At 39.1% G+C, this 72,089-nt stretch overlaps 1 protein-coding gene across 11 annotated transcripts; it reads left to right on the top strand.

Moving 5' to 3' along the window:
* Window positions 1–707: 707 nt before the first annotated feature.
* Window positions 708–32,384, top strand: LOC123789861 (lysine-specific demethylase 5D). Of its 11 annotated transcripts, none has more exons than XM_045793804.2 (26): window positions 709–1,255; window positions 2,436–2,513; window positions 3,724–3,846; window positions 4,101–4,271; window positions 5,147–5,281; window positions 9,418–9,541; window positions 9,661–9,824; window positions 11,281–11,439; window positions 11,837–11,956; window positions 12,073–12,231; window positions 19,684–19,865; window positions 19,960–20,122; window positions 22,151–22,270; window positions 22,394–22,588; window positions 22,863–23,044; window positions 23,128–23,252; window positions 23,378–23,525; window positions 25,053–25,149; window positions 26,127–26,485; window positions 26,904–27,042; window positions 27,473–27,652; window positions 27,785–27,922; window positions 28,108–28,716; window positions 28,995–29,064; window positions 29,205–29,404; window positions 29,493–32,382. In XM_045793804.2, the coding sequence occupies exons 1-26, from the start codon at window positions 1,106–1,108 to the stop codon at window positions 29,838–29,840; spliced, it is 4,638 nt and encodes a 1,545-aa protein (XP_045649760.1). In that variant the 5' UTR covers window positions 709–1,105; the 3' UTR covers window positions 29,841–32,382. The 11 variants fall into 11 exon arrangements, with proteins under 11 accessions (XP_045649755.1, XP_045649757.1, XP_045649756.1 ...); XM_045793805.2 differs by having other exon boundaries at window positions 5,150–5,281; XM_045793803.2 differs by having other exon boundaries at window positions 28,992–29,064; window positions 29,493–32,381.
* The last annotated feature ends 39,705 nt before the right edge of the window (window positions 32,385–72,089 follow it).

A 72,089-nucleotide genomic window follows, 5' to 3' on the forward strand; every position in this document is an offset into this window, starting at 1 on the left:
GAAATAACACCTCACACCTAATTGTAATTTGAGAAATAGCAAGGACAGTGATTCCATCTCTTTGTTTCTTACATTCAAATCAGAATTCATTCAAATCAGAAAAATCTTACATTTTTCGATTCTGGTTCTTTTATTTGATTGTATGGATAGTTACATATTGCAATGAAGGGCCATTATTTGACTAAGTCTTTGTCGTCCTGCAGTTTGTATTTAACTGTGTTAAGTAATTTTTAGGGGATACATCTATTTGGCAGTAATTTTTATAAAAGCTTTCAGTGCCCCTCCCACTTTGTTTAGGTATAAAGAAATGCAATATTTAGTTTGCACAAATGCAATAAGAAAATGTATGCACGGCACCTGCGTTATAAGTTAAATAGTGTACAGGAACAGAAACAATTTGTATTCTAGAAATACTTCTAGGATTGTAGTAGTGCTGTAACTGGTACCCTTTTACCATAAAGTGAGGTGGGTAACTGAAAAGGGAGGAAGTTTTTGGAGAGTGTCTCAAGGAATTTGACATCGGTCCTCAGGTCGTCGTAGATTGTATGGATAAAACAATGGAGGACAACTGGGCTTCCAGTTTCTCTAAATACAGAATTTTCTGCGTGAAAAACAAAAAGGAAAATACCGTTCTCTCACACTGGTAAGACGTTCTCTTTACTGCGCAGGCGTAACATGCGCTGTTGTCCCTTAAAAAAAGATCCGGCGGTTTGATTTGTAATTGTGTTCTTCTGTTCCGTTGAAAAACTATTTAAGGTTAGTTGAATACCTAGTTTGTGGTGCTGTTTTGTTTTAGTGAACTGCGTTATGTGTGTTTAGCTTTTTTACCACTCCACATACAACATTTCTGTTTTGGAGATGTCTTGGCGTCTGAAAAATCAATCCGCGGAGTGACACGAAAGTGTGAAGCAGCCGGAAAAGGTGGAGGGTCAAGATGGTGGTTTAGAACTGAGAGCCGTGAGCAATTGCACTAATTAAAGTAACTATAAAAGTTAGAGAAAAATAAACGCCCTGTAGGGCGCACGTTTTGGCGACAAAGGATTCCACTGAAGAATTCCACTGAAGAAACGCGAAATCATTTTACAAGTTAGCGCCTGAGAACAACATGGAGCCGGGGTCCGACGACTTCCTACCGCCGCCAGAGTGCCCAGTGTTCGAACCTACGTGGACCGAATTCCGAGACCCGCTTGGTTACATCGCGAAAATCAGGCCTATTGCAGAGAAGTCGGGTATTTGCAAGATTCGCCCACCCGCGGTAAGGCTCGAGCAAAATTTGGAAACGGCGTTTCGTTAACTCTGAGAGTTCGGGGACTGTAGAACTGAACAAGGCCTTAACTAGCTACTTCTTTCTGTTAGTTAAGTGCTGTATGTAGGTGTAATTTCTCTTTTTGTAAATAACCATAATACGCTGGAATCAGAGAGCTGGTTTCCAATCGTTGGACCTCCTCCTATTTTAGAAATGAAACCATCGAATATGAAGTTGGTTGTATGCAGTGCCGCTACATGAGCGTCCCTAATATACTAATATTTATGTGTTGTGTATTTACATTAAAGCTTTTTAATGTAATACTTAAAATTTAATATTAAAATAATTTAATAAATTTAAAAAGTTTTAATGCACTTAAAAGTCCTTATATAACTGAAGCATAAAATGATAATATAAATGGTCTTATTAACCACTGGGCGTGGATGGTTTCACTTTTGTCAGTTGATCATGCTGTAAGAAACATGCATAAAAATGTAAGATCTTCCTACCATTTAATTTGATATTTCCCGTACAAGCCTCCCGTCTATATTTGGTTTACCCAAAACTGGTAATTGAAATCTGTTATGTTTCTCCCAATTAAGAATGCAGATTTAAGTACGTCTAAGCTATCACTTTAAACAACTAAAAACAAAATTCAGCGTGTGTCCTCTTACTGCAGGCTATTTTACTAATTTCTCAGAGGCTTAACCTGACTACATTTCCTCCTTCTATTTGAAGTATATGCTTTTTTCACTACTATTAATTATACTTCTATTCTTAAAACACTGTTAGGAGTGGGATCTAGGTCTAGGTCTGGGTTTCAAAATCACTTCTCATCCCTATTACATTTTTCTTCACTTCAGTAAGAACCCAAATCAGTGAGTCCGCATTCAGGTATGCGTCATTACTTTCAAATTCATCTTTTACACCCTTTCTGAATATTTAGGGTGGCTTTGTTTGTTTGTTCTCGTTTTGGAGGACACATACGAAGAACTTTTCAAACTTTTTTTGTTTTTGTTTTGTTTTTCACTTACCTGATATTAAAGAGGTTAACATTTGAACATTTAGGAGCAAAAAATAGCACTCAGAAGTCTTAAAAGGGTGGAATATTAAACTGGAGACAAATGATTCTGCTTTTCATCATGTACATCCCTTGCTGTGCCATAATAATTCTTTTATTTTCTTCTAGGACTGGCAACCTCCCTTTGCAGTAGAAGTTGACAACTTCAGATTCACACCTCGCATTCAGAGGCTAAATGAACTGGAGGTAAAATGGAAAGTCACCCTGTTATGCCGGAGTTTGAGCTCTAATCTTGTTTTAGTAGTACATAACAATGTAGTTAAGACTATAAGTTTTCAGGAGCACCTGGGTGGCTCAGTCATTAAGTGTCTGCTTTTGGCTCAGGACGTGATCCTTGTGTTTTTCTATCAAGCCCCACATCAGACTCCTCTGCTGGGAGTCTGCTTCTTCCTCTCCCACTCCCCCTGCTTGTGTTCTCGTTCTCTCTGGCTCTCTCTCTGTCAAACAAAATCTTAAAAAAAGAAAAAAAAGAATGTAAGTTTTTAAAACACATATATTTTGATTCTAACCCCAGTTCCATTTTTTCCCCAGAATATTGATCTTCCAGAAAGTTTTCCGCAAAATGACAGCAAATAAAGGAGGGTTTTTTTTTCAGGGATCAATGACACATTTTTCTGCCATAGAATGGGCTAAAATTGTAGATATCAAGAAGATGGATTTTTTCCTACCCATGCCTACATATTTTATCATTTTGGAATTTCCCTGATTTCTTCATAAGAGCAAAGTTCAGGGCAGATATATGATCAGCTAAATTTTTCCACTTAAGACTGGTCGTAGTTCATTAGTTCTTCTTGAATAAGACAGACTGTTTTGATATGGGTTAGAGTAAGTAGGAAAGATAAACCTTATTTTTTAAAGCAATCAAAAGTGTGCATATTTAGCTTAGTAATATTAAATACTGAAACCATATGAATAATTTGGCATTTTCTTATGCTGTTACACATTTTGACAAGGGTTACTGTTTAGAAACTCCAAAATGACTTAGGCTAAAAGAAATATAATTTAGAAACTGGTGTCATGTGGAAATTTTTGACATGGCGTAGAAAAATATTTTATTTTTTTTCAGTGTGTATGGACTACAGAATTTGTCTTAAGGAAGATATTAGATTAAGCCTAAGTGGTCTTGCTTAGCCCTTATTAAGCCCAAGAATAATGCTTTAGATTTAGTGATGAAAGGTTTTGACTTTGAGGCATCACTCTTTGAGCTCTCTTTTGATATTTTAGAATCAGCTTATTTGAGCTTTTGTTAGACGCTAGTGGTAAGATAGGCAGTGAAATCTAGGTTCTATCCTAGTAGGGCCTTGTAGATTGTACAGAACAATACTTGTTCATTCAAGTCGCATTGGACCAAAGTCAGGTTAAGTTAGCCAGTCTCATGTGACTCTCTCTTCCCCAGGCTCAGACCAGAGTAAAACTGAACTATTTGGACCAGATTGCAAAATTCTGGGAAATCCAAGGTTCTTCATTAAAAATTCCCAACGTGGAACGGAGGATCTTGGATCTCTACAGCCTTAGTAAGGTAAGAGTATTTCTGTTTTAAAGAGGAAAAAGAAGTAAAAACCCTTGGATAGGAGACCCTGTGGTTGAACTTTGTGTGTCTAGATAGGAAAGTAGACAACAGAGAGCCTGTCAGCATTTCTTTTTAGAAAACCTTTTAGTCTTGGAACAATTGACATTGGAGGAAGTGCATAGTTCTCATATTTAATCCTCATTGCTGCTTTTTAGGTCTCTCAGTTTGCACACAGTTAATTTATACCTTTCTTATCCTTGCAGATTGTGATGGAGGAAGGTGGCTATGAAGCCATCTGCAAGGACCGTCGTTGGGCCCGAGTTGCCCAACGACTCAGCTACCCACCAGGCAAAAATATTGGTTCTTTGCTACGATCTCATTATGAGCGCATTATTTACCCCTATGAAATGTTTCAGTCTGGAGCCAACCTTGTGGTGAGGGCTCTTAGCTGATTTGGGGCCTAATGTGGTTCTGCTTTCTACTCTTGTCTTCCTTATTCTGGGTTGAGCTTTCTCTTGAATAGTCAAGGTTTAGTATCTTAAGTACATTGATAGAAATTCTGGGAATTGACTCTGGAAAATATTTTTCAGTTAGTGAAGAAGTATGAAATATATTTTGAAGAAGTTTTATATCTGCTAGAGCAGCTACATGAGAATTGTAAGATCTTTTTCTTCTGTCTTCCTCCTTAGAGAGTAATTAGGATATTTTTATGGAGAGGATATCAAAGTATAAGTTAAAGGAAAGCAGTTCCAGTTTTAGGCCATTATCAAACGAAATTACTAAATTTCTAAGCGTAGTTCAGATAAAGAGAGTTAGTTTAAGGATAAAATTTTGATATTGGGTTTAACTCAAGGAGTGGGAACTGATTTGGCTGGGTTTCTAAAGTAATGTTTTTAGGTTTTATTATTTTCAAAGCATTTTGTAAAATTGTGTGTATATATATGAATATTTATAAATGGCTATTTTACTTAATCTGCATATTTCTGTTAGATCTGATATTTATATTAACTATTTTTCAGACAAAGAAATTGAAACAGGTAGCACAAGGCACACAAAGTAAGAATAGAAGCCTAGGTTCAATCCTGTCTGATTCCAAAGACTGTTCTCCACTATGCTTTACTGTTTATACATAAGCAAAGATGTAGAAGAATTCTCAGTGTATGTGTGCTGTTGTCACAGAAAATATAAAGGATAGATTTGTGTAATCTATTAAGAAGTTTTCATTGTTAGAGATTTAAGATAAATCATTTCATTATTTGCTGATTATGAATGTGACTGAGTTCCTGATCTTATGTTTTCTCGTTCCCAGCAGTGTAACACTCACCCATTTCACAGTGAGGAAAAAGACAAGGAATACAAACCCCACAGCATTCCCTTAAGACAGTCTGTGCAGCCTTCCAAGTTCAGTAGCTATAGTCGGCGGGCAAAAAGACTACAACCTGACGTGAGTGCCTTTTTTTCCCCGCATAAAGTTCCAAAGTTTATATAGGACTTGTTCAGTTCATTTCTAGGAGACATTCTGTTTTTTAATGTATAGTTGGTTCAAGATGGAATTAATTGAAAATGAATGAGTTATGTTTATGGGTATCGTTTCCAATATTTTTGTTCTGGTAGTTTTGTTTTTACGGATTTTAAAAACAAACATTCTTTTAATACAGGTTTTTTCTTTCAAGATTTTATTTCTTTGGGGCGCCTGGGTGGCACAGCGGTTAAGCGTCTGCCTTCGGCTCAGGGCGTGATCCAGGCGTTATGGGATCGAGCCCCACATCAGGCTCCTCTGCTATGAGCCTGCTTCTTCCTCTCCCACTCCCCCTGCTTGTGTTCCCTCTCTCGCTGGCTGTCTCTGTCTCTGTCAAATAAATAAATAAAATCTTTAAAAAAAAAAAAGATTTTATTTCTTTGAGAGAGACAATATGAGCAGGGGGTGGGGCAGAGACAGAATCTCAAGGTGACTGCATGCCAAGCACAGGGCCTGACGTAGGTCTCAGTCTCACGATCCATGAGATCATGGATCTGATGCCTAACCAGCTGAGCCTCCCAGGTGCCCCTCTTTTTAATATAGTTATAGGGGTTAATTTTTTGAATATTGGGTTGGTTTATACAGACTTTGTATTGTTTATTTTTTTAATTGTTAGGTTTTTTCCTGTGTTATTCAGCAGGGAGTCTGAATCTCCCTTTGCTGATCCTCCTGCTTGTGCTCTCTCTTAAATAAATAAGTAAAATATTAAAAAAATCTTTAATAACAACAAAACAAATACCTAATCTGTGTGTCCACATATGTTCTCATTAAATTTTGGATATTTGTATTTCTAAAATATATCAAATTATGATAATGCCGTTTGTTCTTAGATATTTTGTGAGTAATCCTAATATTAAATTTTAATATTCGGATGTAGAAGGAAGAAAGGAGAAATGTCATGTAGCTCAGATTATTGCAGTTCAGATAGATTCTGCATTAGTGCTTTAGTTCTTCAAACAAGGTAACATCTCATAATTATGTGAGTAAGAAAAGTGAGCTTCTAATAACTGGGGAATCACTAAAATTTGTTCAGAAGTAGTAATTACCAGCTAATGGTAGACAAAGTTTTCAAAACCAAGCAATCTTCAGACACTTTTTTTGAGAATGAGATTGTCCACTTTGCTGGAAAGGTCTTAAAAATTCTTAAGAACTGTATAGTTATCAAAATAAAGGGGTTGTACTTCCAGAACCTAAGAGGAAAAAATTATAAATAAGTTCTGCATAAAGCAGAAAAGAAGTATATGCAGTGAAAAATTAGGTCTAATGTCTTTTTTTTCCAATTTGGATATAGGTATGTGTAATACAAGAATGGCTAGTAAGTTGTCTAAAAGGTTAAGATAATACCTGTCATTTCATATTTGAAAGCAAGCATTAGATCTTTTCAAAGGTACTTTTTGTGAGGAAACTATATTTCCAGACATGGTGTTTAGTATAATGTATGTAGTATAATGAATATATAATGTAAAATTGTAAAATAGTATAACGTGTATGGTACTTAAGAGTCCCATGCCTACTATGCTGATAGAATTATCTTTCACAACCTATTTTCAAGTTTTGTCTTCTATTAAACCCTGCTGAATGATAACTCAGAAGTGTTTAACCTCACTTATAAAGTGAATTTTAAAATAATGATGTATTTCTTTTTATATAACTGATTGGTAAAATCAAAATACGTTAAGAACGAGGAACCAAGCATCTTTGTGCACTATTGATAGTAAAAGATTGTACTAAAGTTAAAATTTTAAGTTACTAAAATTATAGAGGTGCGTGTCTTCCTGTTTTAACTTCTATTAATAAATCTTTCACAACAGTATGCAACAAATAAATTGGTATTAATTATGTCCAGTTTTTTTTTTTTTTTTAAGATTTTATTTATTTATTTGACAGAGAGACAGCCAGCGAGAGAGGGAACACAGCAGGGGGAGTGGGAGAGGAAGAAGCAGGCTCCCAGCATAGGAGGCTGATGTGGGGTTCAATCTCATAACGGGATCGGGATCACACTCTGAGCTGAAGGCAGACGCTTAATGTCTGAGCCACCCAGGTGCCCCTATGTCCAGGTTTTAATGTATAAAACTGATTGGATGACAACATGAAGAGTTCAGTGCCACTAAAAGAAAAGTTTTAAAATGACAATTCCCCTAGAAACAACAGTCGTAGTACATCATACAGAGCCACAAGAGGAAGCTTTAATCTTAGTAAGGATCAGAAAGCAAGGGGAAGGCATAAGCCACAGCCTTTATTAGAGTTTTCTTGGGAAAGGTGAGGCAGGATAAACATCTTAGGATTGAATAGTTTGAATAATTCCACCAGGCTTTGGCTCATAGGGACTTTTTTTTTTTTTTTTTTTTTAAAGATTTTATTTATTTATTTGACAGAGATAGAGACAGCCAGCGAGAGAGGGAACACAAGCAGGGGGAGTGGGAGACGAAGAAGCAGGCTCATAGCAGAGGAGCCTGATGTGGGGTTCGATCTCATAACGCCAGGATCACGCCCTGAGCTGAAGCCAGACACTTAACCGCTGTGCCACCCAGGCACCCCTCATAGGGACTTTCTGATGAAGTTGTTTTAGACTTGTCCATAGGTTGATTTAGGAAAGGGGAAATAATGTATTAGTGTGTGAAGGTTAGAAAGGGAGGTGGTTGGGAGTTGGGATTTGATATTGCTTGCTTTGTATGTGATAGGTGGACTCAACTACAAATTTACTCCCTTTAAAAATTAGCTAACCCTTACAGAAACAAGTTTCCTAGGCCAGCACAATCTCCCAAAAGATGTCAAAATATAAAATACAGAAAATTAAAATATGATTAATACTATTAATTATGTCATTGTTTATAATACCAAAAACAAAAGTAGTACCAATGATACATAATAAGAAAAGCTTAAATTACTTGTGGAATACAATTATAATACAATAATAAACTATGGACAGACATATGTGTTGATGGTTCCAGAAATTTTACCTTTTTTTTTTTTTAAAGATTTTATTTATTTATTTGACAGAGAGAGAGCAAGAGAGGGAACACAGGCAGGGGGAGTGGGAGAGGAAGAAGCAGACTCATAGCCTGATGTGGGGCTCGATCCCAGAACGCCAGGATCACGCCCTGAGCCGAAGGGAGACGCTTAACGACTGAGCCACCCAGGCGCCCCCCAGAAATTTTATCCTTGAACAAACCTCTGTTTTGAGCTCCAGACTCTGTTTCCCTTGATCTCTGTCTGATCATTGAGAAATTATTTTTACTACCACCATTCTGTCTTCAGTTGATCCTGTGTTTATTGTGGGTATTGTTGTACAGTATATATTATTTCCTGCGTAACTTACTTTGGGAATAGGTAAAACTTAGAAAACGAATGTATTTGTGTACAGATACAGAATAAAATCTACAAAAACGTAAAACTTTAAATAAAAAGGAGAATTACAGTAGGGCTTTAATTTTAAAATAGAACAAAAATGGACTCAAACCCAGGTAAAACACACCTCATAGTGTCCAGTAAAAAGAGATGTGCTGAAAATGGTATATAACACATGTATTTATGATACATAATGTGTTTATGTAGTTTTCCAGGATCCTTGTTTATGTTGTGGGAAGAAAGTTATTTCTATTGGTCTGAGTTCAAACCGGAATCCTCCTAACTTCCCATTTGCATCTTCAACTGAGCTATAGAAAGAGAGTTCTTTATAATATATTTATTGATTCTTTAGTATAACCTGTATATTTTATGATACTTAAGCTTAACTAGCCTGTAAATACAGAACTATTCTATTATTTAATTTGTAGCACGAAAACATTCGAGAAAGGTAGTTACCACTCAGATTTCTCTTTCATTAACTCCTGTCTGGCTATATCTTACCTACAGGCAAAGATATATCATTTATAAATAGTTAAAAATAAGTGGAAACAGTTGATTGACTTTAATCTGTGTCACTTCTTTTGTAATACCTCCCAAGATATTTGCAAATAAGGCAAGTTTAGATCTTGCCTAAAATACGTATTTATATATGTATATGCATACATATACATATATATGTAACTCTTTTCCTTCTTTGAACCTTGTCTTAATAGCCAGAACCTACAGAGGAAGACATTGAGAAGAATCCAGAGCTGAAGAAGCTGCAGATCTATGGGGCTGGTCCCAAGATGATGGGCTTGGGGCTTATGGCCAAGGATAAGACTTTACGGAAGAAAGGTGAAGATTAATAGGGCCAAGAGGCAATGTGTGGGCTAAAGAACAAAAGTGGGAGAGTTGGTTTGTTGTCTTTGATGGGGGAATAGATTTGTTTTCAGATTTGTTTCTAACTGCCCTAGATAAAGAAGGGGTCATATGCTCCCGCACTGTTCTGATGAAGGACGAACCAAGAGAGGATGTGAAAGTGATGTCATCACTTCCCAGAGAGGACTTGAATCATAGTGTAGAGTCCTGCACCAAGATGACGATGCAGCTGAGGAGGAGTCACAGTAGAGCACAGTTTGTAAGGACTTAATCTATGATTTTCTAACACTATTTTTGAACTATGAGAACTAGATGGAATGTGAAGTTATTTTATCCCACCTTACATTCTCCTCCCTTCCGTTTACTTCTGGGCCCTTCATATAAAGAGACAGATGGTTAGGAAGGAGAAGAAACATACCCGAGGTACTGTAGTTAGGAGGAAAATTTGTGTTTCCTAATTTTTAAAATCTGAAATTTCCACCAAACTGCTGAATCTTTCCCAGTACCAGTAATAAGTATTTTCTGATCTTTAACAACTACATGTGGTAGGACATAATGTGAAAGCTGTTTGTTTTTGGCAAATTCTGCAAAAATACCATATCTCGTATAGCAGTATCTCTTTTCTATGATCTTGCCTCATGTCTTTAAGTATATGAGTCATCTTTTCCCCTGTTTTGTACTGCTTACTGGAAGGACTTTTAGACTTACTTGAATATTCTGGAGTTTATTTTTCTTTCTTATTCTTTTTTTACTATTCGTGGAGTCTTTGGTAGTTTGCAGTTTGGAAATACATCAAATAATACTACTGTTAAACTGCATGCCATTAAGAAACATATATAGGCATTTTTATTGTGTATATGAAAGGATTGAAATTGCTGTGACTAAAGCTCACTGCCACACATGTATATGTAAGTAAGCTAATGTAAGTGTGTGTGTAAATACATACACATATGTGCATATATTTGTATATTTACATATGCATGTCTCATATATGAGAATATATATATGTATGTATCTCTCTAGCTTCATACAGACATCATATATTTTCTCCTACTCTGTGACTCTCGTCTTCTCTCTTTTTAGTCATCATTTTAGTTCTTGATTCTTCCAGTACAGCCTATTGTCACTTCAGGTAGTTTTTCTACTATTCGTTCTGCTAAAAATGTATTGATGCGTTTTGTTTTTTATCTGGTAATAGATTATCTTAGTGGTATCTAACTATCCAAGTTGTTTGGCCTTGCCCCCTAGTGTTTTGTTCTTATAGCATACTACTTTAGTGACCCATTCATTATGAAGACACATTTTAGAGTGAAAATGGACACCTATTTAAACTTCATACCAGAATAACAGGTGTTACTGGATATTTGGTCAGTTGGGATTATTATGTTCAGCTTGCATTGAGCATATTTTTTAAACTGTATATAATTTTTAAATGATCCTTGCCAGTTTATACCTTCATGATTGAGGTTTGTACCATTAAATCTTATATAAAAAATCTGCTTTGTTGTTCTCTAAGCACCTTAACCATGGTTTTCTTGATGTGTTATATTATTTCATAATTGTGTGTCCTGTCATATTTTTCCCCATATAGTGAACTCATGCGTACGACGTTACGTTGCTGTTGGCTGGTGGTAGCTGTTCAAAATAAAGTGGTTTGGAAACCTGAGAAAAGGTATCATGGAGCAGGCAGCTTATATTTTTATTTTTCCTGGTAGATTGACTCATATCTCTGTCGAATATGCTCCCGAGGAGATGAAGATGATAAACTACTTCTCTGTGATAGCTGCGATGATAATTACCACATCTTCTGCCTAATGCCACCGCTTCCTGAAATCCCTAGAGGGGTCTGGAGATGCCCAAAGTGTATCATGGCGGTATGACTGTTAAATATGAATATTTTACATTTAGAACTTGGCAATTTTTTTAAATCCAGCTTCTTGGTTTAAGGAAAACTAGAGTAGGTGTTACTGGCTACACTTTGTTAACTTACTGTGTCTGTCAGGTTTTTTGATTGTCTATGAGTTACTAAGCAAGAATGGTTGGACAGACTAGTTGTACAATTGTATACGTTTAAAACAGGAAGGACCATAATACAAAGGATGTGAACCACATGAGCAAAGAAAAGGGAATAGGTTTAGTAGATAGTGAAGAAACCATCCTACCTTGAAACATAAGAAAAGGTGGAGGGTAGAACATAAGATATATGCCCTGCTGTTCTTTTTGGGTTCTTTGCCTATTTCCTCTTTCTTGCTGAAATACTTTCTATTTTAGGAGTGTAAGAGGCCCCCTGAAGCCTTTGGCTTTGAGCAGGCTACCCAGGAGTACAGTTTGCAGAGCTTTGGTGAAATGGCTGATTCCTTCAAGGCCGACTACTTCAACATGCCTGTGCATGTATGTGGTTGTGGAGTGGAAATATAGGGATTACTGTCTGATGAGTTTCAGTGCTCATAGAGACATGGGTCCAAAATGGAATGTGCTGTGATCATCTTTTACATCTTTTGTCACAGATGGTACCTACAGAACTTGTGGAGAAGGAGTTTTGGAGATTGGTGAGCAGCATTGAGGAAGATGTGACGGTTGAGTATGGAGCAGACATTCATTCCAAAGAATTTGGCAGTGGGTTTCCTGTCAGCAGTAGCAAAGGGAACCTATCCCCTGAGGAAGAGGTAATGTGATTTCTAACTCATATTAACAGCGCAATCAGGGAAAGTCATTTTAGCATGTGAAACCACCTGTTCTCATGACTCCTTCCATTTAGTGCTGTTTTCACATAACAGGCATAGAGATCAGGTTTCCTGGCATTGGTTGATCTGTCAGTAATCCTCAGTGCACATAACCACCATTACCACCCCTATTACCATTTTGCATTTGTGATGGCAAAGAACACAAGGAATAGTATTAAACCTTGGATTTATCAATTAGGAGCTACAGGAGTCCTTCTGATTTCCTTAAAAGTAAATACTTAAAGCTTATCATCTTTGGCTATCTGCATGATAGACAAAAACAACTGCTATCACCAGTTTATTCATATTTATATATAAATTCGAAAGAAAGCATTGGGAAGTACCCTAGTTGAGTTTTTAATTTGTTCATTATGTGGAACAAATGGAGTTATATGGAAACTAGTTTTATCCAAGGCAATCTCATGTATAGTCAGACCCATTTCGATGTCTGAAAATTTAACTCATTACATTAGGAATTTCTTGTGGACAATCAAACAATATGGGTGAAGCATAACTTAGTTGGGAAGAAGAAGCTAAAAGATAATGCATCTTATGTATTATTGAGCACTTACTCCTTTTTTGATTATTCTTTTACCATGATGGCCAGAGCCTAGACAAATAGTGTTTAGCTTGTATATACATTGACCTCATGTAAAGCCTTATGAGACACTTGTTCAAGATAGCAAAAGTAGCAATTTAAGAGGGGAGAAATTTTCAAAAAGGTTTAGTCAGCTCTTATGTATTTATATTAACTTAATATATATATGTATGTATGAGAATGTATATATAGAGACAGATACGTATACCTACATAGGAGCATTTGAACAGACTTTTTATTAAGAAAATAGTTCATATTCTTAAATAAAAGTATTACATATCAGTTGTGGAAAATTGAAAACTATAAACTAAGGAAACAAGGCAATCACCACCTGTAGTTTCCTTTATTGACATCTTGGTGTTTTTTAAATTACTTTTTGGAAATTGGAAATAATTGAATCATGATATTGTAAAACCACAACAGAATAAATGTAGGTTTTGTATCAGTTATAAAGCATAATATTAATATCCTCAAACTCACATTCGAACCTGATAATTGATGTTTTCTAATATAATTGCATCAATTTCCATGCTTCTCCACAAGTCATTTCTCCCTGCATCACCTCAGTAACCCTAAAAGGAGACAGATAAAAATTTTGTCATAATTTTCTTTCAGTTTTTTAGTGTTTAATTACATATGAATGTATTTCTAAAAAGCATGTTACCCAATTTTTGAGCTTCGTAAATCTTATGGTGTGTGTATCTCAGACTTGATTTTTAAAAATCAGTGTTCTACTTTGAAAAATCATTCACATTGTTGATTAAAGCTTGAATGTACCTGGTTTTTCTCTATTGTATAATATTCCACTGAGATTATACCATCATTTATCCATTTTTCTGTTGGATCACTTCCAGTATTTGGCTGTTACAAACATCACTCTCTCTCAAACAAATAAATAAAATCTTTTGGAAAAGATAATAAATCAACTTATTGTTTATATTTATTGGAATTTTGCCCCATCCAAAGTGATGTAATATTACTACTATTCTGTTCATCTCCCTTCTAACATTTGTAAAATTTTTATTTGGGCTTTAAAAATTTTTTTTGCTCTATAAAATAGATACCATTTTCATTGTTTTATATTTTCAAGTTTAATATACACCTATTCATGTGTATACTTTTTCTTTTTTATTTACCATTTCTGTTGAAACTCAGATCTTTTTTCAAAGCTATTTTCTTTTTTGTCTGAAATAAAATCTTCAGAAATTTTGTAAGTAGAAGTATTTATTTTATTTGTCAAAAAGAAATGTTTCTTTGCCTTTATTCTCAAAAAATTATTTCTCTGAGTATGCATAAATCTGGTGTAGGAGTTATTTTCTTCACGATACATTAAAAATATTCTTGGATTACTAATTTTTGAGACCTCAATTGTGAGTCTTAACATTTATAAGTAATTTAATTTATTTTTCTTCCCTGCATGCTGTAAGATATTTTTCTTTTGGGTTACTACAGTTTTTCTTGATAGGAGATGTGACTTCTTAGTTTAAAATACCAGGGGTTCATTGTGTTTCTCAAATCTGAGAATTCACCTTTTATCAATTCTAGGTACGAACCCTTCTACCATAACTTCTCCAGTGTTCTATCATAAAATCTCATATCCTGCATCATCGTATTTTAACTTCATGATTCTTTACTTCCCTTTCATACTTTTTTCTTTTTTATCTTCTTGTTTCTTTCTGGTAATTTGTTTTAAATAATTTTAAAATGAATCAGTTTTCACAGTAGCTAATTTTTTAAAGTTTATTTATTTGAAAGAGAGTGAGTGAGAGGGGGGAACAGGAGTGGGGTGGGGGGTAGGACAGGGGAGTGGCAGAGAGAAGGAGAGGCAGGCTCCCCACTGAGCAGGGAGCCCAACGTGGGGCTCGATCCCAGGACCCTGAGATCATCGTCTGAGCTGAAGGCAGACGCTTAACTGACCAAGCCACCCAGGTACCCTCCACAGTAGCTAATCTTTATAATACTACTCCGAATTGTGGATTTCTAACATATTTTCTATTTTGGGAATTTGATTATTTATCAGATTTTCCTAGTCATTATTAGGAGCTTATGCTTTTTTTACTATTATTTTTAACATATTGACTTTATAGTTAGTATTTGCCAATCTATAATCTTATTCGTACTATTTGTGTAGTTTGCTGTTATCTCAGGAAATATTTTCTCCTTTCACTCCCACTCCCTATCATATGCCTTTTATTTAATATGAACTCATGTTTCTGTGAAGCATATGTATTATAGGAGTTTTTATGAAGCCTAGGTTAAAAATATGTCCCACTTAGGGGCGCCTGGGTGGTACAGTCGTTAAGTGTCTGCCTTCGGCTCAGGGTGTGATCCCAGCGTTCTGGGATCATCCCTACATCGGGCTCTTCTGCTGGGAGCCTGCTTCTTCCTCTCCCACTCCTCCTGCTTGTGTTCCCTCTCTCGCTGGCTGTCTCTGTCAAATAAATAAATAAATAAAATCTTAAAAAAAAAATATGTCCCACTTAAAAATCATTCTGTGGTTTCACCAAATGCCTAAGTACACCACCAATACTCTGATACATTTTTAGCTTGGCATTTTCAGTTTTCAATTCTGACCCAAACCCGTATGATGATGAGTTTAGTGACATTTGTTTTGATTCGTCAGTTCAGGTGGAAGAGCTAAGGCAAGAAAGTATATTGAGCATTTTTATCTTTAGAGATTTTCCATGCTGTTCAGTTTTACTACCAAAACTGTAATATTGGTGGGAAATGTCATAGCTTTATGTTGAACTCTCTACCTTATGTTTTGTTTTCTTAAGTTTTGGTCACTGGAAATAATTACATATAATCTAAGTCAAACATCAGCTTCAGAACTTTAATTTGTACATGTGCTTTCATTTTGTTAGGTTTTTTCCACTAAGAATTTCCTCTATTATCTTAGACTGCACTTGTGCTTTATGATTTTCTCTCGGTTTTAAATAATTTTTATTATTATTTTATTTATTTATTTTATTTATATTATTTATATTTATTTATTTAATTATTATTTATATTATTTATATTTATTTATTTAATTATTATTAAGTTTTGGAGCTTTATTGTCAATAGTACTGCTAAGTATAAACATGTCAGTTTTGTAGTTGATATGTTAAGTAATTTTTTTCTTTGAATCCTTTGGTGTTGTGCTTGCAAGAATAATGGTATATGATGAAATTGTTTCTGGCCTCCATTCAAGATTGGCTGTGATGCATCAAAAGAATTACCTAAATGATTTTGAAATTTTTTTTAAAAATTAGGATGGATGTGTAACAAATCATCTAAGTGTTCTTAAAGCTTTATTTTAAGATATTTTTTATTTTGGCTGTTGCACAGTGAATTTTTAATTTCTGTTCTGAAGTGTAGGGTTCAAGTAATAGTAATGCTTTTCAGTTCCGCTAATACTTTTCTTTGTAGTGTTGAATTGTCATTGTTAAATGCACATGAATACCTAGTAGAGAAAAACTATCCCAACTTTGATTTTTTTTGCAGCAAAAAAAAGATTACTTAACATGAAATATACTACGTTTTTAAGTGTATAGTTCTTTTCATTAAATGTGTTCACATTGTTTTGCAGTCATCACCACTATCCATCTTCATAATTTTTATTTTGCCCAACTGAAATTGTATCCATCAAACATGTTTATTAGGAAAGGTGTGGGTTATTTTTAAGTTCATTTCTGCATCAGTTAGTATGATCAGGTTTTTCCGCCCTCCATTCTACTAATGTGTTGTATTACATTAATCGATTTTCGTATTTGAGTATTCTATATTTTGGGGGTAGTATCACTGGATCATGATACATAATTTTTTAAATAAATGATTTGTATTTTGTTGAAGTGCTCCACTTGTATAAGGTATAATCTCTGTGTTTTCTTGTGATGTCTTTCTGACTTCATTATGAAAATAATGCTGCCCTCATGAGTTGAATTAACAAAGATATAATCTTTTGTTTTTCTCCAAAGAATTTGAGACAGATGGTGTAATTATACGTTGTGTTTGGTAGAATTCACCAGTGAAACCTTTGGATTTCTGACCAGTTCTTTTGTTCAGAGATTTTGCATCTATAGATTTGCATCTCTTATCAGTCTTCATATTTTTTATTTCTTGAGTTAGTTTTGAGAGGTTGTGTATTTCTACAAATTTGTCCATTTCATCTAGATTACATGATTTGTTGGTTTAAAATTATAGTATTATATAAAACCTTTCTAATTTGTGTCAGGTCCATGGTAACGTACCTGCTTTCATTCTGATTTTGATTAATTAAACCTTCGTTTTTTCTCCTAGGCTGGCTGAACTTTGTCAGTTGTGTTATTTGTTTCAGAGCGTCTTACTTCCTTTGTGATTTCTACTTTGACCTATGGGTTTTAAGAGTATGTGGTTTAACTTACTCTTTTTTTTAGCTTATTGCATTTTGCTTTATAACATATATTGTATCTATACTTTTGAGGAATATGAATTGTATTGTTAGATAATGTAGTCTGTGTCTGTCTGGGATCATTGGTTTTTTGGCTGTGGTTGCTCTATCATTGTTGACAGTGCAGTAGTAAAACATCTAGTGATCATTGTAGAACTATTTCGCCTTTCAGTTTCATCAACTTTGCCTCAAATTTTCTTGTTACTAATTTTTAGGTGCATGTGTAAAACTTATCTTCTTGGTACATTGACCATTTTTATCAGTATAAAATGTGTTCTTTGTTTTAAGTAATTTTTTACAGTCTATTTTGTTTGATAGTAACATGACCACTCCATCTCCTTTGGTTATTATTTTCATGAAATGCATTTTCTTATTTTCCTTTCCCATTTAACTTGTTCGTGTCTTTGGTTTTAAAGCAAATGTCTTTAACTGAGGTCACATCTATGTGTATGCCTCATAATCTTTGTTAGCATTTTGAGTGTTTGACATTTTGAATGTTTTAATGTGGTTTTAATGTTTTAATCTGGAAATTAAGTTTTCCTTACCCTCATTTTCTTATTGGTGCTCCTTAGAGTTGTATTTCTTTGTAAAGTGACTTTTCAAAACTATTTTTGCACAGAGAATATATTTAGTCCCTGAATACTCATCCATTTTTTCCAGATTTGCTCTGTGTATGACTCTTCAGTGCTTAAATAGGCCATTTATAACTCTTCGTATAACTCTTTATTTCCTACTTGCATAGAGCTTAAGATCAGGCAGAGATGAAAATGTCTGTACCTTTTCTGAGCTAGTGTGTAACAAAAGCTCAAATAAGCTGATTCTTCAATATGAAAAGAGAGCTCAAAGAGTGATGCCTCAAAGTCAAAATCTTTCATCACTAAATCTAAAGCATTATTCTTGGGTTTAGTAAGGGCTGAGCAAACGATTTAGGCTTAATCTAATATCTTCCTTAAGACAGCGTTCTGTAGTCCATACACACTGGAAAAAAAAAAAAAAAGCTTCTCTGTATTCCAAGAACCCAGAATGTAGAAGTTACCCAGGCTTTTTGTTATGTTTGTTTCTTGATGCAGCTGCTATCCTTTGCTCTGAAGTATTGGTTGGTTCATTTGCCTGTGTTCTTCATAGCTTCTTCTGAACTCTGAGGTAATTCTGAGTTAGGCAAGGTAAGGATAAACCTTTTGCATTAGTTCTTTGCTGAGCTCATGACAGGTTAAACAAATCCTTTTGAGAACAAATACATTTTGTTCCTTCTGGAATGAGGAACCCACATGAGCATTGTAGGCTGCTGTCTTCAACATTATCACAACCATGGGGTGGGGGCATGGGCAATGGTAAGTTAAAATATCATGATGCTTTACTGTACTTTTTTTTCATTGTCTTTTGGTGGCAGTAAACATTTTTAGTATTATTCAGAGTTCCCATAAAGGTGAATCTAATAATTTTTGCTCGTTTTTTTGATCGTTGTATAGAGATAGGCCTTTAGATCCTACTTTGATATTTCAGCCAACAATTTTTGATACTCCGAAAAAATAAATTAATAACATGTTTCAGTACACAACAAAGAAAGAAATGGATGAGATTCTATAAATAGTATAATAAGTTTCGTAGTTTGGAAGTGATGGAGAGTCTAAAATATCTTGTGGAAAACACTCACTATAGCTAAGCTTTGGGCAAAATTTAGAGTATAACGTATTTTTCTGTTTTGTTTTAATCAGTAATACAGAGGCATATAAGAGAAAAATATGATTATCACATTTAGAAGATGTAAATTATTTAAGTATTAGTTGGAGGCCTAATTGGTATACCTAGTGCATAGCAGTTAGCTGATAATGGGATAAAGTGACTTAAGAGAAAACCCATGAACAGGGGCGCCTGGGTGGCTCAGCCGTTAAGCGTCTGCGTTCGGCTCAGGTCATGATCCTAGGGTCCTGGGATCGAGCCCCGCATCGGGCTCCCTGCTCAGCAGGAGGCCTGCTTCTCCCTCTCACACTCCCCTTGTTTGTGTTCCCTTTCTCACTGTGTCTCTCTGTCAAATAAATAAATAAAATCTTTAAAAAAAAAATGAGAGAAAACCCATGAACAGCGTTTGTTGCTTTTCGGACAGATGAATCTTAATCTGCATTATACATAAATATTTTGAGTTACAGTATTCTCTCTCTCCCCAAAAGAAAGATTTGCTTTCAGAAATAATGCACATTATCATGAGCGTGAGGTATTATGAGGTATCATGAGTATAAAGATGTCATGAGTATTGAGTCTGTATTCGTAAATGAAAGCAAATAACATGCCCTGAGAACACTACTGTCTTCTTATATATGCCTGGCACAGTTTGTCTTTATTCACCCCACTGCTTACTACTTACCCTGGCAAATCTTGGACTTAACAGGAATACGCGACCAGTGGTTGGAATCTGAATGTAATGCCGGTACTAGATCAGTCTGTTTTGTGCCACATCAATGCAGACATCTCAGGCATGAAGGTTCCCTGGCTGTATGTAGGCATGGTATTCTCAGCATTTTGTTGGCATATTGAGGATCACTGGAGTTACTCTATTAACTATCTGCATTGGTGAGTGAGACCCAAATGGCTGGGACGGATATTAAAACTTATTCCATGTGCAAGGATATGCCCAGATTTTATATATCTCCTCTTACCTGAGCAGGGGTGAACCGAAAACCTGGTATGGGGTACCCTCATTGGCAGCAGAGCAGTTGGAGGAGGTGATGAAGAGGCTGACACCTGAGCTATTTGATAGCCAGCCTGACCTGCTACACCAGCTTGTCACCCTCATGAATCCCAACACCCTCATGTCCCATGGTGTACCAGTGAGTACCTGGAAATAAGGGGCAAAACAGATTTAATGCCTGTGCTAGGGATGAAAAGCAATGAGAAGGACTTAGTTTCAGAGGAAATAAACTTACATGCATTTTTGATATGGAGACTGGGTTTAGTCTCATATGTCTTCTTATCTTTCTGTACTGCTGTCAAGTTGCAGTCCTATATAGACCACTAGCGTATCCTTAAGAGGAAGGAAAAGGTGCAGATAGTTATTTGAATAATATAAAAGTTAAAAGCTAGAGTGTGGCCTTTTAATGTGCCTTCTGGTCTAGGATTGGTTCTCTCAACATCAGTGGGTATAAATTCTAATTTTATGAAACTTAAATTGAAGTTGAGGATTGTTTTCAGATTTGGGAATTTGTAGGATCGATTTATATCAGCCCGTTTTACAGAAAATGGTAAGCACCCAGCAATTTGTAGAAGGTAAAGTATTGCACTATCTTTTCAACACACTGTAATTTTGTCATATGTACTTTTGTTAAGGTATAGGTCAACTTCTACACAATTTTTTTATAACTCACGTCCATTTCAGTTTTTCCATCTTCAGAAATTGATCTGAATTTCTGCATTGTTCTTTCTAGAATTGATTGCATTTCCGAGACTTCCTGCTGTTACTGACATATTGTAAATTCTTGTTTGCACTTTTTTCTTTCTTTTTCAACATTACTGTTGTCTCGTAAAAAACAGGTGATTCTGAATTGATGAAGTGGTGCAGCTGCCTAGTTACACCATTTGTTACTATTCTTGTCTTACTGTTTTTTTCCCTCACACATAAATTCAGCTACATTTGCACACATATTTAGGACTGAAATTTGTACATTTTACCTTCATTATCTAATTTGCCAGCGTACAGTTTTTTATGGTGTTGTCTTATCTCTCTCTTAATTCTGTAAAATTGGTAGTTAATATCCCCAGTTTCATTTTTGATTTAAATAATTCGAGTCTTCTATCCCTTTGTCTTCTGTATGTAAAGATTTGTCAGGTCTGTTAATCATTTCAAGGAAGTAGCTTCTTGTTTTCATTCATTCTCTCTTTACGTATTTGTTTTTGCTTTTTGATGAATTGACTTTTTTATCAGTATGTAATCTTCTTTATCTTAGTTTTTTACTCAGGCATATATTTTGTTTTATTTTGGAGTCACTTGCTCTCTCTTTCTCACTATTGTGCATGAAATAAATTTATCCATTGTTTCACTTTCAGACTCTGTGTCATTATCTGGGTGAGTTTCTTATAGATAATATAGAGTTTAACCATGTTTTCTATTCATCCCACTAGTCTTTATTTGAGAGTTTGATTTTAAAGTTTTTCGTATATTGTCAATAAGGGAGGTTATGTCAATTTGTACTTTGTTTTTTGTATTTCATATATTTTTTGATCCTCCATTCTTCCATTACTTTTCCGTGATTAATTGGTTTCTTCCAGTGTACTGGCTTAATGCTCTTATTTATTTATTTAGAAGCTTTTTTGTTTTTCATTAAATGTCATCCTAGTATTTGTAATTTGTGATTTTACTACAGAGTTTTTAAAATACTTTGCTACTTTTTTGCTAGTTTAATCATTCTTTTAGTACAGGGATGAGATTCTGGAGTTCCTTGTCCATCATTTGTGTTGATATCATGTCCTGATGTTTTTAAGTTATATTTATTTATTGAAGAAGTTAAGAATATTTATCATATTTTTTTTACCATTCGTATTTCCTTCTTCAATTGCACATTGTTTTTCTTTGTCCCTTTCTTTGCATATCACCTTTTTTTTTTAATGGGCTCCATGCGGGCCTAGAGTCCACTGACTACCTCAACAGTGACATTTAGACATCATGTAAGATCAAGAGTTAGATGCTCAACCAACGAAGCCACCTATGTGCCCCATGTATCACTTTCAAACTTCACATTCTAATTTTCTTTTGTAAGGCATACATATGTGAAGATCAAGCCTATGCGCAAAATTTAAAGACATTAATAGGCACACATTCTATCATTAGTCCTGACTTATAGCCCCTTCTGTGTTCTTTCTAGGTTGTCCGCACAAACCAATGTGCAGGAGAATTTGTCATCACATTTCCTCGTGCTTACCACAGTGGCTTTAACCAAGGCTATAATTTTGCTGAGGCTGTCAATTTTTGCACTGCGGACTGGGTGAGTCTGGAGTGTGGTAGGCTTGTAGATAGAAAGGGATAAAGAATGTAGAGTGAGGTCGTTGTTGAGAAGGTAAATACTGTGGGCTGCAGATGGCCACACACAGTCTTGAACTACTTACAGCTACCTGCTGGACGCCAGTGCATTGAACACTACCGCCGGCTCCGGCGCTACTGTGTTTTCTCCCATGAGGAGCTCATCTGTAAGATGGCTGCCTTTCCAGAGAAGTTGGATCTGAATTTGGCTGTGGCGGTGCACAAGGAGATGTTCATTATGGTGCAAGAGGAGCGACGTTTACGAAAAGCTGTATTGGAGAAGGTGGGTGGTGGGAAGCATGGCTTAGGGATTCAGTAAAGCAAACTTCTGGAAGGGAGACAGATAAAAATTGAGTAGTCATTCAGTGCCTCATCTCTGACTCATACATTTTGAAGTGGAAAGGCAGAAAATATATGTGTTTATATTTTTTTCTTCCGATTTCTCTACAGCTATCCTTACAAGTTTGAGCCCACAGCAGGGCTCAGTGTTGGCTGAGGTGGGGTGTCTACAACCCTGCTCCTAGTCTTTACAGTGTATGTGGGTTGAACACCCCCAGGGCATCACGGAGGCTGAACGAGAGGCTTTTGAGCTGCTCCCAGATGATGAACGCCAGTGCATGAAGTGCAAGACAACATGCTTCCTATCAGCTCTAGCATGCTATGACTGCCCAGATGGCCTTGTCTGCCTTTTCCACATCAATGACCTCTGCAAGTGCTCGAGTAGTCGGCAGTATCTGCGGTGAGCCATGGGGTCTACTTAAAAGACACAGAGGAGGTTACAGAGATGGGCCGCATATGCATTTCCTTGCCCCCTTTCTTCAGGTATCGGTATACCTTGGATGAGCTTCCTGCCATGCTGCATAAGCTAAAGATTCGGGCTGAATCCTTTGACACATGGGCCAACAAAGTACGAGTGGCTTTGGATGTGGAGGATGGCCGAAAGCGCAGTAAGTGATGAGAAATGGAAAGACCCCCCTAGCAACCTGTTTCTTTTCTTCAGCACTCCCAAGTCTCCCTCTTCCACTTTTTCCTAATACTGTCTACTGTGTTCCAACTTTTACTCTATCTTCAGGCTTTGAAGAGCTAAGGGCACTGGAGTCTGAGGCTCGTGAGAGGAGGTTTCCTAACAGTGAGCTACTTCAGCGATTGAGGAACTGCCTAAATGAAGCAGAGGCTTGTGTCTCCCAAGTCCTGGGGCTGGTCAGTGGTCAAGATGCCAGGTATGTTAGAGAGGAGGGCAGAAAACGGATGTTAGTATATGAAAATGGACAACAAAAATGGATAGGTCAGGGATGTGTGTTTGGTTGAGTTGTTAAGTGTCTGCATTTGGCTCAGGTCATGATCTTAAGGTCCCAGCAGTTCCTGCTCAGCATGGAGTCTGCTTCTCCCTCTGCTGCTCCACCTGCTCGTGCTCTTTCTCTCTGTCTGACAAATAAAGTCTTAAGAAAAAAGGTCATAAAGAATCCATGTAGTAAAAGTTAATAATTTATGTATGTGAACACATTAGTATCCAAAACTTACATATGTAACCTAGTTGAAGAACCATACTTACACCATCAATGACAATGAGAATGAAGATGCAGTAGAACCATTATAGTTCTACTTGTTAACAGATTTCATAAAATATACATCAGATTTCCAGAAAATTAATTATTGGCTGTGTAGGTAAATACAGTTTTGGACATTAAATTTTATTTATCTCTTAGTTGCAAAATGCGTATAAACATAGATAAGTTTTCTAAAAGTTAGGTGAGTATATACATGTTTTGTAAATTTCACATAACACAAACAGCTGGAGGCATTAATCACAATATCTCAAAGTCAGATATTTTCAAATTCAGAGAATTTTTTTAAAAAATTAAAGGTCAAAGTAGTAATGAATTCCCTTTTTATACGCAATGTCTTTTTTTTGTCTACTTCAAAAGAAAGAAAAATTTTCCTAACTTCCTAATTTTTCCTAACTTTCCGAACCTGGTGACATTCATCAGTTGGCTGTGGGTTTTAATATTTGTGATCTGAATCTGCCTCAAGTTCTAATTCATCTGACTTCTGGCCTCTCTAATTCTTCTTGCTTATGCACAATTACACTGAAGAGTACATTTAAAAACTTAGTACTTTGCACTATTACATTTTTCACATAATGAGCTCTTCTTCATTCCTCTTTAGTCTACAGTCATGTGTCCATTATTACTTTCAGACTTCTGTATCATAACATTCCTTATTTCTTAATTCTTTTGTCTCTTTTTCTTAAAAATTCTGATGCTTATTTTAAATGTAATTAACATGTTTTATTTTTAGTCTCACTCTGAAAGGTACTACTCTTAGATACTATTGGATCTTTATTTTTATATTTCCTTCTTATACTTCATTTTGTTTTCCTTATAACCCTTAATTAGTATTGTAAACAGAAGCTTTGTAGAAGTCATCTCACATTGTTGTTCTCTGAAAAAGAAATGTTTGTATTTATTTTAATTTTCTATCTAATGGTATCCCAGAAAGCACACATTCTTCAGAAACTTGTATTGTCTCACTTTGATATCTTCACTGTTTTCTAACAGTTTCAAGTACAAAATGTTTTCACGTTTTTTTCATCTTAACTTACTGGTTCATGGTCCCTGAACTTTGAAGTGGCTTCAAAGATACTACTGTAACACAGAAATAAGATAAAGATGTTGGGTTACTGAAAATGCATGCACTATGGCCTTAGCAGATTTAGTGAATGAATCTTTTCTGTCTTACTCCTGCAGGATTGAAACTCCACAACCAACTGTGACTGAGTTACGAGTACTTCTTGAGCAGATGGGCAGCCTTCCATGTGCCATGCATCAAATTGGGGATGTTAAGGTAAATATGGAATTCTTTTTTTTTTTTTTAAGATTTTATTTATTTATTTGACAGAGAGAGACAATGAGAGAGGGAACACAAGCAGGGGGCATGTGAGAGGGAGAAGCAGCCTTCCTGCAGAGCAGGGAGCCCGACGGGGGCACCAAAGGCCTGGGCCAAAGACAAACGCTAATGACTGAGCCACCCCGGTGCCCTTGATGGAATTCTTGTTTAGAATAGATACTAGCAGGGGCGCTGGGGTGGCTCAGTCATTAAGCATCTGCCTTCGCCTCTGGGTGTGATCCCAGCATTGTGGGATCGAGCCCCCCATCAGGCTCCTCCACTTTGAGCCTGCTTCTTCCTCTCCCACTCCCCCTGCTTGTGTTCCCTGTCTCTCTGGCTGTCTCTCTCTGCCAAATAAATAAATAAAATCTTTAAAAACAACAACAACAATAGATACTAGCAAAATCTGGGATACCAGTGAAGCTTGAGACCCTGATCATTCTAAGTAGCTTCTTATAATACACTTTTCTTACAACTTACAGGGTTGGGTGGTTTAGTACTATTTGTATTATAATAGCTTCATAGCTTTTCAGCTTCATAACTATATAATCCATAGCTATATAGTTCAGGCAGATACCCTCCCAAGCAAAAATAATAAAAATACTGAACACAGGGCTACATATCTATGTGGCTCTTGACATTGGAGAATTTAAAGGAGATAGGCAGATTTTTTCATAATTTAGAGTTTCAGAAAGCTTTCTGAAATGGTAAGATCGTATTAAAGTGGGCCTGAAAGGGTAAATTTGAGATAACTAAAGGAAAAGCAAGGTTATCATGGCAAATAAAGGATTTTGTTGATAGTAAGTATATCGCGTCTTACTATATGATTGAAGATAAGTGTAAATGCCTAAGAGAGAAGATAAGGGAATAGATTGAGGGCAGGTGGTTCCATCTAGATGACTAAAGAGTCTCTTCTTTATTGAATATCTTTGCAGGATGTTCTGGAACAGGTGGAGGCCTACCAAATTGAGGCCCGAGAGGCCCTGGCCTCACTGCCCCCCAGTGTAGGGCTGTTGCAGTCCTTGTTGGAGAAGGGGCAGCAGCTGGGTATAGAGGTGCCTGAAGCCTATGAGCTCCAGCAACAGGTGGAGCAGGCACAATGGCTAGACGAGGTGAAGCAGGCACTGGCTCCTTCAGCTCAAAGGGGCTCTCTTGTCATCATGCAGGAGCTCTTGGTTACAGGTGCCAAGATAGCCTCCAGCCCTTCTGTGGACAAGGCCCGGGCAGAGCTTCAGGAGCTGCTGACCATTGCAGAGCGCTGGGAAGAAAAGGCCCATTTCTGCCTGGAGGCCAGGTGGGGCCCAGTCTTTCTGCATATATACTCTGTAACTCCTGTCCTCAGAGTTTGGAGGTGATCCTAAGGATGGCTTTAGTCGGTGACCCTGACACCAGACCCCTAGTTAGGCATCTGCTAAACTGTAAAGGATTGGTATGACATGTCATCCAGTCCTCTTTTTACTACTGTATTAGAAGGCAGTAATTGAGGAAATACTTGTGGGCCTAGTTCTCAAATCACAGATACCAGACATCACTTAATAAGAGACCCAGATGGCTGCTTTAGTGTTTCAACTTCTTGAGACAGTTACTATTTTGCTCAGTTACTATTTTGAACTTTTTGTTGTTTATGGTTTTGATAGAGAAATCTAGGACCAAAAAAATGCCTATGTATTTAACATTGAAGGATGTATTTCTATTTTTCCAAACATTTTTAGGCAGAAGCATCCACCAGCTATATTGGAAGCCATAATCCGTGAGGCAGAAAATATCCCAGTTTACCTGCCTAATATCCAAGCACTGAAAGATGCTCTGGCTAAAGCACAGGCTTGGATTGCTGATGTGGACGAGATCCAAGTAAGGACTTGTCTCCTACTTTCGTAGTGCAGGTGTATAGGCAGAAGAAACACAATTTTGCCTTTGGCTCTTTAATAACAGAGTTCTCCTGTGCTGGTAAGTAAAGGTGGCAGGTTAGAGCTGTGATGATATCAGGGTAAAAATAACAGAAGGAGAACCACAGGTATGGGCCTACAGCTGAACATAGACTATCGCAAAGGAAGGGGCCAAAGGAAAGCAGAACAAAATAGTTGACCGGAAAGGGGAAATTTTTTTCTGCGCCAGTAAAGTAGAAGTGCTTGGTGATAGTGTTTGCTGTCCTGTTGTTTTCTATAGGATAGTCTTTTTTTTTTTTTTTTTAACATAACTAGGCAGCATGATGCTCAGCATTAGCACACATCTGAACACAATACTCATTGACATAATTTACTTTCTCCTGTCCCTATCTCAGAATGGTGACCACTACCCCTGCTTGGATGACTTGGAAGGCCTGGTGGCTATAGGCCGGGACCTACCTGTGGGTTTGGAAGAGCTGAGACAGTTGGAGGTGCAGGTACTGACAGCACATTCATGGAGGGAGAAGGCCTCCAAGACTTTCCTCAAGAAGAATTCATGCTACACCCTCCTGGAGGTATGGCCTAAGAGTGCAACTCACATCCTCTCCTGCCTGTCACCTAGATTTTGTAAGAACATCAGGAATTGGGGATCTGGTGAGGGGAAGGGGGGGAACCCTAGCCATGCTCCCACTGTCTGCCTACTTCAGGTACTCTGCCCATGTGCAGATGCTGGCTCAGACACCAGCAAGCGTAGCCGGTGGATAGAGAAGGAATTGGGCTTCTACAGATCTGACACAGAGTTGCTGGGACTATCTGCGCAGGACCTCAGGGATCCAGGCTCTGTGGTAAGGACTTTGGGCATAGGTGGGGAGAAGAGCCTGGTGATGATAAGAGTATCTGAGCTGGGTGACTATAGGCAGAGCACTTGCTCTCTAAACCTCACGTGGTTTGTGAGTGAGATATTAAAGACACCAGAGAAGGGAATGGAATGGACTGCTGACTTTCTCTCCCTCTGTCCTGGGCATATCAGATCGTGGCCTTCAAGGACGGGGAGCAAAAGGAGAAGGAGGGTATCCTGCAGCTGCGTCGCATGAACTCCTCCAAGCCCAGTCCATTGGCATCATCGAGAACAGCTTCTTCTGCAACCTCCATCTGTGTTTGTGGGCAGGTGCCAGCTGGGGTGGGAGCTCTGCAGTGTGACCTGTGTCAGGACTGGTTCCATGGGCAATGTGTGTCAGTACCCCGACTCCTCAGCTCTTCAAGGCCTAGTTCCACCTCATCGCCACTGCTGGCCTGGTGGGAGTGGGACACCAAATTTTTGTGTCCACTGTGCATGCGCTCAAGGCGCCCACGTCTGGAGACCATCCTGTCATTGCTGGTAGCCCTGCAGAGACTGCCAGTACGGCTGCCTGAGGGTGAGGCCCTACAGTGCCTCACAGAGAGGGCCATTGTCTGGCAAGGCCGTGCCAGGCAGGCTCTAGCATCTGAGGATGTGACTGCTCTGTTGGGACAGCTGGCTGAGCTTCGCCACCAACTGCAGGAGGAACCCACCAACTGCAGGCTGGAGGAGTCCCCTACCTACCCTGCAACCCCTGACTCTGATCCACACAGAGAAGGCAGTGGGAAGGATATGCCTAAGGTTAGCTGTCCAGCCCAGGTTGCTCTTAAATGTCTTTCTCCTGGCTGTACCCCTGTTTAGGCTCTACCCTCTGTCCTGTAATTTTTAGTGTCCCTTGATGTAACCTCCATGTCCCATTTTGCATCCCGTCTAGGTGTCTGACTGCTCCCTGCTGTCAGCCTGTATGTACCTTCCTCCTCCAGGAGGTAAAGGTCATAAGTTTGGAGTTGGTGCAAAAAATTTTAGGACCTGGTTTTTCTATTACCGGTTACCATACGCATTCTTATTTTCCTTAGCAGGCTCCAGGGTTGCTGTCGAATGTGGACAGTATGACCAGTCATGAGAAGGTAGCCCCTGTTCAGGGCTCAGGTAAGACATGTAGGTCTGGCTTTGGGTAGGCTGTTGAGTAGATACCACAAAGGCGACCTGTTTGGTTGTTGACTCTGTCATGGTGTTGGGGATAAGACTAGACATAGCCTCTAACTCAGCCTGTTCCTGAAATTTCCCAGGCCTGGAGGTATTGTCCTCACTATTGCCACAGTTGACTGGCCCTGTATTGAATCTGCCTGAGGCAACCCGAGCCCCGCTGGAGGAGCTCATGTTGGAGGGGGATCTGCTTGAGGTGACTCTGGATGAGAATCATAGCATCTGGCAGCTGCTGCAAGCTGGACAGCCTCCAGACGTGGAGCGGATTCGTACACTTCTAGAGGTGAGGAAAAGGGTCATGGACAGGGCCAGGAGATTAGGCCTGACCACTGGTCCACAAGTACTTTCTGCTTGCCTATATATCATTGTAGCTGGAGAAGCCTGAGCATAAAGGAAATCGGACAAGAGGCCGGGCATTGGAGAAGCGAAGGCGGCGGCAACAGCAGAAAATAGATCTGGGTAGAAAAAGTAAAGATCTTGTTCAAGAAGAGCTGCAGTCAAAAAAGGCCCGGAACTCAGGGATTAAGCCTAAGGAGGGCCAAGAAGAGTTTGAGGACGAAACAGATAGTGAAAATATTTTCCTGACATCTACAGACCATAGACCCATCTTGAAAGGGAACCAAAATACTTTCCACCAGAACAATTCAGGTTCTGTAGTCTCTTTTCCTTCCTTAACCCCTTTGCTACACCATTCCTGCCCTCAACAGGAAGAGTTATGACAGCAACCACAAAAGGGTTTTTTTAAATCCACTGACTCTTGAACCTTCCTAGGTCCTGAACTTTTTTTCTTATCTAGAATTTGTCATTTCAGAGTTTTGATACCTTAACTCTTAAAAGCAATGTTTTTAGCTCAGTTCCTAAGGTCACTGCTCTGTGTGCCTCTTCCCAGAAGTGTCTCGCCAGCATTACTGGGACTAGCCTACAGTGAATGATTTCCCAAGCCAGTTTCATTCTGCACTTGGGCAAATAAAACTTGACAAAGGCAAATATATCTATTTCTTTTTTTTTCCTCCCTTCTTTCTTTTATTTTTTAAAATTTTTGGTGTTTCAAGGCTCCTTTTCTTTTCTCACCTTGGTTCACCTATAAGAAAAGACATTGTGTTATGTAATTACTTGTTAAGGCCAAAAAAACAGAACAAAACAAAAAGTTCTTGGTTCAGACTGTTGTCTATTTTAATTTGATTCCCTTTGTTAAAAATAAAACAGTAGTTGGTGTGTTTTAAAACTGTGGATCTGATTTGAATTTTTTTCAATGTAACAGTGAAGGACTTAAGATGAGAAGCTTAAAAACTTGGTTTCAGCCGTCATACTTTTTTTTGTTGGGTGTGTGAAGAGTCAGCTTATGTAATGTACATTTAAATCAAGGTCTTTTACTCTTCTGTGGATTCCATTGGGGAATTATTCATTCTCCATTGAATCATTTTGTTATTCCTTTGTTGGAAATCTCTCGGTTGTACTTCTGTCTGTAATGTTCTCTTCATTATTGATTCATATGTTTATTTCTTTAGCAGGACTCCATTGTCTTCATTACTGTAACTTTCAGTAAGTAACTTTCAGTTAGCCTCTCCCTCTTTATGCTGTTTCATACAGTTTTAGTAGTCTGGTACCAACATTTTTTTCCTGTATACACTTCACTTTTGCCTCCTGAATTTGATAGAGCCTAACTTGAACAATTTATTATACCTCTTACCTTTTCCTGTTTTTTTTTTTTTAGGTGATAAAATATGATATCTGATACATTTCTTCTAAAAGTTCACAAAGATAAACATGTACATATCTCAAGCAAGAGCAGTATAACAACCTTAGGTTACATGTATTTTTTTGTGTGTCTCAGTGATCCACTCATACACATTGCTTTTCTCAGTCTTTTTCAGAAATCAGATTTTGTGGATCTGGTTTCAGTCTCTTAAATGAATGCTTTGCTTTTATTCCTGCTTACCCAGCCAGTGTAGACCTATTTCTCTGTATACATTTTTTTAAAAGATTTTATTTATTTATTTGAGAGACAGAGAGCATTAGCAAGGGGAGCAGCAGAGGGAGAGGGAGAAGCTGACTCCCATCTGAACAGGGAGCCCGATGTAGGGCTGGATCCCAGGACTCTGAGATCATGACATGAGCCAAAGGCAGACCTTTAACCAATTGAGCCACCCAGGCACCTGGTGTGTATAATATTTCATACCTATAATTGTTGCCACCATCCTAGTTGTCTTCTCCCTCTTATTTCGTGTGTGTCTTTTCCACTCTATCAGGTAATCCTCAGGCATAACTTTGTTGCTTATGAACATAACCATAGCACCCTACCCCAGTTTTAGTTTCTTCACCTGTCAAAAAAATCAATGATAGCTTACTGTAACATATCAATCAAATTAAATAAATGTGAAGTCTTGTGCTGTTTCATCTACATACAAGAATTATTTCTGAAGTTTTATAGGTATTCTCCCACACGAATGTGGTGGGTTTGTGATTCTCAGTGCGCACTCTGAAAATTTTTATTAATTCTCCAAGGGAATATCTTTAAAATACAGCATTTGCTCCCTGTATTTGTTTCCCCACAGTTTATAGTTGCACATCACCATTTGAGAATCACTGTGTAATGGAAAATACTCATAATAGAGTGAAAAAATTGAGACCTTCTACCTACAATAATCTTACTAAGTGCTCAGCCAAAAATTCGTCCTCTCTGGGTCAGGTGCAACACAAGGACGATTGTACATCTTTTTGTGGGCCATCTTTGTTTTACTTCAGGAGCGAGCTCTAATATGAAACCAAACACAAAGATGCGTCATTAAGTTTTGCATATAAATGCTGGTTACTCTGTGATTACAGGTTGAATTAAGAAACCAAGTATGTAGCAGAAAGTTAATTTCCAAAGCCATTTAGTGTTTTGTAATAGTGATTCAGGGTAATCTTCTCTTGTAGGAAAATTTTCATCTTGATTTTGATGGAAAAAAAATTGTAATATAACCTTATGATTACTAAGCCTTCAGAGTCCTATATGGTATGGTTTATAGGCTATTCACCTTCTGTTTCTGACACAAATTCATGGAACTAATAATGTTTCTGTTCATGAGAATAAAGTTCATTGACACTATTGATATAGCAATACATGATAAATGCAATTATAACACCTTATATTTCAAAACGTCTTTGTTTTACCCATTTTTTTCACCACCACTTTTTTTTTTTTTTTTAATGATTTTTTATTATATTATGTTAGTCACCATACAGTACATCCCCGGTTTCCGATGTAAGGCTCGATGATTCATTAGTTGTGTATAACACCCAGTGCACCATGCAATACGTGCCCTCCTTACTACCCATCACCAGCCTATCCCATTCCCCCACCCCCCTCCCCTCTGAAGTCCTCAGTTTGTTTCTCATAGTCCATAGTCTCTCATGTTTCATTCCCCCTTCTGATTACCCCCCCCTTTCTTTATCGCTTTCTTCCCCTACTGATCATCCTAGTTCTTATGTTCCATAGATGAGAGAAATCATATGATAGTTGTCTTTCTCTGCTTGACTTATTTCACTTAGCATTATCTCCTCCAGTGCTGTCCATGTTGTAGCAAATGTTGAGAACTCGTTCTTTCTGATAGCTGAGTAATATTCCATTGTATATATGGACCACAACTTCTTAATCCAGTCATCTGTTGAAGGGCATCTCGGCTCCTTCCACGATTTAGCTATTGTGGACATTGCTGCTATGAACATTGGGGTGCATATGGCCCTTATCTTCACTACGTCTGTATCTCTGGGGTAAATACCCAGTAGTGCAATGGCTGGATCATAGGGTAGCTCAATTTTTAACTTTTTAAGGGACCTCCACACTGTTTTCCAGAGTGGCTGTACCAACTTGCATTCCCACCAACAATGTAGGAGGGATCCCCTTTCTCCACATCGTCTCCAACAATTGTTGTTTCTTGCCTTGTCTATTTTTGCCATTCTAACTGGCGTAAGGTGGTATCTCAGTGTGGTTTTGATTTGAATTTCCTTGATGGCTAATGATTTTGAACATTTTTTCATGTGTCTGTTAGCCATTTGTATGTCTTCATTGGAAAAGTGTCTGTTCATATCTTCTGCCCATTTTTTGATTTGTTTATTTGTTTCTCGTGTATTGAGTTTGAGAAGTTCTTTGTAGATCTTGGATACCAGTCCTTTATCTGTAGTGTCATTGGCAAATATCTTCTCCCATTCCGTGGGCTGCCTCTTAGTTTTTCTGACTGTTTCCTTGGCTGTGCAGAAACTTTTAATCTTGATGAAGTCCCATAAATTCATTTTATCTTTTGTTTCTCTTGCCTTTGGGGATGTGTCATGAAAAAGGTTGCTTTGGCCGATGTCGTAGAGGTTGCTGCCTATGTTCTCCTCTAGAATTTTGATGGATTCCTGTCTCACATCGAGGTCTTTCATCCATTTGGAGTTTATTTTTGTGTATGGTGTGAGATAGTGGTCAAGTTTCATTCTTTTGCATGTAGCTGTCCAATTTTCCCAGCACCATTTATTGAAGAGACTGTCTTTTTCCCACCGGATGTTTTTTCCTGCTTTATCAAATATTAGTTGCCCAAAGAGCCAAGGGTCCATTTCTGGGCTTTCTATTCTGTTCCATTGGTCTATGTGTCTGTTTTTGTGCCAGTACCATGCTGTCTTTGTGATCACAGCTTTGTAGTACAGCTCGAAATCCGGCATTGTGATGCCCCCAGCTTTGTTTTTCCTTTTCAACAGTTCCTTGGAGATTCGGGGCCTTTTCTGTTTCCATACAAATTTAAGGACTGTTTGTTCCAGTTCTTTGAAAAATGTCCTCGGTATTTTGATCGGGATAGCATTGAAAGTGTAGATTGCTCTGGGTAGCATGGACATTTTAACCATGTTAATTCTTCCGATCCATGAGCATGGAATATCTTTCCATCTTTTTATGTCTTCCTCAATGTCTTTCAAGAGTGATTTATAGTTTCTAGAATATAGGTCCTTTACATCTCTGGTTAAGTTAATTCCAAGGTAACGTATGGTTTTTGGTGCTATTGTAAATGGGATGGATTCCCTAATTTCTCTTTCTTCGGTCTCGTTATTCGTGTATAGAAATGCAACTGATTTCTGAGCATTTGTTTTGTATCCCGCCACGTTACTGAATTGCTCTATAACTTCTAATAATTTGGGAGTGGCTTCTTTTGGGTTTTCCATATAGAGTATCATGTCATCTGCAAAGAGAGACATTTTGACTTCTTCTTTGCCAATTTGAATAACTTTGATCCCTTTTTGTTGTCTGATTGCTGTTGCAAGGACTTCTAGTACTATGTTGAATAATAGTGGCGAGAGTGGGCATCCTTGTCGAGTTCCTGATCTTAAGGGAAAGGCTTCCAGCTTTTCTCCATTGAGAATAATATTTGCAGTAGGCTTTTCATAGATGGCTTTTATGAGATGGAGAAATGTACCTTCTATTCCTACACTCTGAAGGGTTTTAATCAGGAAAGGATGCTGTATTTTGTCAAATGCTTTTTCGGCATCGATTGAGAGGATCATATGGTTCCTGAGTCTTTTCTTGTTGATATGATGTATCACGCTGATTGATTTGCGAATATTGAACCACGCTTGCATCCCAGGTATGAATCCCACTTGATCGTGATGGATAATCCTTTTAATGTACTGTTGGATTCTATTAGCAAGTATCTTGTTGAGGATTTTGGCGTCCATATTCATTAGGGAAATCGGTCTGTAATTCTCCTTTTTGAGGGGGTCTTTGCCTGGTTTGGGGATCAAGGTAATATTGGCCTCATAGAATGAGTTTGGTAGCTTTCCTTCTGTTTCTATTTTTTGAAATAGCTTTAGGAGAATAGGTATTATTTCTTCTTTGAATGTTTGGTAGAATTCCCCAGGAAAACCGTCCGGGCCTGGAGTTTTGTTATTTGGAAGGTTGTTTATCACTGACTCAATTTCTTCATAATTAATTGGCCTGTTTAAGGAATCAATTTCTTCCGGTTTCAATCTTGGTAGTTTATAGGTTTCCAGGAAGGATTCCATCTCTTCCAGATTGCTTAGTTTATTGGCATATAGCTGTGGATAAAAATTTCTAATAATCCTTCCAATTTCAATGGTGCTCGTCGTGACCTCTCCTTTTTCATTCATAATTTTAATAATCTGGGTCCTTTCTCTTTTCTTTTGGATAAGTCTTGCCAGTGGTCTGTCAATTTTATTGATTCTCTCCAAGAACCAGCTTCTAGTCCTGTTGATCTGCTCTACTGTACTTCTGGTTTCTGCTTGATTGATTTCAGCTCTAATTTTGGTCAACTGCTTCCTCGTGCGTGGATTAGGCCTGTCCCTCTGTTGCTGTTCCAGCTTCTTGAGGTGAGAATATAAAAACTGCATTTTAGATTTTTCTATTCTTTTGAGTGAGGCTTGGATGGCTATGTATTTCCCCCTTAGGACTGCCTTTGCAGTATCCCATAGGTTTTGGACTGTTGTATTTTCATTCTCATTGGTCTCCATAAATTGTTTAATTTGATTTTTGATTTCCTGGTTTATCGAGTCATTCCTGAGCAGGATGGCTCTTAGTCTCCAAGTGTTTGAGTTTCTTCCAAATTTTTCCTTGTGGTTGAGTTCCAGTTTTAGAGCGTTGTGGTCTGAGAATATGCAGGGGATAATTTCAATCTTTCACCACCACTTTTGATACCTGTTCACACATTCTTCTTTAGGATTCAGTGAATTCGTATTTTCTGAACTATTCTAAAAATACTGTTACTGATAGTTCCATATAGGCTGTTAATGAAGCCTCATTCTTTATTTACTTCCTATTTCACACTGACTTCAAAAATAACAAAAGTAGTAGCAGTAATGTCATCTTAGCAGTCAAGGGAAGCCACTTAATTTTTTTTTTTTTTTTTGAGATAATGCTTCTGAGTGAAGGGGAGGGGCCGAGGAAGAGAGAATCTTAAGCAGGCTCCACCACCGTGGAGCCTGACATAGGGCTCAGTCTCACGAGGCTGAGATCATGACCTGAGTCAAAACCAAGAGTCAGATGCTTAATCAACTGAGCCACCAAGGTGCCCCAGTGAAATCCACTTTTAAGTAATTATGTGTGTTTGCACCTCTGTTCTCTCCAACAGGTTAAGTTTATTTTCTCTGCACAGTTTTTCAGGCTGCTGTTATGAAACACAATTTAATTAACTCAACATCTATAAATGGATTTCCTTAATTGGTGTCATTGAGTCATTGGAGACATAACTTTTGTTCCATTCTGATACTTTTAAGAAAAAATTGTGCTAAAATGAGATTCTCTATCTTAAATTTCTTACTTTTTCTGATTCTTCTTTCCATGTGGGGTTGGAAATGAGTGCTTAATCTAGTAGTGCTAGTATGCATTGTGTTCTTTAACAGCTATCATGTCATTGAATAATAAACATAATATTTTAGCATGTAATTCAGTAACATGCAGATGTTTAAAACCATGCATAACATTCATTATACACTCTTTTTGTGATGAGTTTGCACTAGTAATAAGCAGAAAATAAAATGAAGTCCTATAGCACTGCATATGTCACTTGAAACATTAATAACTGACTTACTGTGATTTGTAGTGTACCAAGAAAGTATACCAAGGAGTAACTTCAAATCCTCTATTTTCAGCTCTCCACATGTAAAGGATGATCACAAATTTGAATTTTATAAAATTTTCACAACAAACTATTTTCACTTTTTTTCGCAACTATTTAAAATGTGAAAACAGGTGGCAGACACTCTAGCTAGAGACAAAAGATTTTGACTTGTGGTAAAGAGACCAGTTAAAACAGGGATTTAATTAAACCTGGCCAAACTTTTGTCAAGAGTCCAGATTTCTTTTTTTTTTTTTTTTAAAGATTTTATTTATTTATTTGACAGAGATAGAGACAGCCAGCGAGAGAGGGAACACAAGCAGGGGGAGTGGGAGAGGAAGAAGCAGGCTCATAGCAGAGGAGCCTGATGTGGGGCTCGATCCGAGAACACTGAGATCACGCCCTGAGCCGAAGGCAGACGCTTAACCGCTGTGCCACCCAGGCGCCCCAAGAGTCCAGATTTCTTAAACTTTCCCACCTTATGATCTGGTTGATACAGTCCTTCCTTTGTAGTAATAGGGATTTAAAAGCCTGTTCCTGTTTAGTAGCCCTATAGAAGTAATAGGAACTTTGTTGTTTTAATTTAAATTTTAGTTAACATACAGTACAATATTAGATTCAGGAGTAGATTCAGTGATTCTTCACTTACATACAACACCCAGTCCTTACTCCACCATGTGCTGTCCTAAATGCCTTTCCTACCTCACCTATCCCCCACCCACAGCCCCTCCAGCAACACTCCGTTTGTTTCCTATGATTAAGAGTCTTTTATGGTCTCTTTCTCTTCTTTTTCTCTCTTTTACCTTTCTCTACCTTTCCCATGTGTTCATGTTTTCTTAAATTCCACAGGCAAATGAAGTCATATGGTATTTGTCTTTCTCTGAATTCTTTTACCATAATGCTCTCTAGCTCCATCCACATTATTGCAAATGGCAAGATGTCATTCTTTCTGATCGTTGAGTAATATCCCATTGTGTATATATACAGCACATCTTTCTCCATTCCTCAGTTGATGGACATTTGGGCTCTTTCCATAGTTTGGCTATTGTTGATCATGCTGCAATAGACATTGGGGCTGCAATAAACAAATACCCTTTTGAATGACTATTTTTGTATCCTGTGGGTAAATACATGGTAGTGCCTTTGCTGAAACGTAGGATAATTCTATTTTAAACTTTATGGGTAACCCTCCACACTGTTTTCCAGAGTGGCTGCACCAGTTTGCATTCACACCAACAGTGTAAGAGGGTTACCCTTTCTCCACATCCTCATCAACAGCTGTTCTTTCCTGGGTTGGTAATTTGAGCCATTCTGACTGGTGTGAGGTGGTATCTCATTGTGGTTTTCATTTATATTTCCCTGATGGCTAATGATGTTGAGCATCTCTTCATTTGTCGGGCAACCATCTACATGTCTTCCATGGAAAAGGGTCTGTTCCTATTCGTGTCTTCTGCCCATTTCTTCACTGGATTATTTGTTTTCTGCGTGTTGAGTTTGGGAAGTTCTTTGTAGATCTTGGATACCAGCCCTTGATCTCTAATGTCATTTGCATATATCTTCTCCCATGAGCTAAGTTGCCTATTAATTCTCTTGATTGTTTCCTTTGCTGTGCAGGAGCTTTTTATCTTGATGAAGTCCCAAAAGTTCGTTTTTGCTTTTGTTTTCCTTGCCTTTGGAGACGTGTTTAGCACTAAGAGGCGCAACCAAAGTCAGAGAGGTTACTGCCTTATGTTCTCATCTAGGATCTTGATGGATTCCTGTCTCACATTTAGGTCTTTCATCCATTTTGAGTATATTTTTGTGTATGGTGTAAGAAAGTGGCCTAGTTTCTTTCTTCTGCATGTAGCTGTCCAGTTTACCCAACACCACTTATTGAAGAGACTGTCTTTTTTTCTATTAGATATTCCTTGTCTTGTTCCTGCTTGTAGGGGAAAAGCTCCCCCTTTGAGAAGATTAGCTGTGGGTCTTTTGTATGTGGCCTTAATGATGTTAAGGCGTGTGCCCCTTACCCCTACATTGTTGAGGGTTTTTATGAAGGATGCTGTATTGGTCAAATGCTTTTTCTGCATCTATTGACAGTACTATATGATTCTTCTTCCTTTCAGTAATGGGGTGGATCCTGTGGATAGGTTGGGGGATCACCCCTGCAGCCTAGGAATAAATCTCACTTGGATGTGATGAATAATACTGTTAATGAACTGTTGGATCTGAGGAGCCTATTATCTTGTTAAGAATTTTTGCAACCGGGGCGCCTGGGTGACTCACTCAGTTAAGCGTCTACCTCCCACTCAGGTCATGATCCCAGGGTCCTGGGATCAAGCCCTGCATCAGGCTCCCTCTCCCCCCACCCCTTTCCTTCCTTTTCCCTCCTCTCTTCTCCCTTCCCGTCCCTCCCCTCCCCTCCCCTCCCTTTCCTTCCCCTTACCTCCCCCTTCCCTTTCCTCCCCTTCCCTTCCTATCTCCCTCCCCTCCTCCCCTCCCCTTCCTTTCTCTCTCTTTCTGTCTCTCTCTCTCTCTTTCCCTCCCTCCCTCCAATTTATGTCTTTACTTTAGAGAGTGGGTGGTGGGGAAAGAGGGAGAGGAGAGAATCTCAAGCAGACTACACTTTGAGTGCCCAACATGGGGCTTAATGTCATGACCCTGAGATGATGACTTGAGCCAAAATCAAGAGTCAGATGCTTAACTGACTGAGCCACTCCTGTCATGGCTCAGTGAAAACACCCCTGTTGTGTAGTATTTTTTTATTTCTTCTTTAATTTCCTGGTTCACCTGTTCCTTCTTTAGTAGGATATTCTTTAACCTCCATGTATTTGTGTTCTTTCCAGATTTCTTCTTGTGGTTGACTTCAGGTTATAGTGTTGTGGTCTGAAAATTACATGGTATGATCTCAGTTGTCTTGTACTTGTTGAGGGATGATTTGTGACCCAGCATATGATCTATCCTGGAGGATGTTCCATGTGCAGTCGAAAAGACTGTGTATTCTGTTGGCGATGAAATGTTCTGAATTTATCTGTTCAGTTTGTCTGGTCCAGTGTGTCATATAAAACCGTCGTCTCCTTGTTAATTTTCCATTTAGATGACCTATCTGTCACTGTTAGTGGGGTGTTAGGGTCCACTACTATGATTGTATTATCAATGAATTATTTTTAATGTTTGCTATTAATTGATTTATATATTTGGGTGTTTCCAAGTTGGGGGCATAAGTATTTACAATTGTTAGATATTCTTGATGGATTGTCCCCTCTATTATGATATAATGCTGTTCCTCATCTCTTGTTACCATCTTTGTTTTAAAAAATCTGGTGTGTCTGAGATAGGTATGGCTACTCTGGCTTTCTACTGTCATCCATTAGCATGATAGTTCTCCATTTCCTCACTTTCCATCTGCAAGTGTCTTTAGGTCTAAAATGAGTCTCTTGGTGGAAGTATATAGATGGATTTTTTAAAAAATCCATTCTGATGCACTAATGCTTTTGGTTGGAATATCTAGTTTTACATTTACATTCATAGTAATCATTGAGAGATATGGTTTGAGTACCATTGTTTTACCTGTTCTCTGATCCTTTCTAGTCTTTGATGCTATTGGTCTGTTTTTCTTCGCTCAAACTGTCCCCTTAAATATTTCTTGCAAGGGCTGGTTTTAGTGGTCATGAACCCCTTTAGTTTTTGTCTGGGAAACTCTTTATCCTTCTCTTTGAATGATAGCATTGCTGGATAAAGAATTCTGGGCTTCATATTTTTCTCATTCCATATGTTGAATATATCCTGTCATTCTCTTCTGGCTTGTTCAGTGTCTGTGAACAGATCTGCTGCAAATCTGAACTGTCTTCCCCTTGTAGGTTAGGGGGGAACCTTGCTGCTTCCAGGATTCTTTCCTTGTCTGTGTATTCCTACTTTTTCTGGGGTGAATTCATCCATCTCCTCATTTGGGAGGGGGGGAAAAAGAGGTTAAATAAAATAATCCGTCGATCAGTTAGTCAATAAAGGAAGCTGGAGCCCAGGCGTGTGTTTGTCTGCCTGTTAAGAGAATGTTTTATAGAAAAGGAAAAAGAAAAAAAGATAAAAATCTAGAAATCACTTAAAAATTTAAACAAATTAAGAGTTAAGATGGCGGAGGAGTAGGGGACTGCTTTTTCAGCCGGTCCCCTGAGTCGAGCTGGATAGGTACCAGACCAACCTGAACACCCACAGAATCAGCCTGAAACGCAGGAAGATATATCTGGATCTCTACAAATGAACATCTCCAGCACTGAGTATAGAGGTACGAAGCGGGGAGCCGTGAAACCACGCACAGATATCGGAAGATAAACAGAAGGGGGAGGGAGCTGCCGCATTCGGGCACTGGGAAGTAGTAGCCACCTGCACTGGGGAGCGGGCCGGACTCACAGACCGGCACACGCAACAGAGTAGACTGAGACCATGAGCCTGGGAATGCGTGTGCAACGAGACTGAAAACCGGCGTACCTGAGCACACATGAACCGCACTGAAACAGAGAGCTCGGGAGCATGCGCAGGAACTGGGTGCGGCTGCTGGTGTTAGAAACAGACGTGCAGGCCCTGGAAGTGAGGGCTGGGACACCTTGTGTGGGGCGCACATGCTGGGACGCTGCAGGGTTTTTAGCAGCACCGGCAGAAACAGAGTTAAAGTGGCCAAGAAAGCTCAGTGGAGATCGGACTGCGATCTTTCTGTTCTGAGACAGAGGCTACAGCAAATATCATTCTCAATGGGGAAAAGCTGGAAGCCTTTCCCTTAAGATCAGGAAAATGACAAGGGTGCCCACTCTCACCACTATTATTCAACATAGTACTAGAAGTCCTTGCAACAGCAATCAGACAACAAAAAGGGATAAAAGGTATCCAAATTGGCAAAGAAGTCAAACTGTCTCTTTGCAGATGACATGATACTCTATATGGAAAACTCAAAGAATCCACTCCCAAACTACTAGAAGTTATAGAGCAATTCAGTAACGTGGTGGAATACAAAATCAATGCTCAGAAATCAGTTGCATTTCTATACACAAACAATGAGGCTGAAGAAAGAGAAATTAGGGAATCCATTCCATTTACAATAGCACCAAAAACCATACATTATCTTGGAATTAACTTAACCAGAGATGTAAAGGACCTATATTCTAGAAACTACAAATCATTCTTGAAAGACATTGAAGAAGACACAAAAAGATGGAAAAATATTTCCATGCCCTTGGATCGGAAGAATTAACATATTTGAAATGTCCGTACTACCCAGAGCAGTCTACACTTTCAATGCTATCCCGATCAAAATACCAATGACATTTTTCAAAGAAATGGAACAAACAGCCCTTAAATATGTGTGGAACCAGAAAAGGCCCCGAATCACCAAGGAATTGTTGAAAAGGAAAAACAAAGCTGGGGACATCACAATGCCGGATTTCGAGCTGTATTACCAAGCTGTGATCACAAAGACAGCATGGTACTGGCACAAAAACAGACACATAGACCAATGGAACAGAATAGAGAACCCAGAAATGGACCCTCGGCTCTTTGGGCAACTAATTTTTGACAAAGCAGGAAGAAACATCCGATGGAATAAAGACAGTCTCTTCAATAAATGGTGCTGGGAAAATTGGACAGCTACATGCAAAAGAATGAAACTTGACCACTATCTCACACCATACACAAAGATACACTCCAAATGGATGAAAGACCTCAATGTGAGACAGGAATCCATCAAAATCCTGGAGGACAACATAGGCACCAACCTCTGTGACATCTGCCACAGCAACCTTTTTCATGACACATCTCCAAAGGCAAGAGAAACAAAAGAAAAAAATGAACTTGTGGGATTTCATCAAGATAAAAAGCTTCTGCGCAGCCAAGGAAACAGTCAGGAAGACTAAGAGGCAGCCCACAGAATGGGAGAAGATATTTGAAAATGACACTACAGATAAAAGACTGGTATCCAAGGTCTACAAAGAACTTCTCAAACTCAATACACAAGAAACAAACATCAAAAAATGGGCAGAAGATACGAACAGACACTTTTCCAATGAAGACAGACAAATGCCTAACAGACACATGAAAAAATGTTCAAAATCATTAGCCATCAGGGAAATTCAAATCCAAACCACACTGAGATACCACCTTAATGGCAGTTAGAATGGCAAAAATTGATAAGGCAGGGAACAACAAATGTTGGAGAGGATGTGGAGAAAGGGGATCCCTCCTACATTGTTGGTGGGAATGCAAGTTGGTACAGCCACTCTGGAAAACAGTGTGGAGGTCCCTTAAAAAGTTAAAAATTGAGCTACCCTATGATCCAGCCATTGCACTACTGGGTGTTTACCCCAAAGATACAGACTTAGTGAAGATAAGGGCCATATGCACCCCAATGTTCATAGCAGCATTGTCCACAATAGCTAAATCGTGGAAGGAGCCGAGATGCCCTTCAACAGATGACTGGATTAAGAAGATGTGGTCCATCTATACAATGGAATATTACTCAGCCATCAAAAAGAACGATTACCCAACATTTGCTGCAACATGGACAGGACTGTAGGAGATAATGCTAAGTGAAATAAGTCAAACAGAGAAAGACAATTATATGGTTTTACTCATGTATGGAATATAAGAAATAGGAAGATCAGTAGGAGAAGGAAGGGAAGAATGAACGGGGAATGAAGCATGAGAGACTATGGACTCTGGGAAACCAACTAAGGACTTCAGATGGGAGGGGGGTGGGGGAGTGGGATAGGCCAGTGATGGGTATTAAGGAGGGCACGTGTTGCATGGTGCAGTGGGTGTTATGCAAGTAATGAATCATGGAACTTTACATCAAACACCAGGGATGTACTGTATGATGACTAACATAATATAATAAAAAAATATTTAAAAAATTTAAATAAATAACAGTGGTTCTTTCTGTATCCAAAAGAAAAGAAAAACAAACAAAACCAAAGAAACCTAGATCCTGTTTCCCATAAAGGTGAAGTTTTTAGCACTCCATGATCAGTAGACTTGGTGCTTGTGAGGGGTTTGTGCTGGTCTTCCGGGAGAGGAGCCTGCTGCTCTGATTCTCAGATGGACTTGTCCCAGTGCTGATGTGCCTGCACAGTACAGGGAGATATAGGGCTTGGTGTAATCAGCTCAGGTGTCAACTTGATGGTTCTGTTTAGCTCACTGAGGTGCATCAGTCTGATTGGAGGAGATGGGGTGAAAATGGGTTCATTCATCTTTCTGAAATCCAGAATGGAGATCTTGTGCGCACCACTCTTCAGGAAGCCCTCACAGATGAGCAAGCAGTCGCCCCTCCTGTATCCCTGGCTTCTGTCAGATCCCCGCCTTCACCCTGTTTTTGTTTGACCTGTCCACCTGCCAGCCTGTGTAGCACTCCTGTTTTATCTCAGACACAGGTCGGTTTCAAATCCCCATACACCAGAGAGTCCCATAACACAGACCCATGGTGATTCCCAATGACTACCTCATTGTACTGTGGCTGGTGCATGTCCTAGAAAAGAGTCTTGCCACCTCACAGCAGTTCAGAGTTTATGGTAAATTGCAACACATAGCTGGCGCCAGGGTTTGCAGCCATCAGCCTGGACCTTCATTCCTATGCTGGTGAATGGGGCAGCTCAATGGCACCCAAAAGTCTTTTTCCCCTGGAGAGGCCAAATGGCTCTACTAAATGCACTTTAGGCTGGGGAACAGTTCTCTTCATGCAACCCATGGGATCCTCAGCCCCCACTGCCCACTCCTGAAGCTCTGCCCTCCTTCCCCAATGGACTGCTGCCAGGGGCCATCCTGGTGATTGCTGTAACCTCCAAATTCTCAGACTCTGTGCTGCACTGTTTATAAAAATCTGGTGTTATTTAAACCCTTTCCTTTTTCCCAGCCGGTTGTTTTGGGAATAGTTTTCTTGTGTAGTCCCCCACGCAAGTTCTCTCCCCCACCCCTGTTGTCTTTTGATCTCTCCATGATCAGGACTCCCTCCCCTCCGCAGAGCTTGTGCTACTTTATGGCCCAAATCCACTCTTTGCAGGTCCTACCTTCAGTGGGTTATTTTTACTGCATTTAGATGTGCAGCTTTGTTCTTGAAGACCTCCAATCAATTTTTGGATGTTCAGAATTATTGGATATTTATTTACCTGGGCTGAGGGAGCAGGCAAGCTTAGAGTTGCCCTACTTCTCTATCATCTTAAGTCTATTCCTAGGGGTATTTTTGTTTTGTTTTTTTCTTTGAACTATCTCATCACGTTTTCCCCTTAATAATTAACTGTGTACTGTTTCTCCTAAGGCTTTCTTAAATGAGTAACTACAGCTTAAATACATATTTTCCTTGCCCTTGACAGTTGCTTCTTGAACAGTTTTTCCCTTCCCGTAAAAATTCCCTTTTTAGCTTATGCATTAAACTTTGCCTCTTTCTCCTTCTAATTATGTACATAATAAAATCACAACTCTGATTCTCCATCCTCTGGCCATTACCAGCCATTATCACGTTAGCATGTTTTTCATCTATCATAACCCTGAAAACTCCGGTTTGTTTATTTTCATAAAGTGAACACTCTCTGATTTCCATCCCAAGCCTTAACCATTCTATGTTTCCTCCATCACTTCCAAGATCACACTTATATAAATAAGCCAGAGATGGCCTGCTTTGACCCCTACTTTATTTCTCCATTGTGTAGTTCAAAAGCTGCTGGTACCTGAGTCAAATTTTTACAAATACAATTATATTTTAAATATCCCAAAGAAGCAGAATTTAGCCATTTAGATTTTCTTAATTTACAAATACTTAAAATCTTCACTCTGCATGTGACAGTGTTAACCTCCACAATGGCCTTTTTTTTTTTTTTTTTTTTTTTTTTAAGATTTTATTTGTTTGACAGAGAGAGAGACAGCCAAAGAGGGAACACAGTCAGGGAGAATGGGAGAGGAAGAAGCAGGCTTCCCGCCCAGCAGGGAGCCCGATGTGGGGCTCGATCCCAGAACGCTGGGATATACCCTGAGCCGAAGGCAGACGCTTAACGACTGAGCCACTCAGGCGCCCCTATAATGGCTTTGACCATTCCCATGTTTCTCTGATTCCACCCTTACAAGTGAAGCTCTGTTTTTCCTCCACTGCCAAGATCACTATTATATTAATGAGTCAATATTGGCTCTCTTTATTAGTCCTTCTGTTGTTTAGTTTTAACTGTATACTGAGATTACTTGCCAAAGTCAAGTTTTTAGGCATATGGGTTTTTATGTTTATTTGGATTTTACTTTATTTATTTATTTATTTATTTATTTATTTATTTATTTATTGCCAAAGTTGCTGCTTTTTAACATTTAAATGCTTGTTCACATAAATACTCACCTATGCTTCTGCATCCTCTAACACATACCTTGAACCTCACCCAAAGGAGAACTTTCTCACAAGACCTGATACCAGCATTCCCTTTAACAACTTTGGGGCTGAGTGACATCACCTAGACAGCTATGTCCTCATCCGCATATCTCCTGGGAGTACCTTTGCCCTCTTCCCTTTCTGGATGGTGACTCTTACACTACAAACACTACAAAGCAATGAGAAGATTAAATGGGTTTTATGACCAAGCAGTAGTTGCCTGCCTTGGGAGCTGTGCTCCTCACCAGGGGCTATCTTTATTATCACTGAGAATTCTGAAGAGGGGCATCAGACAAGGGTTAGTGCCCTGTGAGTGCACCAGCAGCACCGTGTAGGTGGTCAAATTAGGGTAGAAAAAAGATGGGGTGGGAGTTGACACTGAGCTGTCAACCTTAGCAGTGCCTTGCTGTCTGCTTTCCCAAAGCCAAAGAGAGTAGAAGCAGTGGTAATGAGATAAAAGGAGCAGAGCAACAGTCTGTTTCACAAGATGCACCGTGCTCTGCCTCCTCTCCAACCCCACCCACCAAGGTCCCCAGCAAGTTAAAATGGTCACCTTCCTAAAAAACCTGCAGGAAGCTGTGTTCGAATGCATCCCAAGCACAAGCATCCTTCAGCAGGGATTTATTTTCATCATACCTTCTATCACTTCACTTCTTTTCTCCCTGCCTGGAGTAGTCTTAACAACAGGGTTTGGTGATGTAAAGCCTGAGAGGTGCTAGGAACAACATCAGGACTGGTCAGCTCTCCTTTGGGCACAGTGATGTTGAGTGGAATGTGTTAACTAGAGGTCTGGAAAAAGATGTAGGCAAGTTAGTATTGGAGCCCAGATTGGAGAGGGCTCTAATGCCTGTGTGCCTGAAGATTTTGAGCATTTCTGAAGCCATGTCCAGCCTGGCCTTTTGAGTTCAGGGATGGGAGACCACTTGGAGTAAAGGGTGGTAGGTAACTCTCCTTACTGGAACAGGTAGCATGGTTCTACAAGGTCCAGCTTATTGCACGCCTTTCTGCATGCCTCTGATGAGAGGGGAGCAGGATGGGAGGAAGAGGACAGGCTGTTACACTATCCAGGATATTGGGGAAAGTGGTGTGGTCAGTGTGGTATCCTGGCCTTGTCATTTTGACAGGACCCAGAGATTAGAATTGGATGTTAGCTGAAGGATCAGGCTAGAGAGGTCCTCAAACACTTTGCAATTTGTATTGGTATGAAATGCAGTCTTGTAGGATCCAGTGACCTGGAGACACTAAAGACAACTTGCCTTGAGCTGGGTGTGATATGCAGCGAAGACAACTGTGGATACTTGTGACCTTAACACTTTGCATCCTATCACCTGTATCTTCTCATCTCAAAAACCAAATAGGATTGGAACACATAGAAGTTACGGGTGCTTAATATTTTGCCTCCTTCCTATCATGACATAGTATATGGCTCCTAAAACTGTCCCGCTTCATTTCTCATTTCCAGTACCATCCTCAGGTGTTTGAGACTCGTAGTATACAGGCAAGAACTCTTCAGTCCTTTGCATATTCCTGCACACCAGTACCTGGGCATTAAGAAAAGTGATCATGCTATTAATGCCACATTAAGCAGGTGCTAGCCCCAACTCAGTAGCCTTTATCTCCACAAAGCTGGGATGCTTTCTGAATAAGTCACTTTAATCCCCATTACAGGAAGGATCCCCAAGAGCTATCCTCTTGCTCTGGATCCTCATCATACAAACTTTGGGTGCACTGAAGTTCCCAGGAAATTAGATGGACCCAGACCCCATAGGCATGCATCACTAGGGCTTTTGGGAAGAAACAGGTGCTTTCAGGAAGTAACAAGGAATTTTCAGGAAGTATAAGCTTCCCCTACAGAGAAAGAAAAAAGAAAACCAAAAAGTACACATCCCAGGAGACATCTGTTCTTCCCATACTAGGTCAGCAAGAACTGAATTTGAAAAGTGTTTAAGAAATCTTTGTTGCCTTCATATTCTGACTAAGCCCAAATCATGACTATGCCTGTCTTAGGAGCTAGTTGCAGTGTTCACCAGAATTTCCTCAGAAGCTATCTTCTTTTTCCATTAGGGAATATCAAGGTGGATGGTAGGGACGGATGGGGGAATGAAGGGAAGCGAAAGGAGTTTTGAGGAAGGGCAGAAGGTACTAGGCTGATGGCAGATGTCTCCCTGTGAAAGTCTAGATTGGAGCTGGGCAGGAAAGAAAGAATGCGATCAAATGTGCTGAAATATGAAAGAAGTTCCCATAATGCCTCTGGGTACACAATCCTGAGGTTGGCAGATCTTGGAAATCAAGTTGGAGTGCTGTTGGAGTCTTGAGATGGGAGAGGGACTGCAACTGAATTCTCTGTTCTTTATCCTGAGTGAAGACTGTCTGTTATCTGCTGTTGTTCCTGCCCCACCCACAACAGGGCAGTAAAACACATGTACAGGGAACAATGCTTAGTTCTGTCAGGAGAAAGGCTACTGACTTGAGTGGTAAGTGCTGTGGTCTGAGCACCTGCAGAACTAGAATGTGAGTTGAAAGGCCTGCAGTACAAATGCTATAGGCACATTTACTTGAGGCACATGGTCACAGAATTACTATTTTTCCTGATCTTAGAAGCTACTTTAAAGGGAGTTTGCCTGTAAAGGTTGTACTATATACTATTGCCATTAGCCAACTATCTTTTTGTATAGCCACCTTAACCCACCAATGTGGGGACATACCCAAACATCTTTATTCCCCTCCCCTAGGCACCATGGTTGCTTATCTCTAGCCAACTGGAATACACATACACAGCATGATTGTAAACTTTCTTTGCAAACCCCCCATACTGTACAATTCCAAGTACATTAGAGCAAAAAAATTTCCTAGTCCTAGGCATATTCTTGCATATCAGATTTGACAATTGAAACAGGCCTCAACTAACCAAACCAAGAGGCACCTCATCCCAACTTCTACAATGTAGTCTTTCTCTCTTGCATGGTTTCATTTCCTGAAAGAATGACATTCCTTTCAAGACACACAAAACTGGCATGAAAACAAGTTTCACCTGTTTCCATTATGTACATATGCAGGTACATTCAACTTACAAGGAAAAGAGGCAGACAGACCTGATTGGCACACTTGCCACTGTTTTTCAAGAAATGAAAGTGTACTTTCATTAAGTTACTCACTTCGCACAGAAAAAAAAAGAAAAATAAAAGAAATGAACACATCCCAGCACACAATTCTGTCCTGTATGAGACCTGTATAGGATTCAAAGAGAAAATACCTGAACATACCACCTTTTGTATTCCTGCGATTCCTTGGGTGACTGCCAGTGCAGGGAAGTGATCTCTTGTTCTAGTACACAACAAGTACAAGCATCCTCAAATGGGGTAGCAAGATTTGGATTTCAGCAGAACCTGTTTATCAGAATCTCTGCTTTTTCTACTTATGACTGACCATGAAGCAGGGATTGGGTATGGTGCCTCTGTAGGAGTGGTTGTCAGCAAAGAATGATGATGCTGTTTATACAATGTCAGCTCAAAGTTGTATGGAAAGTGAGGAAAAACAGGAGAGTCTCAGGATTTGGCCTGAATTATGCAATGTGACTGGAGAGGGGTGCAAGTGTCCTGATCAAGCATTTGGATTCTTTTTTTTTTTTTTTAGAGATTTATTTTATTTATTATTTATTTTTTAAATTTTATAATAATATTTTTTATTATATTATGTTAGTCATCATACAGTACATCCCTGGTTTTTGATGTAAAGTTCCATGATTCATTACTTGCGTATAACACCTAGTGCACCATGCAATATGTGCCCTCCTTACTACCCATCACCAGTCTATTCCATTCCCTCCCTGAAGCCCTCAGTTTGTTTCTCAGAGTCAATAGTCTCTCATGCTTCATTCCCCCTTCTGATCCCCCTTCTTTATCCCTTTCTTTTCCTACCGATCTTCCTAGTTCTTATGTTCCATAGATGAGAGAAACCTTATGATAATTGTCTTTCTCTGCTTGACTTATTTCACTTAGCATTATCTCCTCCAGTGCCGTCCATGATGCAGCAAATGTTGAGAAATCGTTCTTTTTGATAGCTGAATAATATTCCATTGTATATATGGACCACATCTTCTTAATCCAGTCATCTGTTGAAGGGCATCTCGGCTCCTTCCACGATTTAGCTATTGTGCACAATGCTGCTATGAACATTGGGGTGCATATGGCCCTTCTCTTCGCTACGTCTGTATCTTTGGGGTAAATACCCAGTAGTGCAATGGCTGGGTCATAGGGTAGCTCAATTTTTAACTTTTTAAGGGACCTCCACACCGTTTTCCACAGTGGCAGTACCAACTTGCAGTCCTACCAGCAGTGTAAGAGGGATCCCCTTTCTCCACATCCTCTTGTCAATTTTTGCCATTCTAACTGGCATAAGGTGGTATCTCAGTGTGGTTTGGATTTGAATTTCCCTGATGGCTAATGATTTTGAACATTTTTTCATGTGTCTGTTAGGCATTTGTCTGTCTTCATTGGAAAAGTGTCTGTTCGTATCTTCTGCCCATTTTTTGATCTGTTTATTTGTTTCTTGTGTATTGAGTTTGAGAAGTTCTTTGTAGACCTTGGATACCAGTCTTTTTTCTGTAGTGTCATTTTCAAATATCTTCTCCCATTCTGTGGGCTGCCTCTTAGTCTTCCTGACTGTTTCCTTGGCTGCGCAGAAGCTTTTTATCTTGATGAAGTCCCACAGGTTCATTTTTTTCTTTTGTTTCTCTTGCCTTTGGAGATGTGTCATGAAAAAGGTTGCTGTGGCAGATGTCAAAGAGGTTGCAGCCTATGCTCTCCTCTAGGATTTGGATGGATTCCTGTTTCACATTGAGGTCTTTCATCCATTTGGAGTTTATCTTTGTGTATGGTGTGAGAGAGTGGTCAAGTTTCATTCTTTTGCATGTAGCTGTCCAATTTTCCCAGCACCATTTATTGAAGAGACTGTCTTTATTCCATTGGATGTTTCTTCCTGCTTTGTCAAAGATTAGTTGCCCAAAGAGCCAAGGGTCCATTTCTGGGTTCTCTATTCTGTTCCATTGGTCTATGTGTCTGTTTTTGTGCCAGTACCATGCTGTCTTTGTGATCACAGCTTGGTAATACAGCTCGAAATCCGGCATTGTGATGTCCCCAGCTTTGTTTTTCCTTTTCAACAATTCCTTGGTGATTCGGGGCTTTTTCTGGTTCCACACATATTTAAGGGCTGTTTGTTCCATTTCTTTGAAAAATGTCATTGGTATTTTGATCGGGATAGCATTGAAAGTGTAGACTGCTCTGGGTAATACGGACATTTCAAATATGTTAATTCTTCCGATCCAAGGGCATGGAATATTTTTCCATCTTTTTGTGTCTTCTTCAATGTCTTTCAAGAGTGATTTGTAGTTTCTAAAATATAGGTCCTTTACGTCTCTGGTTAAGTTAATTCCAAGACAATGTATGGTTTTTGGTGCTATTGTAAGTGGAATGGATTCCCTAATTTCTCTTTCTTCAGTCTCATTGTTTGTGTATAGAAATGCGACTGATTTCTGAGCATTGATTTTGTATCCCGCCACGTTACTGAATTGCTCTATAACTTCTAGTAGTTTGGGAGTGGATTCTTTGAGTTTTCCATATAGAGTATCATGTCATCTGCAAAGAGACAGTTTGACTTCTTTGCCGATTTGAATACCTTTTATCCCTTTTTGTTGTCTGATTGCTGTTGCAAGGACTTCTAGTACTATGTTGAATAATAGTGGCGAGAGTGGGCATCCTTGTCGTGTTCCTGATCTTAAGGGAAAGACTTCCAGCTTTTCCCCATTGAGAATGATATTTGCTGTAGGCTTTTCATAGATGGTTTTTATGAGATTGAGGAATGTACTCTCTATCCCTACACTCTGAAGGGTTTTAATTAGGAAAGGATGCTGTATTTTGTCAACTGCTTTTTCTGCATTTATTGAGAGGATCATATGGTTCTTGGCTTTTTTTCTTATTGATAAAATCTATCACACCGATTGATTTGCAAATGTTGAACCACACTTGCATCCCATGGATGAATCCCACTTGGTCATGATGGATAATCCTTTTAATGTCCTTTTGGATTCTATTAGAAAGGATCTTGTTGAGAATTTTGGCGTCCATATTCATTAGGGAAATCGGTCTGTAATTCTCCTTTTTGATGGGGTCTTTGCCTGGTTTGGGGATCAAGGTAATATTGGCCTCATAGAATGAGTTTGGTAGCTTTCCTTCTGTTTCTATTTTTTGAAATAGCTTAAGGAGAATAGGTATTAGTTCTTCTTTAAATGTTTGGTAGAATTCCCCAGGAAATCCATCAAGCCCTGGCGTTTTGTTTTTTGGAAGGTTTTTAATCACTGTTTCAACTTCTTCATAATTAATTGGTCTGTTTAAAAAATCAATTGCTTCCGGTTTCAGTCTTGGTAGTTTATAGGTTTCCAGGAAGTCCTCCATCTCCTCCAGATTGCTTAATTTATTGGCATAAAGCTGCTGATAAAAGTTTCTAATAATCCTTCCTATTTCATTGGTGTTGATTGTGACCTCTCCCTTTTCAATCATAATTTTATTAATTTGGGTCCTTTCTCTATTCTTTTGGATAAATCTTGCCAGTGGTTTGTCAATTTTATTTATTCTTTCAACGAACCAGCTTCTAGTTCTGTTGATCTGCTCTACTGTACTTCTGGTTTCTAATTCATTGATTTCTGCTCTGATATTGGTCAACTGCTTCCTCGTGCATGGATTAGGCCTGTCCCTCTGTTGCTGTTCCAGCTTCTTGAGGTGAGAATATAAAAACTGCGTTTTAGATTTTTCTATTCTTTTGAGTGAGGCTTGGATGGCTATGTATTTTTCCCTTAGGACTGCCTTTGCAGTATCCCATAGGATTCGGACCATTGTGTTATCATTCTCGTTGGTCTCCATAAGTTGTTTAAATTTATTTTTGATTTCCTGGTTTATCGAGTCATTCCTGAGCAGGATGGTTCTTAGTCTCCAAGTGTTTGAGTTTCTTCCAAATTATTCCTTGTGGTTGAGTTCCAATTTCAGAGCATTGTGGTCTGAGAATATGCAGGGGATAATTTCAATCTTTTGGTATCAGATGAGACCTGTTTTGTGACCCAGAACATGGTCTATTCTTGAGAATGTTCCATCGGCATTAGAATAGAATGAGTATTCTTTGGCTCTGGGGTGTAGTGTTCTATATGTATCTATGAGGTCCAACTCATCGAGTATGGCATTCAAAGCCCTTGTTTCTTTGTCGATTTTCTGCATGGGTGCTCTGTCTATTGCTGATAGTGGAGTGTTGAGGTCCCCTACTATTAATGTATTTTTATCTATATGTCTCTTTATTCTGGTTAAGAGTTGGCTTGTGTATCTTGCTGCTCCCCTGTTGGGGGCATAGATATTTATAATTGTCATATCTACTTGTTGGATACATCCTTTAAGAGTAATATAGTGCCCTTCTGTATCTCTAACTATAGTCTTTAGCTTAAAATCCAATCTGTCTGGGGCGCCTGTGTGGCACAGCGGTTGGGCGTCTGCCTTCGGCTCAGGGCATGATCCCGGTGTTATGGGATTGAGCCCCACATCAGGCTCCTCCACTATAAGCCTGCTTCTTCCTATCCCTCTCCTCCTGCTTGTGTTCCCTCTCTCGCTGGCTGTCTCTATCTCTGTCAAATAAATAAATAAATAAAATCTTAAAAAAAAATCCAATCTGTCTGATATGAGAATTGCTACTCCAGCTTTCTTTTGAGGTCCATTGGCCTGAAAGATGGTTTTCCATTCCTTTACTTTCAGTCTGGATATATCTTTAGGTTCAAAATGAGTCTCTTGTAGAGGCAAATGGATGGGTCATGTCTTTTTATCCAATCTGCAACCCTGTGGCACTTTATGGGAGCATTTAGGCCATTCACATTGAGAGTGATTATTGAGAGATATGATTTTAATGATGCCATGTTTCCTGTGAAATCTGTCTCTATAGATTGTAACTTTTTGTTCTGTATCACTCTTGGGGCCTTATTCTTTTTATAGAACTCCCCTTAATATCTCCTGTAGGGCTGGTTTCATGGTTACGAAATTGGTCAGTGACTGGCGATTCTGGAAGGTCTGTATCTCTCCATCAATTCTGAATGACAGCCTTGCTGGATAAAGGATCCTTGGCTGCATGTTTTTCTCTGAAAGAGCTTTAAAAATGCCCCCTCAACCCTTTCTCTCATTCTGGGTCTGTGTAGACAGGTCCGGCATAATTCTGATACCTTTGCCTTGGTACGTTAAAAATTTTTTGTCCTGGCCGCTTTCAATACTGTATCCTTGGGTCTAATATTTGTGAAATGCACTATGACGTGACGTGGTGTAGGTTTGTCGCAGTTGAGCCTGTGAGGGGTCCTCTCTGCCTCTTGGACACAAATGCTTGTTTCCTTTGCTAGATTAGGGAAGTTTTCAGCTACAATTGGTTCAAATATCTCTTCTAGACCTCTGTTTTTCTCCACCCCCTTGGGGATGCCGATGATTCTGACACTGGAACGTTTCATTGAGTCAGTAATCTCCTGTAACGTACATTCTTGAGATTGGATTTTTTTGAGCCAAGTTTCTGTTTTAGCTTTCTCTTCTACTAGCCCATCCTCCAATTCTCTAATTCGTTCTTCTGCCTCATTTACCCTGGCCTTCAGAGCATCTAGTTTAGACAGCATTTGATTCATAGCATTTTTACTTTCTGCCAGATTCACTCTCATTTCCCCCCTTAGAGATTCTATATTCTTGTTAATATTTTCATTAACATATTTTTCAAGTCTACACATCATCTTGACCATTGTTACTCTGAATTCCATTTCTGATAATTTGGTTATATCCATATCCAACAGTTCTGTGGCAGAGGCCACAGACTCATTGTCTTTTCTTTGATGGGGGGGATTTCTCCTTCTCGTCATTCTGATGAGGAGAGGTTTTGCAGGGTTGTCCAGAGCTGAAATTATTGACCAGAATCCATGCAGTGTGCACTTGTTTTATAGGGACCTTAGGGAGGTGGGCTTCTTATTTTTCAGCCTGCCTTTTGGGGGAGGGGCCTGCCGCTCTGATACTCAGGCAACATTGTTTGGTTAGAGTCTCTGTGTCCCCTGTGAGGGGGGATGGGGATGGGCACACTGTGAGCAGGTATTTCCAGGGTTTTGTTCTCTGGCAGCTTTCCCTGGCGGTTTGCTCTGCCTCTTCTGAGACAGCAGCAGTGGCCGAATCCTAGCCTCTGTCTCAGAACAGAGGAATTGCAGTCCGCTCTCCACTGAGCTCTTCTGGCCATTTTAACTCTGTTTCTGTTGGTGCTGCTAAACCCTACAGTGTCCTGGGATGTGCGCCCCACAGCAGGCATCCCAGCCCTCACTTCCAGGGCCAGTACCTCTCTGTCCTTTGTGTTTCTAAAATCGCCAGCCACCAGCTGCCCCCATGTGCTCCAGAGCTCTGTTTCAGTGTGGTCCTCGTGTCTGGAGCTCTGGTATTTAGTCTGGTCACACGCATTCCCAGGCTCACGGTCTCAGTCTGCTCTCTAGCGGGTGCCAGTCTGTGTGTCCGGCCGCTCCCCAGTGCAGGTGGCTACCACTTCCCGGTGCCCAAATGCGGTGGCTACCTCTCCCTTCCGCTTATCTTCTGATACCTCTGCGTGGTTTCATGACTCACTGCTTCGTACCTGAATACTCAGCGCTGGAGATGTTCACTTGTAGAGATCCAGATGTATCTTCCTGCATCCCAGGCTGATTCCATGGGTTCAGGATGGTCTGGTACCTATCCAGCTCGACTCAGGGGACCAGCTGAAAAAGAGGACCCCTACTCCTCTGCCATATTAACTCTGGACCTGAAGCATTTGGATTCTTGGCCAGATCTCACAAAATTGCTTAAAGCTGGGAAGCTGAAATTGGCAAACCAGTTTAGAGTACTGGATTAAGAGACCTCCAACATTCCAGGGAGGAGGGTAATGGAAATCTATTGTCCTGCATGTTCATCACTGGCCATGTGGCTGTTTGGCTACCTTCCTGCCAGTATTTACAACCAAGGCAGTTGGAGTAAAGCAGACTGAGGACTGCTTCAGTATGCAGGAATAGGCTGCTATGTACACAGTCCAGTACTATATTAAGGTGGACAGACCAGATCTGAAAGAGGATATAACTTAGGGAGCCCCTGGACTGGCACGAAGAGGCTGGAGGTGGCAGGCAACAGTCATAGGCAGGTTCAGGACAGTGGCTGTAGCAGTGGGATTGCCAGGAGTTATACTATTCCCAGCTGCACACTACACACTCTGAAGCCTTCCTAGTAGGGTTTCCGATAACTATGGCCCTAACACTCTGAATGTTTCTGATATCAGTGAAGCAATATTAGGTCCTTGCTAGTACTTTCATAGGAGATCACCTAGAAGTTCTAGATGCTTAGGGTTTTTCTCTTTCTGCTACCTACCGGTCTTTCTTTATGGTCACTGCAGGTGCCCTACTGGAGTCTGTTCCCCATTGTTTATATGTACTGACTCCCAAGCTAAGAGAAGGCTGCCTGATGGTGAGAGCCCTAATGTATGTTATCCCAAAATAAATCTGAGATTGCTTGTGTAGCACCATTTTTATTGGTGCCATGTCTTTAACATCACAAAGGATACAAAAATACAGCAATAGAGGGGCACCTGGGTAGCGCAGTCGCTAATCGTCTGCCTTTGGCTCAGGGAGTGATCCCAGCATTCCGGGATTGAGTCTCACATCGGGCTCCTCCGCTGGGAGACTGCTTCATCCTCTCCCACTCCCCTGCTGTGTTCCCTCTCTCGCTGGCTGTCTCTCTGTCACATAAATAAATAAAATCTTAATAAAAATACAGCAGTAGAGACTTATATTTACCTATGTACTTACCTTTCACTGTATTATTTCATCACATGGATTCAAATTTCTGTCTTTTTATTTCAATATGAAGCCTTCCCTTTACATTTGTTAAACATCTTTTATTAGTAAATATCTTGATTACTGCTCCATTTTTGAACTATAATTTTGCTGGATATAAAATTCTTGATTGATGTTTTTTCTTTTAATTAGATACTCATCTTACTGGTTCTTTGCCTCTCTAGTTTATGATACCTTAGGCCACAATTTCACTTTTACACGAGAATTACTTTCTTCTCACTGAGTTCAAGATTTTATTTTTGGTTTTGAACTGTTTCACTATATATTTAATCTTCATGAGTATGTTTTTATGTTCTACTTGTAATTAGTTTGGTTTTTTGCAGGTGTTATATTAATGCCTTTTATCAAATTTGAGAAATTTTTGGCCATAATTTCTTCAAATATTCTTACTGCTTCTTTTCTTTCTTGATTCTTAAAGTCCTGTTATGCATATGTTGACAGAATCAACTTTGGAAGTGGAACTCTGCAAAAAAACAAAGGTTCATAGCATCCAAGAAAATGCTGAATTAGAACAGACACTAAAACTTAGGTTCTTTCCACTCCCTAGATTTATTTTTGTGTGGGTTTGGTTTTTCAGTGACTTTTCTGTACCACTTTTTAAGGCATATTTTTATGTTGTTGCCTTTACTTTTGCTATTAACTAGTGTTTTAAGATAGGGTCAGTTTAATTTTGAGACAAAATATATTTATATATAATAGAAATATATGTTACATATGTTACATATACTATAAACATAGATTACATATATATTTGAATATAATATAAATATGTTTATATGTTTAATATTTTATATATAAGTTAATTTATATGTTTATATAATTTATTTTTCTGTTATATATAGAAATTTGAATACATAAATTTATATACTTATATATTTATATATTATATTCATATATGTAGATATATCTATATATAGATATATAAAAGATATATAATTGTATGTCATATATATTTTAATATATAATATATATTATATATATATACACACACATATAATATATGTATATATACCAATATACCTGTGAGAAAACTCCCAGGTGTCTGCAGTTGACCCTAACTCTGTTTTTCTAGGTGATGGTCCCATCCATTCTTGGACAGTAGACCCCAACTACAAAACATATTCTTCTCTAGCCTGACCATACTCACATCATGAAGAATCTCCACACAGAGCTCCTTGAAAACCTACTACCACCTCCTGCTCCAGCTGGCCAAGAGAGTCGACCCCCTCCCCACACGCGCTCCTCCCACCATGAGCACAGTGACAACCATCTTAAAGGCCCTGACTGACAGAAACTCAGGACTAACATCTCTCTAGAGGTGGCCCCTCCTCTCCCTTGGAGAGTGAATAAAGTTTGTCCCTTCTTGTTGCTCCACTCTTTGTGCAACTCTCGCCCCCGCCCCCGCCATTCCAACCCATCCCTGGTCACTCTAACAGTTGTGAAAGGTTATTGTCTCTTTAGGTCATTTCTGAGTGTGCATCAAGCACTCAACATGTATTTGCAGTATTTTCAGGGCTGTCTGTTATTCCTCAAAGTATCTCACTTCCCCCTAATTATTCTACCACACTTTCTTTTCTTTTCTTTTTTTTTTTTTAAGATTTTTTTTTTTTTTATTCGACAGAGATAGAGACAGCCAGAGAGAGAGGGAACACAAGCAGGGGGAGTGGGAGAGGAAGAAGCAGGCTCATAGCGGAGGAGCCTGATGTGGGGCTCGATCCCATAACGCCAGGATCACGCCCTGAGCTGAAGGCAGATGCCCAACTGCTGCGCCACCCAGGTGCCCCTCTTTTCTTTTTTAAAGATTTTATTTGTTCATTTGATGGAGAGAGAGACAGCCAACGAGAGGGGGAACACAAGTGGGGGGAGTGGGAGAGGAAGAAGCAGGATCTTAGTGGAGGAGCCTGATGTGGGGCTCGATCCCAGAACTCCGGGATCACGCCCTGAGCCGAAGGCAGACGCTTAATGACTGAGACACCCAGGAGCTCCCTCTACCACACTTTCAAATGGTTTCTTGTTGATTTTTATTTTTGCCCTCATAGAACAATGTCATGTTATTTTTTTTTTTAAAGATTTTATTTATTTATTTGACAGAGATAGAGACAGCCAGCGAGAGAGGGAACACAAGCAGGAGGAGTGGGAGAGGACGAAGCAGGCTCATAGCGGAGGAGCCTGATGTGGGGCTCGATCCCGGAACGCCAGGATCACGCCCTGAGCCGAAGGCAGGCGCCTAACCGCTGTGCCACCCAGGCGCCCCAAAACAATGTCATGTTATTTTTCAATGTTTTGGAGAAAACCTGTGTAGCCACTCTTTGGACCTGAAAGAGTGTGGAGTCAGTGGCTCCTGTAATTCATCATTTCCTTTGTTGGTATCCACCTTTGCTGTCTTCCAGAGCTCTAATATAGTTGAGTCTCATAATTTGCTGGTTTTACAGTGTTTTTTCTTGAAGTTGTCATTTAAATTCCAGTTAGTTAACATACAGTGCTGCATTAGTCTCAGGTGTATAATATAGTAATTCAACACTTCTGTAGAACATCCAGTGCTCATCACAAGTGCACTACTTAATCCCCATCACCTGTTTAACCCTTCCTCCCACCCCCTCCCCTGTGGTGACCATTACTGTGTCTCCTGAAGTTAGCAGTCTCTTTCTTGGTTTGTCTCTCTCTCTTTTTTCTCCTTTGCTCTTTTGTTTTGTGTCTTAAATTCCATATGTGAGTGATATTGTATGGCATTTGTCTTTCTCTGACTGACTTATTTGACATAGCATAGTTCCATTCACATCATTGCAAATGCCAAGATTTCATTCTTTTTAATGGCTGAGGAATATTCCATTATATATATATACATATAATATATATAATATATGTATATTATGTATACACACACACATACATACCACAATCATACGCTTCTTCTTTATCAATTCATTTGGGCTGTTTCCATTATTTGGTTATTGTAGATAATGCTATTATAAACATGGGATTGCATGTATTCCTTTGACTAAGTAGCCTTATATTCTTGGGGATATATACAGTAGTACAATTGCTGGATGTAGGATAGTTCTATTTTTAACATTATAAGGAAACTCCATACTGTTTTCTATATGGGATACACCAGTTTGCAATCCCATGAACAGTGCAAGTTCCTTTTTCTTCACATCCTTGCTAACACCCCTTGCTTCTTGTGTTGTTAATTTTAACCATTCTAACAGGTGTGAAGTGATATCTCATTGTAGTTTTGATTTTTGTCTCCCTAATGCAGAAGGCTGATGAACATCTTTTCATGTGTCTGTTGGCCATCTGTATGGATGTCTTCTTTGGAAACGTGTCTACTCATGTCTGCAGCCTCTGTATTAACTAGATTATTTTTTTTTTTCCTGGTGTTGAGTTTGATGAGTTCTTTATAGATTTTGGATAAAAGAAATTTGAAAAGAGAAATAAAGGAAATTCCTCATGTGCTTTGATTTTTGTCCCCCTGATGAGTGACGTTGACCACTGTTTCATGATTCTGTTGGCTATCATATGACTTCTTGAAAAAATGTTCATATCTTCTGCTCATTTCTAAGTTGGATTCTTTGTATTTTGAGGGTTGAGTTTTATAAGTGTCTTTATATATTTTGGATGTACCCCTTTATCAGATATATCATTTGCAAATACCTTCTCTCATTCTGTAGGTTGACTTGTAGGGTTTTTGTTGGTTTGTTTGTTTTTAAAGATTTTATTTATTTATTTGACAGAGAGAGAGACAGCCAGCGAGAGAGGGAACACAAGCAGGGGGAGTGGGAGAGGAAGAAGCAGGCTTCCAGTGGAGGAGCCTGATGTGGGGCTCGATCCCATAACACCAGGGTCACGCCCTGAGCCGAAGGCAGACGCTTAATGACTGCGCTACCCAGGCGTCCTGGCTTGTAGTTTTGTTGGCTGTTTCCTTCACTGTGCAGAAACTTTTTATTTTGATGATGTCCAAATAGTTTATTTTTGCTTTTGTTTACCTTGCTGTAGGAGACATATCTAGTAAGAAATAGCTATGGCTGATGTCAGAGAAGTTACTGCCTGTGTTCTCTTCTAGGATTTTGATGGATTCCTATCACACATTTAGATATTTCATCCATTTTGAATTTATGTTTGCATATGATGTAAGAAAGTGATTCAGTCATTCTTCTACATGTTGCTGTCCAGTTTTCCCACCACCATTTGTTAAATTGTCAGTCTTTTCTCCATTGGATATTCTTATCTTCTTTGTCAAAGATTAATTGACCATCTAATTGTGGGTTTCTTTCTGGTTTTGTGTTCCGTTCCTTTGATCTTTGTGTCTACTTTGTGCCAGTACGATGCTGTTTTGATTACTACATCTTTGTAATATAACTTGAAGTATGGAATTGTGATGCCTCCAGCTTTGCTTTTCTTTTTCAGGATTACTTTGGCTATTCAAGGTTCTTCTGTGTTCCATACAATTTTAGGATTGTTCTAGCTCTCTGAAAAATGTTGCTATTTTGATAGGATTGCAATAAATGTGGACTGTTTTGGATAATATAGACATTTTAATAATATTTGTTCTTCTAAGACATGAGCATGGAATGTCTTCCCATTTCGTTGTGTCATCTTCAATATTTTTCATCAGTGTTTTATAACTTTTAGAGTACAGGTATTTTACCTCTTTGATTAGGCTTATTCCTTGGTATCTTACGGTTTTGGTGTAATTGTAAATGGGATTGATTCCTTAATTTCTCTCTCTGCTGCTTCATTATCAGTGTCTAGAAAGGCAATAGACTCTGTACATTGACTTTGTATACTGCAACGTTTTTGGATTAATTTATCAGTTCTAGCAGTATTTTGGTGGACTTTCTCTTTTAGATTTTCTCTGTAAAGTATCATGTCGTATGCAAGTACTAAAAAGGTTGACTTCTATCTTACTGATTCAAATGCTTTTTATTTCTTTTTGTTGTCTCATTGCTGTGGCTGGGACTTCTAGTACTATGTTAAATAAAAGTGGTAAGACGGGATATCTTTGTCTTGTTCCTGACCTTAAGGGAAAAACTCTCAGTCTTTCCCATTGAGATGATATTAGCTTTGGGTTTTCAAAGATGGTTTTTATTATGTTGTGGCATGTTACCTCTAGATCTACTTTGTTGGGGGTTTTTAATCATGAATAGATGTACTTTGTCAAATGATCTTTCTGTGTCTACTAAAATGATCATGTGGTGCTATTCTTCCTCTGATTGATGTGATGTATCACATTGATGGGGTTGGGAATATTGAACCACTTTTGCAACCCAGGAATAAATCCCAACTGGTCATCATGAATTTTGTATTGTTGGTTTGATAGTATTTTGTTGAGAAGTTTTGCATCCACGCTCATCAGGGATGTTGGCCCGTACTTCTCTTTTTTACTGGTGTCTTTATCTGGGTTTGGTATCAGTGTAATACTGGCCTCATAGAACGAATTTCGAGGTCTAGTCCTGGACTTTTTTTTTTTTTGCACAAGGTGATCCTTCATGTTCCCACACTTTAAAAAAAAATTTTTTTTTATTATATTATGTTAGTCACCATACAGTACATCCCCGGTACCGATGTAAAGTTTGATGATTAATTAGTTGAGTAGAACACCCAGTGCTCCATGCAATATGTGCCCTCCTTACTGCCCATCACCGGTCTATCCCATCCCCCCACCGCCCCTCCCCTCTGAGGCCCTCAGTTTTTTCTCATAGTCCATAGTCTCTCATGTTTCATTCCCCCTTCTGATTACCACCCCTTTCTTTACCCCTTTCTTCCCCTACCGATCTTCCTAGTTCTTATGTTCCATAGATGAGAGAAATCGTATGATAATTGTCTTTCTCTGCTTGACTTATTTCACTTAGCATTATCTCCTCCAGTGCCATCCATGTTGCAGCAAATGTTGAGAACTCGTTCTTTCTGATAGCTGAGAAATATTCCATTGTATATATGTGGTCCTGGACTTTTATATATTGCAAGTTTTGATTTTTTTTTTAAAGATTTTATTTATTTATTTGACAGAGAGACAGCCAGACAGAGAGGGAACACAAGCAGGGGGAGTGGGAGAGGAAGAAGGCAGGCTCCCAGCGGAGGAGCCTGATGTGGGGCTCGGTCCCATAACGCCGGGATCATGCCCTGACCTGAAGGCAGATGCTTAACGACTGCACTTCTCAGGTGCCCCTGATTTGTGACTAAATTTCTTTGCTGGTTATGTCTATTAAAATTTTCTATTTCTTCTTGTTTCAGTTTTGGAAATTTATATGTTTCTAGGAATTTATCCATTTCTTTCAGGTTGTCCAATTTGTTGGCATAGAGTTTTTCATAATATTCTCATATATATATAATTTCTGTGGTGGTGTTTTTTTCTACCCTCTTTTTTGTGACTTTATTTATTTATTTATTTGAATCCTTACTCTTTATTATTAAGTCTGACTAGAAGTTTATCAATATTATTGATTTTTTTGAGAGAACAAGCTCCTGGTTTCATTGATCTACTCTATTGTTTTGTTGTTGTTGTTTGTTTCTATATCATTTATTTCTGCTCTAATCTTTATTATTTCCTTCCTTCTGCTGCTTTTAGATTTTGTTTGTCTTTCTTTTTTTTTTTAGTTACTTTATGTAAAATGTTAGATTGTTTGAGACTTTTTTTTTTTTTTTTTTTTTTTTTTTGCTTTTTAAGGTAGGCTTGTACCACTATATACTTTCTCTTTGGACCGCTTTTGTTGCATCCCAAAGATTTTGGACCATTGTGTTTTCATTTTCATTTGTTTGCATGTTTTTAACATTTCTTTTTTGGTTACCTAGTTGTCCCATTCATTGTTCAGTAGCATGTTTTTCATATCCATTATTTATGGTCTTTCCAGATTTTTTTCTGGTGGTTGACCTCTAGTTCATAGCATTGTGGTTAGAAGAATGCATGGTATAGAGAAAACATTAAAAAAAGGATCAGAGTTGAAGAATCAATAACTGAAATTAAAAATATACTAGGGAGAATAAATAGTGAATTAGAGGAAGCAAAAGAATGGTTTACAACCTGCAGGACAGAGTAATGGAAAGCAAGCAATCTGATCAGGAGAGAGAAAAAATAATTTAAAATATAAGGATAGTTTAAAAGATGTCTGTAACAATATCAATTGTACTATCATTGATATTATTAGTGATCACCAGTGGAGAAGAGGGGAAGAATGGACAGATAAATTATTTGAAGAAATAATAGCTGAGTATTTCCATAACCTGGGGAAGAAAATAGACACCTATGTCCAGGAACACAAAGAGCCCCAAACAAGGATGTCCACAGCAAGACACATTATGATCAAAGATTATAAATAGAATTTTAAAAGCAGCAAGACAAAAGAAGTCCCACTTTACAAGGGAAGACCCATAAGGCTAGCTGCAGATCTCTCCACAGAAACCTGGAAAGTGAGAGAGAGGGAGTGGCATGATATATTCAACAGCGTGAATGGGAAAAATATGCAACCAAGAATACTGTATCCAGTAAGACTGTCATTCAAAATAGAAGAAGAAACAATCAAAAACTAAAGGAGTTCATGACAATTAAAGTAGCCCTGAAAGAAATATTAGAGGGGAGAAGGAGTTAAGATGGTGAAGGAGTGGGGACCCTAATTTCATCTGGTCCCTAGAATTCAACTACATAGCTATTAAATCATTCTGAACACCCACAAAATCAAGTGGACATGTGAGAAAAGATCTGCTGCAAATTTACAAATAGAAAAGTGATCACTTTTTGGAAGGTAGGAGGTGAGGAGATGTGAATCTGGCAATATATCAGAAGATATGGCAGAGGGGAGGGAAACTGCTTAAGGACACTACCACAAAGTAAACAGTGAAGTGCAAAATCAGAACTTTTAGAAGTCTGCTGTAGTGGGCTTGTAGCACGTCCCTGGCCTAAAGATGCTCAGGTGGCAAAGTGAGGCGGAATCCCAAGTGGGATTGCCTAGTCTAAGGACCCAGGCGTCACAAGAAGAACGAGGGTTCCTGAGTGCAGCAGAGTTGGCATCGGAGTGGGGAAGCTGGCTGAGAACAGCAAGTGTAGGTGCCAGCTTTCTGCTCAGTGTTGCCATAAACTGGAAACTGCTGCAAATCTGCAAGTACAGTTGGAGACTTCAACAATCCTCCTTCAATTCACAGAAGAACGCAGAAAAGCAGAAAAAAGGCAGAACTCAACAACACCACAAACCAACACAATCTAATGAACAATTATTGAACACTCTGCCTAACAGAGAATATTTATTTTACAGGGTCGATAGGGTAGTTTCCTGGTATCATAAAAGAAACTTCAACAAATGTGAAAGGATTTAAATTAGGCAATGTACTGTCCAATTCCAATGGAATCTACATAGAAACCATGAGAAAGGTAATAGGAAAATTGTTACATACTCTGAAGCCAATCCACGGGTCAAACAAGAATCTTTAAGGGTTGAAGAAGTAACAAGAGAAACATAATACATTGAACTAAGAAAAACGAATATATAACAAATAGATCAGATGCAGGCAAACCAGTGGAAAGATGAAAATTTATGACAGTAATTGCAAATGTTAGCAAAGAGGAAATGTTTCAGTTACTAAACTCCCTTTTTAAGAAACTAGATCGAGAGCAAAATAATCCAAAGCAAACAAAAGAAGGAAATAAAATAACTAATCAATAAAACACAAGACAGAAAAACATAGGAAAAAATGAGACAGAGCTAGTTTTTCAAAAAGAGCAATCAAATGACAAACCTCTAGAGAGACCAAAGAGAAAAAGAAGAGGGAAATTTACAAATATACAAAACGAAATGGGATATCACTAGATCCTGCAAACATAAAAAAGATAAAAGAAATACCATGAACAATTGCACACATATAAATCTGACAATTTAGATGACACGAACAAATTCTTTGAAGAACAAGCAGTACACCCTAAGTCATCCAATATGATTTCCATATACAGGCCTAGAGAGTTATACGGCAGAAGTGTACTGTCATTTAAAGAATTAATAAATTGTATATAAACTTATAAAATACCAAGAATCTAAACATTTTAATAATGAACATCAATTCTACATAAAGTCTCTGGGAAAATAAGAAAGGGAACACATTGCAATTAATTCTATGAGGGCAATATTATCCTCAAACCAAAACTAGACAGACAATAGGAAAAAAAAAAAAAAGATCACACTCAATAACCATCACGACTAGAGATGTAAAAATCTCAAATATTTCTTAAAATAAAAATATATAGCATAATCACTGTTTTTTTTATGTCATGGATGGCTAATTCATTATTTCAATATCAACATTAACAGGTAAAAGAAAAATCACCTAGGGGACAGAGATAAGATGGTAGAGTATTAGGTGGACCCTGGGGTTGCCTTATCCTACAAACACAGCTAGAGCAACATCCCAACTATTCCGAACAACTAGGAAGACAATCTGAGGATTAAGAAAACAATCTGCACTGTTGGAGGGAGAGAAGGTGTCAGGTGGGAGGTTCCAGCTTTGGAGACCTGAACTGGGGGAGAGGAAAGCCATGTGGCCACCAAGGGGAAGGAACCCTTTCCATCGAGCAAAGTCAGGGAGAGGGAGAGAGTGGGAGAGAGAGAGCGCAGCAGGTAGGGACCGCACAATAAGCCACAGTAAGAAGCTCCCCAGAGTCGCACTGGGAGAGATCACTCCCCCTCCTTGGAGTACATTTGGAAGAGCGTATTTCCCCTCTCCATGCACAAAAGGACAGCTAGGAGCCATTGAGAGGTGCTCAGCAGCAAGGTCAGAGCTGCACAGAGCGGACAGCAAAGCTCTTAACAGCTTCAGCTGTGAGCCACAATGGCCTTACGTCTCTGTGGTTGGCACCAAACAGCTGCATTTCTGCAGCAGAACTGAGACTGAGTAGAGAGCAGATGGGAGGAGACTGCAGATGACCCGGCCTTGCTTTTTGCTGTCTGTTGCAATAGATTCAAGCCCCTGCCTTGGCTTTTCTTTTCTCTTCTTTTTTTTTATACTAATTTTTTATCATGTTATGTTAGTCACCATACAGCACATCCCAAGTTTTTCATGTAATGCCTTGGCTTTTCTGGAAGAGAAGGGAGTAGGGGACTGACTGACGTGCAGACTGCGGATAACCTGGTTGCAGCTTTTTGCTGAGCACTACAATAAACCCTAGCCTCTGTGCACACACTCTGCAATGGCTTTAGGGGGCTGGGTGGTGCTGGGCACACACCTCTCCTCTCCTCCAGGGCACGGGAGTGGGCCAGCACCTTACCTGGTGCTTTAAAACTTGGAGTTTTGAATCCCAGCCACCAGACAGAGATAGAGTACAGGAGATCTGTAGCTCTGGGTGTACCAATAGCCCAGACACAGTCAGGTTAAGGGCAGTGAAATGACAAAAGCCCACAACACAGGGATTGTTTGCTTTTCTAAGAGGGCCTCCTGAACAGTGGACAGCTGCCGTTCTCCTCCTCAGGGAGGACAGGGGGGTGTGATGTCATATTCTATCTCCTCCACCACCCCTCGACCCCTGCCTACCAGCACAGGTGGACTCCAGTGGAGCCTGGAGTCCCCTTTGCTAAACCCCGCACCCCCTGGCCTGACAGGGACAACTTTACTAGGGCAATTCAGCTTGTGGAGCAGCACAGCAAGCCTCTCCCTCAGAAGACCAACACAGGCCTCCACATCTGCCAAGTCTACTGACTGAACACGCTCCAAAACATCAGCTTCTGGTGGAAATAAGACCAGGCTCGCTTCTTTTATTTCTTTTTCTCTTATTTAAAAAAGACTTTTTTTACATTTTTTATTTTTCTGTTTATTTTTTATTCTTTATCCTTTACATTTACACATACATATATATACATATACATACACACACACACATATATCTTCTTTCCCTATCTCTCCCCCCAGGTTTCCAATTTTTTACAAACAGCCTTAAAGTTTATTGTCTGTATGTTTGTATCCATTTTATTCAATTTCCCCTTTTCTTGTCCTGAATCAGGCTGTTTTTCTTTTCCTTTTTCTCTTTTTCTTATCTATTCCTTACAGGCTTAACCTCACAAACAAATCAAAGCACACCGACCTAAAGTTCCAAACACTCCCCACCTCAAGCAAGGTGGAACTCTGTAGAGGAAGGACCAGTGGGAAAGAGCAGCCAAAACACAACAGCAGAGTGTACACAGTTTACACCACAAACAGTTTCTGAGCCAACCTTCCCTCCCTTCCCTTTTCTTCCCCTTCCCCTTCTCTTTCCTCTCTTCCTGTCTATTTTCTTTCTTTCCTCCTCTCTTTTTTTGGACCCAACGACTTGCAAGAGAAATTCATTGCAGAGAACCAGAGGTAGTACTCTCTGCCTTGTGATTAATCAATACGGTTATAAGTAATATGTTGGAACTAGAATTCAAAAACAACGGTTATAAAGATACTACCTGGGCTTGAAAAAACATAGAAGACACTAGAGAATCCCTTAATGGAGAAATAAAAGAATTAGAATCTATCAGGCCAAAATTAAAAATGTTATTACCGAGATGCAGCCAAAAACGGAGGCTCTAACAGCAAGGATAAATGAGGCAGAAGCAAGGATAAATGTGACAGAGGAGACAACATGATGGAGAATAAGGAAGCTGAGACAAAGAGAGAAAAACAACTACTGGATCATGAGGGGAGACTTTGAGAAATCAGCGATACCATGAAGCACAGTGATATTTGAATAGGGGTCCCAGAAAATGAGGCAGGGGGTGGGGCAGAAGGTTGATCTGAACCAATTATAGGTGAGAAATTCCCTAATCTGGGGAAGGAAACAGGCATTCACGTGTAGAAGGCACCCTCAAAATCAATGCTAATAGGTCAGCACCCCAACATATAATAGTGAAGCTTGCAAATTTTAGAGACAAAGAGAAAATCCTGAAAACAGCTCGGGACAAGAGGTCCTTAACCTACAAGGGTAGACACAGAAGGCTGACAGCAGACCTGTCCACGGAGCCCTGGAATGGGGGGAAAGGACTGGCTTTTTAGACTCAACATGCTAGATGGGAAACATACGCAGACAAGGATCCTTGATCCAGCAAGGCTGTAATTCCAGAAGGGAAGGAGAGATAAAGAGTTTCCAGGACTAAAAAAAAAAACCCTAAAGGAAGGCCCTGCAAGAAACATTACAGGGGACCCTTAGAGCAAAGGGAGAGCCCAAAAAGTAACAAAGATGAGAAAGGAACATACAATGTACAGGAACAGCAACTTCACGGATAATACCATGGCACTAAACTCATATCTTTCCATCATTACTTTGAATGTAAAGGGGCTAAATGCTCTAATGAAAAGACACAGGAGATCAGATTGGATTACAAAAACAAGACCCATCAATACGCTGTCTTCAAGAGACTCATTTTAGACCCAAAGACACAACCAGGTTGAAAGTCAAGGGGTGGGGAACTATTTATCATGCTAAGGGACATGCAAGAAAGCTGGGGTAGCAGTCCTCATATCAGACAAACTAGATCTTAAACCAAAGACTATAATAAAAGACAAAGAAGGACACTATAGCATAATAAATGGATGGATCCAAAAAGAAGATCTAACAATTGTAACTATTTATGTCCCTACCATGGGAGCAGCCAAATGTATAAACCAATTAATAACAAAATTAAAGAAACACATTCATAATACTACAATAATAGCAGGAGACTTCAACACCCCACTCACACCAATGGAACAAATCATCTAAGCAGAAGATCAACAAGGAAACAAGAGCTTTTAATGACACACCGGACCAGATGGACTTCAAAGATATAGTCAGAACACTCCATCCTACAGCGACAGAATACACATTCTTCTCGAGTGTCTATGGAATATTCTCCAGGATAGATCACATACTGGATCACAAAACACGTCTCCAACAGTACCAAGAGACAGGTTATTCCCTGCATATTTCCAGGCCACAAGGAACACAGTACATGGAGGCTGAAGAACATCCTACTAAAGAATGAATAGGTCAGCCAGGAAATTAAAGAAAAATTTTTAAAAAATACAGGGAAACAAATGAAAATGAAACATGTGAGTCCAGAACCTTTGGGATGCAACAAGGGTGGTCCTAAGAGGAAAGTATATAGCATTATACACTTCCTCAAGAAGCAAGAAAAGTCTCACATGCACAACCCTAACCTTACATGTAAAGGCGGTGGAGAAAGAACAGCTAATAAAGCCTAAATCGGAAGGAGAAGAGAAATAATAAAGATTAGAGCAGAAATCAATGACATAGAAATCAAAAGGACATTAGAACAGTTCACCAAAACCAGGAGATGTTTCTTTGAAGGAATTAATAAGACTGAAGGGGGGTGGTAAACAGAAGGGGAAATGAACCACAAGAGACTATGGACTCCGGGAAACAAACTGAGGGTTTTAGAGGAGAGGGGGTGGGGGGATGCGCTAGCCTGGGGATGGGTATTAAGGAGGGCACATATCGCATGGAGCACTGGGTGTTATATGCAAACAATGAATCATGGAATGCTACATCAAAAACTAATGATATACTGTACGGTGACTAACATATCATAAGAAAAAAATTAATAAGACTGATAAACCCATAGCCAGCCTAACTAAGAAGAGAAGAGAAAGGACCCAAATAAACAAATGGGACCCAAATAAAATAATCAGTGAAGGAGGAGAGAGCACAACCAACACCACAGAAATGCAAGCAATTATAAGAGAATTTTATGAGCAATTATATGAAACATAAGCTAGCAAAACTGAAACAGGAAGAAACAGAAAATCTGAACAGACCCACAACCAGCAGAGAAATTGAATCAGTAAACAAAAATCTCCCAAGAAACAAGAATCTAGGGCCTTATGCCCTCCCAGGGCAATTCTACCAAACATTTAAAGAAGAACTAATACCTATTCTTCTGAAACTGTTCCAAAAAATAGAAATGGAAGGAAAACTTCCAAATTCATTCTATGAGGCCAGATTACCTTGATCCCAAAACCAGACACAGACCCCACTGGGTAGAATCACAGACCAATATTCCTGATGAACACGGATGCCAAAATTCTCACCAGGATACTAACCAATAGGACCCAACAGCATATTAAAAGGATTACTCACCACAACCAAGTGGAATTTATTCCTGGGCTGCAGGGGTGGTTCAATACCCACAAATCAATGATACACCACATTAATAAAGAAAGGACAAGAACTACAGAATCTTCTTATTAGATGCAGAAAAAGCATTTGACAAAAATACAGTATCCTTTCTTTTGATACAACCCTCCCTGCCGCCCCCCCCCCCCCCACCCATGCAGGGATAAGGGGAACATACCTCAATGTCCTAAAAGCCATATACAAAAAGCCCACAGCAAATATCATCCTAAATGGGGAAAAACTGAAATCTTCTTCCCTGAGGTCAGGAGCATGATAGGGATGTCCGCTCTCACCAGTGTTGTTCAACATAGTTCTGGAAGTCCTAGCCTCAGCAATCAGACAACAAAAAGAAATAAAAGGCATCCACATTGGTAAAGAAGTCAAACTCTCAGTCTTCCCAGATGACATGATTCCCTAGGTAGAAAACCCAAAGACTCCCCCAAAATATTGCCAGAACAGGTATGCAGCAAAGTTGCAGGATATAAAATCAATGTACAGAAGTCAGCTGCATTTGTATACACTAACAATGAGGCAGAAGAAAGACACGTCATGGAATCAATCCCATTTACAATTGCACAAAAAACCATAAGATACCAAGGAATAAACCTAACCAAAGAGGTAAAGTATCTGTACTCTGAAAACTACAGAACACTTATGAAAGAAATTGAGGAAGACAAAGAAATGGAAAAAGTTTCCGTGCTCATGGAATGGATGAACGAATATTGTTACAATGTCCATGCTACCCAAGCAATCTACACATTCAATGCAATCCCTATCAAAATACCATCAACATTTTTCACAGTGCTGGAACAAACGATCTTAAAATTTGTATGGAACCAGAAAAGACCCTGCCTAGCCAAAGGAATATTGAAAAACACAACCAAATCATAATGCCTGACTTCAAGCTGTATGACAAAGCTGTGATCATCAGTATGGTACTGGCACAAAAATGGACACATCGATCAATGAACAGAATAGAGAGCCCAGAAATGGACCCTCAACTCT

Source organism: Ursus americanus, chromosome 37 (assembly GCF_024610735.1).
Source record: "Ursus americanus isolate L20-20 chromosome 37, mUrsAme1.1.p, whole genome shotgun sequence".
Lineage (NCBI taxonomy): Eukaryota > Metazoa > Chordata > Mammalia > Carnivora > Ursidae > Ursus > Ursus americanus.

Bases quoted from the DNA above. Each gene is read 5' to 3' on its own strand.
- LOC123789861 (XM_045793799.2), top strand. From the start codon at position 1,106: ATGGAGCCGGGGTCCGACGACTTCCTACCGCCGCCAGAGTGCCCAGTG. The intron at 11,440-11,836 runs GTATGACTGTTA...TTTCTATTTTAG, and splicing joins GCCCAAAGTGTATCATGGCG to GAGTGTAAGAGGCCCCCTGA. The intron at 29,065-29,204 runs GTAAGACATGTA...GAAATTTCCCAG, and splicing joins AGCCCCTGTTCAGGGCTCAG to GCCTGGAGGTATTGTCCTCA.